Below are 72,089 nucleotides of genomic sequence, written 5' to 3' on the forward strand. Positions count from 1 at the left end.
ACCCTGGGCTGTGCTCTATATAGTCAATAAATAACCAACCCTGGGCTGTGCTCTATATAGTCAATAGATAACCAACACTGGGCTGTGCTCTATATAGTCAATAGATAACCAACACTGAACCCTGGGCTGTGCTCTATATAGTCAATAGATAACCAACACTGGGCTGTGCTCTATATAGTCAATAGATAACCAACACTGGGCTGTGCTCTATATAGTCAATAGATAACCAACACTGGGCTGTGCTCTATATAGTCAATAGATAACCAACACTGGGCTGTGCTCTATATAGTCAATAGATAACCAACCCTGGGCTGTGCTCTATATAGTCAATAGATAACCAACCCTGGGCTGTGCTCTATATAGTCAATAAATAACCAACACTGGGCTGTGCTCTATATAGTCAATAAATAACCAACACTGGGCTGTGCTCTACATAGTCAATAAATAACCAACCCTGGGCTGTGCTCTATATAGTCAATAGATAACCAACACTGGGCTGTGCTCTATATAGTCAATAGATAACCAACACTGAACTCTGGGCTGTGCTCTATAGTCAATAGATAACCAACACTGGGCTGTGCTCTATATAGTCAATAGATAACCAACACTGGGCTGTGCTCTATATAGTCAATAGATAACCAACACTGGGCTGTGCTCTATATAGTCAATAGATAACCAACCCTGGGCTGTGCTCTATATAGTCAATAGATAACCAACCCTGGGCTGTGCTCTATATAGTCAATAAATAACCAACACTGGGCTGTGCTCTATATAGTCAATAAATAACCAACACTGGGCTGTGCTCTATATAGTCAATAAATAACCAACCCTGGGCTGTGCTCTATATAGTCAATAGATAACCAACACTGAACCCTGGGCTGTGCTCTATATAGTCAATAGATAACCAACCCTGGGCTGTGCTCTATATAGTCAATAGATAACCAACACTGGGCTGTGCTCTATACAGTCAATAGATAACCAACCCTGGGCTGTGCTCTATATAGTCAATAGATAACTGACCCTGAAACCCTGGGCTGTGCTCTATATAGTCAATAGATAACTGACCCTGAACCCTGGGCTGTGCTCTATATAGTCAATAGATAACCAACACTGGGCTGTGCTCTGTATAGTCAATAGATAACCAACACTGGGCTGTGCTCTATATAGTCAATAGATAACCAACACTGAACCCCCCTGGGCTGTGCTCTATATAGTCAATAGATAACCAACACTGAACCCCCTGGGCTGTGCTCTATATAGTCAATAGATAACCAACCCTGGGCTGTGCTCTATATAGTCAATAGATAACCAACCCTGGGCTGTGCTCTATTTCGTCAATAGATAACCAACCCTGGGCTGTGCTCTATATAGTCAATATGTTACTGAAGTCTGAAGTGGTGAGACAGGGGTTACTGAAGTCTGAAGTGGTGAGACAGGGGTTACTGAAGTCTGAAGTGGTGAGACAGGGGTTACTGAAGTCTGAAGTGGTGAGACAGGGGTTACTGAAGTCTGAAGTGGTGAACCAAGGGTTACTGAAGTCTGAAGTGGTGAGACAGGGGTTACTGAAGTCTGAAGTGGTGAGACAGGGGTTACTGAAGTCCTGTTCCTCTCTGAAGTGTTTGGAGTCCTTGTTCCTCCCTCTCTCTCTCTCCTCCCTCTCTCTCTCCCCCTCTCTCTCTCGCTCTCGCTCTCTCGCTCTCATCACTATTCATTACAGACACATTCTCTCTTTCTCTTACTCTCTCTCTCTCTCTCTCTCTCTCATCACTATTCATTACAGACAGACACACTCTGTGCTCAGTCTCTCTCTCATCACTATTCATTTTTAAAGGGATGTTGATGCTTGTGTCAGCGAGCCCCGCTTCTCAGTGTTGTCAATATACAGCAGACTGAGATGTGTGGTGTTTGAACTCCCACTGTGTTTGTGTTGCAGGAGTGTTGAAGAGACTGGAGGAGGAAGACTTGGACGACAGCGTGAAGAAGAGATTAAAGGATTCCAGCGAGACGCCTGGAGCCTTGTGGCACATCTACATTAGCAAAGATGTGGAGAAAATTAAAGACTTTCTGCACAAGGTTATTCTCACTTTAATATGTTCTCTGTCTGTCTGGCCCTCTGGCTGGCCCTCTGTCTCTCTGTCTGGCTGTCTGTCTGGCCCTCTGGCTGGCCCTCTGTCTCTCTGTCTGGCTGTCTGTCTGGCCCTCTGGCTGGCTCTCTGTCTCTCTGGCTGGCTCTCTGGCTGGCTCTCTGTCTCTCTGGCTGGCTCTCTGGCTGTCTCTCTGTCTGGCCGGCCCTCTGGCTGTCTGGCTATCTGGCTGGCTCTCTGTCTGGCTGGCTGTCTGGCTCTCTGTCTGGCTGGCTTGCCCTCTAGCGGGCTCTCTGTCTGTCACCCCTCAATGACAAAGCACATCTAACAGAAATACCCCATCGACATAACATTCAGACCCTTTGCTATGAGACTTGAAATTGAGCTCAGGTGCATCCTGTTTCCATTGATCATCCTTGAGATGTTTCTACAACTTGATTGGAGTCCACCTGTGGTAAATTCAATTGATTGGACATGATTTGAAAAGGCACACACCTGTCTATAAAAGTCCCACAATGCATGTCAGAGCAAAAACCAAGCCATGAGGTGGATGGTATTGTCCGTAGAGCTCAGAGACAGGATTGTGTCGAGGCACAGATCTGGGGAAGGGTACCAAAACATTTCTGCAACATTGAAGGTCCCAAGAACACAGTGGCCTTGGAACCACCAAGACTCTTCCTAGAGCTGGCTGCCCGGCCAAACTGAGCGGAGAAAGGCCTTGGTCAGGGAGGTGACCGAGAACCCGATGGTCCCTCTGACAGAGCTCCAGAGTTCCTCTATAGAGATGGGAGAACCTTCCAGCAGGACAACCATCTCTGCAGCACTCCACCAATCAGGCCTTTATGGTAGAGTGGCCAGACGGAAGCCACTCTTCGGGAAAAGGCACATGACAGCCCGCTTGGAGTTTGCCAAAATGCACCTGAAAATTCTCTGGTGTGAACTCTTTGGCCTGAATGACAAGCATCACGTCTCTCTCTCTCTCTGGTTCTCTCTCTTCCCCTCCTCCTCTCCCTCTCTTCCCCTCCTCCTCTCCCTCTCCTCCTCTCGAGATGCCCTGATAAAACCCATCAGTCTGACGGAGTTGTTTTACTATGGGACACAGCAGCCCAGCATCACGTCTCTCTCCTCCCCTCCCTCTCCCTTCTTCCCCTCCTCCTCTCCCTCTCTCTCCTCCCCTCCCTCTCTCTCTCCTCCCCTCCTCCTTTCCCTCTTTCTCCTCCCCTCCTCCTCTCCCTCTTTCTCCTCCCCCTCCTCCTCCCTCTTTCTCCTCCCCCTCCTCCTCCCTCTTTCTCCTCCCCCTCCTCTCCTCCCCCTCCTCCTCTCTCTCCTCTCTGGATGCCCTTATAAAACCCATTAGTCAGAGGGAGTTGTTTTACTATGGGACACAGCAGCCCAGCATCACGTCTCTCTCCTCCCCTCCTCCTCTCCCTCTCTCTCCTCCCCTCCTCCTCTCTCCACTCTAGTCCTTCAGAGGGATGAGTTTTACTACGGGTCACAGCAGCCCAGCCTGACTGAGGAGACACTTTATTGCTTACTGAACTGTGTGTTGTGGTTGTACAGTTCTGTGGATGGTGGGTATCTCATCCAGCAGCCTTGTCTCTGTCTGGTTTACTGAGGAATGTCACTGATGTCCTGAATCTGACCTGGTGCTGTCCTGAATCTGACCTGGTGCTGTCCTGAATCTGACCTGGTCCCGTCCTGAATCTGACCTGGTGCTGTCCTGAATCTGACCTGGTGCTGTCCTGAATCTGACCTGGTGCTGTCCTGAATCTGACCTGGTGCTGTCCTGAATCTGACCTGGTGCTGTCCTGAATCTGACCTGGTCCCGTCCTGGTCCTGTCCTGAATCTGACCTGGTCCTGTCCTGGATCTGACCTGGTCCCGTCCTGAATCTGACCTGGTCCCGTCCTGGTCCTGTCCTGAATCTGACCTGGTCCTGTCCTGGATCTGACCTGGTCCCGTCCTGAATCTGACCTGGTCCCGTCCTGAATCTGACCTGGTCCCCGTCCTGGTCCTGTCCTGAATCTGACCTGGTCCTGTCCTGGATCTGACCTGGTCCTATCCTGAATCTGACCTGGTCCCGTCCTGAATCTGACCTGGTCCCGTCCTGAATCTGACCTGGTCCCGTCCTGGTCCTGTCCTGAATCTGACCTGGTCCCGTCCTGAATCTGACCTGGTCCCGTCCTGAATCTGACCTGGTCCCGTCCTGAATCTGACCTGGTCCCGTCCTGAATCTGACCTGGTCCCGTCCTGAATCTGACCTGGTCCCGTCCTGAATCTGACCTGGTCCCGTCCTGAATCTGACCTGGTGCTGTCCTGAATCTGACCTGGTCCCGTCCTGAATCTGACCTGGTCCCGTCCTGAATCTGACCTGGTCCCGTGCTGAATCTGACCTGGTCCCGTGCTGAATCTGACCTGGTCCCGTACTGAATCTGACCTGGTCCCGTCCTGTCTCTGACCTGGTCCCTTCCTGGTTCTGACCTGGTCCTGTCCTGAATCTGACCTGGTCCTGATCTGACCTGGTCCTGTCCTGGACCTGTCCTGGTCCAGATTCTGACCTGGTCCTGTCCTGGTTCTGACCTGGTCCTGTCCTGATTCTGACCTGGTCCTGTCCTGGTCCAGAATCTGACCTGGTCCTGTCCTCAATCTGATCTGGTCCTCTCCTAAATCTGAGCTGGTCCTGTCCTGAATCTGACCTTGTCCTGAATCTGACCTGGTCCTGTCCTGAATCTGACCTGCCCTGATTCTGACCTGGTCCTGTCCTGAATCTGACCTGGTCCTGTCCTAATCTGACCTGGTGCTGTCCTGAATCTGACCTGGTCCTGTCCTGGTCATATCCTGAATCTGACATGGTCCTGAATCTGACCTTTTCCTGTCCTGCATCTGACCTGGTCCTGAATCTGACCTGGTCCTCTCCTGAATCTGACCTTGTCCTGAATCTGACCTGGTCCTGTCCTGAATCTAACCTGATCCTGTCCTGAATCTGACTTTGTCCTGTCCCGATTCTGACCTGGTGCTGTCCTGAATCTGACCTGGTCCTGTCCTGAATCTGACCTGGTCCTCTCCTGAATCTAACCTGATCCTGTCCTGAATCTGACCTTGTCCTGTCCCGATTCTGACCTGGTGCTGTCCTGAATCTGACCTGGTGCTGTCCTGAATCTGACCTGGTGCTGTCCTGAATCTGACCTGGTGCTGTCCTGAATCTGACCTGGTGCTGTCTTGATTCTGACCTGGTCCTGTCCTGAATCTGACCTGGTCTTGTCCTGAATCTGACCTGGTCTTGTCCTGAATCTGACCTGGTCCTGTCCTGAATCTGACCTGGTCCTGTCCTGAATCTGACCTGTTCCTGTCCTGAATCTGACCTGGTCCTGTCCCAATTCTGACCTGGTGCTGTCTTGATTCTGACCTGGTGCTGTCTTGATTCTGACCTGGTCCTGTCCTGAATCTGACCTGGTCCTGTCCTGAATCTGACCTGCTGCTGTCCTGAATCTGACCTGGTCCCGTGCTGAATCTGACCTGGTCCCGTGCTGAATCTGACCTGGTCCCGTACTGAATCTGACCTGGTCCCGTCCTGTCTCTGACCTGGTCCCTTCCTGGTTCTGACCTGGTCCTGTCCTGAATCTGACCTGGTCCTGATCTGACCTGGTCCTGTCCTGGACCTGTCCTGGTCCAGATTCTGACCTGGTCCTGTCCTGGTTCTGACCTGGTCCTGTCCTGATTCTGACCTGGTCCTGTCCTGGTCCAGAATCTGACCTGGTCCTGTCCTCAATCTGATCTGGTCCTCTCCTAAATCTGAGCTGGTCCTGTCCTGAATCTGACCTTGTCCTGAATCTGACCTGGTCCTGTCCTGAATCTGACCTGCCCTGATTCTGACCTGGTCCTGTCCTGAATCTGACCTGGTCCTGTCCTAATCTGACCTGGTGCTGTCCTGAATCTGACCTGGTCCTGTCCTGGTCATATCCTGAATCTGACATGGTCCTGAATCTGACCTTTTCCTGTCCTGCATCTGACCTGGTCCTGAATCTGACCTGGTCCTCTCCTGAATCTGACCTTGTCCTGAATCTGACCTGGTCCTGTCCTGAATCTAACCTGATCCTGTCCTGAATCTGACTTTGTCCTGTCCCGATTCTGACCTGGTGCTGTCCTGAATCTGACCTGGTCCTGTCCTGAATCTGACCTGGTCCTCTCCTGAATCTAACCTGATCCTGTCCTGAATCTGACCTTGTCCTGTCCCGATTCTGACCTGGTGCTGTCCTGAATCTGACCTGGTGCTGTCCTGAATCTGACCTGGCGCTGTCCTGAATCTGACCTGGTGCTGTCCTGAATCTGACCTGGTGCTGTCTTGATTCTGACCTGGTCCTGTCCTGAATCTGACCTGGTCTTGTCCTGAATCTGACCTGGTCTTGTCCTGAATCTGACCTGGTCCTGTCCTGAATCTGACCTGGTCCTGTCCTGAATCTGACCTGTTCCTGTCCTGAATCTGACCTGGTCCTGTCCCAATTCTGACCTGGTGCTGTCTTGATTCTGACCTGGTGCTGTCTTGATTCTGACCTGGTCCTGTCCTGAATCTGACCTGGTCCTGTCCTGAATCTGACCTGCTGCTGTCCTGAATCTAACATGATCCTGTCCTGAATCTGACCTGGTGCTGTCCTGAATCTGACCTGGTGCTGTCCTGAATCTGACCTGGTCCTCTCCTGAATCTGACCTGGTCCTGTCCTGAATCTGACCTGGTCCCGTCCTGAATCTGACCTGGTCCCGTCCTGAATCTGACCTGGTCCCGTCCTGAATCTGACCTGGTGCTGTCTTGATTCTGACCTGGTCCTGTCCTGAATCTGACCTGGTCCTGTCCTGAATCTGACCTGGTGCTGTCCTGAATCTAACATGATCCTGTCCTGAATCTGACCTTTTCCTGTCTGTATCTGACCTGGTCCTGAATCTGACCTGGTCCTATCCTGAATCTGACCTGGTCCCGATTCTGACCTGGTGCTGTCCCGAATCTGACCTGGTGCTGTCCCGAATCTGACCTGGTGCTGTCCCGATTCTGACCTGGTGCTGTCTTGATTCTGACCTGGTCCTGTCTTGATTCTGACCTGGTCCTGTCCTGAATCTGACCTGGTCCTGAATCTGACCTGGTCCCTATCCTGAATCTGACCTGGTTCTGAATCTGACCTTTTCCTGTCCTGAATCTGACCTGGTCCTGCCCTGAATCTGACCTGGTCCTGTCCTGAATCTGACCTGGTCCTGTCCTGAATCTGACCTGGTCCTGTCCTGAATCTGACCTGGTCTTGTCCTGAATCTGACCTGGTCTTGTCCTGAATCTGACCTGGTCCTGTCCTGAATCTGACCTGTTCCTGTCCTGAATCTGACCTGGTCCTGAATCTGACCCGGTCCTGTCCCAATTCTGACCTGGTGCTGTCCCGAATCTGACCTGGTGCTGTCTTTCTGACCTGGTGCTGTCTTGATTCTGACCTGGTCCTGTCCTGAATCTGACCTGGTCCTGTCCTGAATCTGACCTGGTGCTGTCCTGAATATAACATGATCCTATCCTGAATCTGACCTTTTCCTGTCTGTATCTGACCTGGTCCTGAATCTGACATGGTCCTGAATCTGACCTGGTCCTGTCCCGAATCTGACCGGGTCCCGTCCCGAATCTGACCTGGTCCCGTCCTGAATCTGACCTGGTCCCGTCCTGAATCTGACCTGGTCCCGTCCTGAATCTGACCTGGTCCCGTCCTGAATCTGACCTGGTCCCGTCCTGAATCTGACCTGGTCCCGTCCTGAATCTGACCTGGTCCCGTCCTGAATCTGACCTGGTCCCGTCCTGAATCTGACCTGGTCCCGTCCTGAATCTGACCCTGTCCCGTCCTGAATCTGACCCGGTCCCGTCCTGAATCTGACCTGGTCCCGTCCTGAATCTGACCTGGTCCCGTCCTGAATCTGACCTGGTCCCGTACTGAATCTGACCTGGTCCCGTACTGAATCTGACCTGGTCCCGTACTGAATCTGACCTGGTCCCGTCCTGTCTCTGACCTGGTCCCGTCCTGGTTCTGACCTGAATCTGACCTGGTCCTGATCTGACCTGGCCCTATCCTGAATCTGACCTGGTCCTGAATCTGACCTTTTCCTGTCCTGAATCTGACCTGGTCCTGCTCTGAATCTGACCTGGTCCTGTCCTGAATCTGACCTGGTCCTGTCCTGAATCTGACCTGGTCCTGTCCTGAATCTGACCTGGTTCTGTCCTGAATCTGACCTGGTTCTGTCCTGAATCTGACCTGGTCCTGTCCTGAATCTGACCTGGTCCTGTCCTGATCTGACCTGGTCCTGTCCTGAATCTGACCTGGTGCTGTCCTGAATCTAACATGATCCTGTCCTGAATCTGACCTGGTTCTGTCTGAATCTGACCTGGTCCTGAATCTGACCTGGTCCTATCCTGAATCTGACCTGGTTCTGAATCTGACCTTTTCCTGTCCTGAATCTGACCTGGTCCTGCCCTGAATCTGACCTGGTCTTGTCCTGAATCTGACCTGGTCTTGTCCTGAATCTGACCTGGTCTTGTCCTGAATCTGACCTGGTCTTGTCCTGAATCTGACCTGGTCCTGTCCTGAATCTGACCTGGTCCTGTCCTGAATCTGACCTGTTCCTGTCCTGAATCTGACCTGGTCCTGTCCCAATTCTGACCTGGTGCTGTCTTGATTCTGACCTGGTGCTGTCTTGATTCTGACCTGGTCCTGTCCTGAATCTGACCTGGTCCTGTCCTGAATCTGACCTGCTGCTGTCCTGAATCTGACCTGGTCCCGTGCTGAATCTGACCTGGTCCCGTGCTGAATCTGACCTGGTCCCGTACTGAATCTGACCTGGTCCCGTCCTGTCTCTGACCTGGTCCTTCCTGGTTCTGACCTGGTCCTGTCCTGAATCTGACCTGGTCCTGATCTGACCTGGTCCTGTCCTGGACCTGTCCTGGTCCAGATTCTGACCTGGTCCTGTCCTGGTTCTGACCTGGTCCTGTCCTGATTCTGACCTGGTCCTGTCCTGGTCCAGAATCTGACCTGGTCCTGTCCTCAATCTGATCTGGTCCTCTCCTAAATCTGAGCTGGTCCTGTCCTGAATCTGACCTTGTCCTGATTCTGACCTGGTCCTGTCCTGAATCTGACCTGGTCCTGTCCTAATCTGACCTGGTGCTGTCCTGAATCTGACCTGGTCCTGTCCTGGTCATATCCTGAATCTGACATGGTCCTGAATCTGACCTTTTCCTGTCCTGCATCTGACCTGGTCCTGAATCTGACCTGGTCCTCTCCTGAATCTGACCTTGTCCTGAATCTGACCTGGTCCTGTCCTGAATCTAACCTGATCCTGTCCTGAATCTGACTTTGTCCTGTCCCGATTCTGACCTGGTGCTGTCCTGAATCTGACCTGGTCCTGTCCTGAATCTGACCTGGTCCTCTCCTGAATCTAACCTGATCCTGTCCTGAATCTGACCTTGTCCTGTCCCGATTCTGACCTGGTGCTGTCCTGAATCTGACCTGGTGCTGTCCTGAATCTGACCTGGTGCTGTCCTGAATCTGACCTGGTGCTGTCCTGAATCTGACCTGGTGCTGTCTTGATTCTGACCTGGTCCTGTCCTGAATCTGACCTGGTCTTGTCCTGAATCTGACCTGGTCTTGTCCTGAATCTGACCTGGTCTTGTCCTGAATCTGACCTGGTCCTGTCCTGAATCTGACCTGGTCCTGTCCTGAATCTGACCTGGTCCTGTCCTGAATCTGACCTGGTCCTGTCCCAATTCTGACCTGGTGCTGTCTTGATTCTGACCTGGTGCTGTCTTGATTCTGACCTGGTCCTGTCCTGAATCTGACCTGGTCCTGTCCTGAATCTGACCTGCTGCTGTCCTGAATCTAACATGATCCTGTCCTGAATCTGACCTGGTGCTGTCCTGAATCTGACCTGGTGCTGTCCTGAATCTGACCTGGTCCTCTCCTGAATCTGACCTGGTCCTGTCCTGAATCTGACCTGGTCCCGTCCTGAATCTGACCTGGTCCCGTCCTGAATCTGACCTGGTCCTGTCCTGAATCTGACCTGGTCCCGTCCTGAATCTGACCTGGTCCCGTCCTGAATCTGACCTGGTGCTGTCTTGATTCTGACCTGGTCCTGTCCTGAATCTGACCTGGTCCTGTCCTGAATCTGACCTGGTGCTGTCCTGAATCTAACATGATCCTGTCCTGAATCTGACCTTTTCCTGTCTGTATCTGACCTGGTCCTGAATCTGACCTGGTCCTATCCTGAATCTGACCTGGTCCCGATTCTGACCTGGTGCTGTCCCGAATCTGACCTGGTGCTGTCCCGATTCTGACCTGGTGCTGTCTTGATTCTGACCTGGTCCTGTCTTGATTCTGACCTGGTCCTGTCCTGAATCTGACCTGGTCCTGAATCTGACCTGGTCCTATCCTGAATCTGACCTGGTTCTGAATCTGACCTTTTCCTGTCCTGAATCTGACCTGGTCCTGCCCTGAATCTGACCTGGTCCTGTCCTGAATCTGACCTGGTCCTGTCCTGAATCTGACCTGGTCCTGTCCTGAATCTGACCTGGTCTTGTCCTGAATCTGACCTGGTCTTGTCCTGAATCTGACCTGGTCCTGTCCTGAATCTGACCTGTTCCTGTCCTGAATCTGACCTGGTCCTGAATCTGACCCGGTCCTGTCCCAATTCTGACCTGGTGCTGTCCCGAATCTGACCTGGTGCTGTCTTTCTGACCTGGTGCTGTCTTGATTCTGACCTGGTCCTGTCCTGAATCTGACCTGGTCCTGTCCTGAATCTGACCTGGTCCTGTCCTGAATCTGACCTGGTGCTGTCCTGAATATAACATGATCCTATCCTGAATCTGACCTTTTCCTGTCTGTATCTGACCTGGTCCTGAATCTGACATGGTCCTGAATCTGACCTGGTCCTGTCCCGAATCTGACCGGGTCCCGTCCCGAATCTGACCTGGTCCCGTCCTGAATCTGACCTGGTCCCGTCCTGAATCTGACCTGGTCCCGTCCTGAATCTGACCTGGTCCCGTCCTGAATCTGACCTGGTCCCGTCCTGAATCTGACCTGGTCCCGTCCTGAATCTGACCTGGTCCCGTCCTGAATCTGACCTGGTCCCGTCCTGAATCTGACCCTGTCCCGTCCTGAATCTGACCCGGTCCCGTCCTGAATCTGACCCGGTCCCGTCCTGAATCTGACCCGGTCCCGTCCTGAATCTGACCTGGTCCCGTACTGAATCTGACCTGGTCCCGTACTGAATCTGACCTGGTCCCGTACTGAATCTGACCTGGTCCCGTCCTGTCTCTGACCTGGTCCCGTCCTGGTTCTGACCTGAATCTGACCTGGTCCTGATCTGACCTGGCCCTATCCTGAATCTGACCTGGTCCTGAATCTGACCTTTTCCTGTCCTGAATCTGACCTGGTCCTGCTCTGAATCTGACCTGGTCCTGTCCTGAATCTGACCTGGTCCTGTCCTGAATCTGACCTGGTCCTGTCCTGAATCTGACCTGGTCCTGTCCTGAATCTGACCTGGTTCTGTCCTGAATCTGACCTGGTCCTGTCCTGAATCTGACCTGGTCCTGTCCTGATCTGACCTGGTCCTGTCCTGAATCTGACCTGGTGCTGTCCTGAATCTAACATGATCCTGTCCTGAATCTGACCTGGTTCTGTCTGAATCTGACCTGGTCCTGAATCTGACCTGGTCCTATCCTGATTCTGACCTGGTTCTGAATCTGACCTTTTCCTGTCCTGAATCTGACCTGGTCCTGCCCTGAATCTGACCTGGTCTTGTCCTGAATCTGACCTGGTCTTGTCCTGAATCTGACCTGGTCCTGTCCTGAATCTGACCTGGTCCTGTCCTGAATCTGACCTGGTCTTGTCTGAATCTGACCTGGTCCTGAATCTGACCTGGTGCTGTCCCGATTCTGACCTGGTGCTGTCCCGATTCTGACCTGGTGCTGTCCCGAATCTGACCTGGTGATGTCTTGATTCTGACCTGGTCCTGTCCTGAATCTGACCTGGTGCTGTCCTGAATCTAACATGATCCTGTCCTGCATTTGACCTGGTCCTGTCTGATTCTGACCTGGTCCTGAATCTGACCTGGCCCTATCCTGAATCTGACCTGGTCCTGAATCTGACCTTTTCCTGTCCTGAATCTGACCTGGTCCTGCCCTGAATCTGACCTGGTCCTGTCCTGAATCTGACCTGGTCCTGTCCTGAATCTGACCTGGTCCTGTCCTGAATCTGACCAGGTCCTGTCCTGAATCTGACCAGGTCCTGTCCTGAATCTGACCTGCCCTGAATCGGACCTGGTCCTGAATCTGACTTGGTGCTGTCCGGAATCTGACTTGGTGCTGTCCTGAATTTGAACTGGTCCTGTCCTGTCCTGAATCTGACCTGGTCCTGTCCTGAATCTGACCTGGTGCTGTCCTGAATCTGAACTGGTGCTGTCCTGAATCTGACCTTGTCCTGAATCTGACGTGGTGCTGTCCTGATTCTGACTTGGTGCTGTCCTGAATCTGACCTGGTCCCGTCCTGAATCTGACCTGGTCCCGTCCTGAATCTGACCTGGTCCCGTCCTGAATCTGACCTGGTCCCGTCCTGAATCTGACCCTGTCCCGTCCTGAATCTGACCTGGTCCCGTCCTGAATCTGACCTGGTCCCGTCCTGAATCTGACCTGGTCCCGTCCTGAATCTGACCTGGTCCCGTCCTGAATCTGACCTGGTCCCGTCCTGAATCTGACCTGGTCCCGTCCTGAATCTGACCTGGTCCCGTCCTGAATCTGACCTGGTCCCGTCCCGAATCTGACCTGGTCCCGTCCCGATTCTGACCTGGTGCTGTCCCGATTCTGACCTGGTGCTGTCTTGATTCTGACCTGGTCCTGTCTTGATTCTGACCTGGTCCTGTCCTGATTCTGACCTGGTCCTGAATCTGACCTGGTCCTATCCTGAATCTGACCTGGTTCTGAATCTGACCTTTTCCTGTCCTGAATCTGACCTGGTGCTGTCTTGATTCTGACCTGGTGCTGTCTTGATTCTGACCTGGTCCTGTCCTGAATCTGACCTGGTCCTGTCCTGAATCTGACCTGGTCTTGTCCTGAATCTGACCTGTTCCTGTCCTGAATCTGACCTGGTCCTGAATCTGACCCGGTCCTGTCCCAATTCTGACCTGGTGCTGTCCCGAATCTGACCTGGTGCTGTCTTTCTGACCTGGTGCTGTCTTGATTCTGACCTGGTCCTGTCCTGAATCTGACCTGGTCCTGTCCTGAATCTGACCTGGTCCTGTCCTGAATCTGACCTGGTGCTGTCCTGAATATAACATGATCCTATCCTGAATCTGACCTTTTCCTGTCTGTATCTGACCTGGTCCTGAATCTGACCTGGTCCTGAATCTGACCTGGTCCTGTCGAATCTGACCGGGTCCCGTCCCGAATCTGACCTGGTCCGTCCTGAATCTGACCTGGTCCGTCCTGAATCTGACCTGGTCCCGTCCTGAATCTGACCTGGTCCCGTCCTGAATCTGACCTGGTCCCGTCCTGAATCTGACCTGGTCCCGTCCTGAATCTGACCTGGTCCCGTCCTGAATCTGACCCGGTCCGTCCTGAATCTGACCCTGTCCCGTCCTGAATCTGACCCGGTCCCGTCCTGAATCTGACCCGGTCCCGTCCTGAATCTGACCTGGTCCCGTACTGAATCTGACCTGGTCCCGTACTGAATCTGACCTGGTCCCGTCCTGTCTCTGACCTGGTCCCGTCCTGGTTCTGACCTGAATCTGACCTGGTCCTGAATCTGACCTGGTCCTATCCTGAATCTGACCTGGTCCTGAATCTGACCTTTTCCTGTCCTGAATCTGACCTGGTCCTGCCCTGAATCTGACCTGGTCCTGTCCTGAATCTGACCTGGTCCTGTCCTGATTCTGACCTGGTCCTGTCCTGAATCTGACCTGGTTCTGTCCTGAATCTGACCTGGTCCCGTACTGAATCTGACCTGGTCCCGTCCTGTCTCTGACCTGGTCCCGTCCTGGTTCTGACCTGAATCTGACCTGGTCCTGAATCTGACCTGGTCCTATCCTGAATCTGACCTGGTCCTGAATCTGACCTTTTCCTGTCCTGAATCTGACCTGGTCCTGCCCTGAATCTGACCTGGTCCTGAATCTGACCTGGTCCTGTCCTGATTCTGACCTGGTCCTGTCCTGAATCTGACCTGGTTCTGTCCTGAATCTGACCTGGTCCTGTCCTGAATCTGACCTGGTGCTGTCCTGAATCTAACATGATCCTGTCCTGAATCTGACCTGGTCCTGTCTGAATCTGACCTGGTCCTGAATCTGACCTGGTCCTATCCTGAATCTGACCTGGTTCTGAATCTGACCTTTTCCTGTCCTGAATCTGACCTGGTCTTGTCCTGAATCTGACCTGGTCTTGTCCTGAATCTGACCTGGTCCTGTCCTGAATCTGACCTGGTCTTGTCTGAATCTGACCTGGTCCTGAATCTGACCTGGTGCTGTCCCAATTCTGACCTGGTGCTGTCCCGAATCTGACCTGGTGATGTCTTGATTCTGACCTGGTCCTGTCCTGAATCTGACCTGGTGCTGTCCTGAATCTAACATGATCCTGTCCTGCATTTGACCTGGTCCTGTCTGATTCTGACCTGGTCCTGAATCTGACCTGGCCCTATCCTGAATCTGACCTGGTCCTGAATCTGACCTGGTCCTGTCCTGAATCTGACCAGGTCCTGTCCTGAATCTGACCAGGTCCTGTCCTGAATCTGACCTGGTCCTGTCCTGAATCTGACCAGGTCCTGTCCTGAATCTGACCAGGTCCTGTCCTGAATCTGACCTGGTCCTGTCCTGAATCTGACCAGGTCCTGTCCTGAATCTGACCAGGTCCTGTCCTGAATCTGACCTGCCCTGAATCGGACCTGGTCCTGAATCTGACTTGGTGCTGTCCTGAATCTGACTTGGTGCTGTCCTGAATTTGAACTGGTGCTGTCCTGTCCTGAATCTGACCTGGTCCTGTCCTGAATCTGACCTGGTGCTGTCCTGAATCTGAACTGGTGCTGTCCTGAATCTGACCTTGTCCTGAATCTGACCTGGTGCTGTCCTGATTCTGACCTGGTGCTGTCCTGAATCTAACCTGGTCTTGTCTGAATCTGACCTGGTCTTGTCTGAATCTGACCTGGTCTTGTCTGAATCTGACCTGGTCTTGTCTGAATCTGACCTGGTCTTGTCTGAATCTGACCTGGTCCTGTCCTGAATCTGACCTGGTCTTGTCTGAATCTGACCTGGTCCTGTCCTGAATCTGACCTAGTCTTGTCTGAATCTGACCTGGTCCTGTCCTGAATCTGACCTGGTCTTGTCTGAATCTGACTTTGTCCTGTCCCGAATCTGACTTGGTCCTCTCCCGAATCTGACCTGGTCCTCTCCCGAATCTGACCTGGTCCTGTCCCGAATCGGACCTGGTCCTGTCCTGGATCTGACCTGGTCCCGTCCTGGATCTGACCTGGTCCTGTCCTGAATCTGACCTTGTCCGTAATTTGACCTGGTCCTGAATCTGACCTTGTTCTGTCCTGAATCTGACCGGGTCCTGTCCTGAATCTGACCTGGTCTTGTCTGAATCTGACTTTGTCCTGTCCCGAATCTGACTTGGTCCTCTCCCGAATCTGACCTGGTCCTCTCCCGAATCTGACCTGGTCCTGTCCCGAATCAGACCTGGTCCTGTCCTGGATCTGACCTGGTCCCGTCCTGGATCTGACCTGGTCCTGTCCTGAATCTGACCTGGTCCTGAATCTGACCTTGTTCTGTCCTGAATCTGACCGGGTCCTGTCCTGAATCTGACCTGGTGCTGTCCTGAATCTGACCTGGTGCTGTCCTGAATCTGACCTGGTGCTGACCTGGTGCTGTCCTGAATCTGACCTGGTGATGTCCTGAATCTGACCTGGTGCTATCCTGAATCTGACCTGGTCCTGTCGTGAATCTGACCTGTCCTGAATCTGACTTGGTCCTGTCCTGAATCTGACCTTGTGCTTTCCTGAATCTGACCTGGTCCTGTCCTGAATCTGACCTTGTGCTATCCTGAATCTGACCTGGTCCTGTCTGATTCTGACCTGGTCCTGAATCTGACCTGGCCCTATCCTGAATCTGACCTGGTCCTGAATCTGACCTGGTCCTGTCCTGAATCTGACCAGGTCCTGTCCTGAATCTGACCAGGTCCTGTCCTGAATCTGACCTGGTCCTGTCCTGAATCTGACCAGGTCCTGTCCTGAATCTGACCAGGTCCTGTCCTGAATCTGACCTGGTCCTGTCCTGAATCTGACCAGGTCCTGTCCTGAATCTGACCAGGTCCTGTCCTGAATCTGACCTGCCCTGAATCGGACCTGGTCCTGAATCTGACTTGGTGCTGTCCTGAATCTGACTTGGTGCTGTCCTGAATTTGAACTGGTGCTGTCCTGTCCTGAATCTGACCTGGTCCTGTCCTGAATCTGACCTGGTGCTGTCCTGAATCTGAACTGGTGCTGTCCTGAATCTGACCTTGTCCTGAATCTGACCTGGTGCTGTCCTGATTCTGACCTGGTGCTGTCCTGAATCTAACCTGGTCTTGTCTGAATCTGACCTGGTCTTGTCTGAATCTGACCTGGTCTTGTCTGAATCTGACCTGGTCTTGTCTGAATCTGACCTGGTCTTGTCTGAATCTGACCTGGTCCTGTCCTGAATCTGACCTGGTCTTGTCTGAATCTGACCTGGTCCTGTCCTGAATCTGACCTAGTCTTGTCTGAATCTGACCTGGTCCTGTCCTGAATCTGACCTGGTCTTGTCTGAATCTGACTTTGTCCTGTCCCGAATCTGACTTGGTCCTCTCCCGAATCTGACCTGGTCCTCTCCCGAATCTGACCTGGTCCTGTCCTGGATCTGACCTGGTCCCGTCCTGGATCTGACCTGGTCCTGTCCTGAATCTGACCTTGTCCGTAATTTGACCTGGTCCTGAATCTGACCTTGTTCTGTCCTGAATCTGACCGGGTCCTGTCCTGAATCTGACCTGGTCTTGTCTGAATCTGACTTTGTCCTGTCCCGAATCTGACTTGGTCCTCTCCCGAATCTGACCTGGTCCTCTCCCGAATCTGACCTGGTCCTGTCCCGAATCAGACCTGGTCCTGTCCTGGATCTGACCTGGTCCCGTCCTGGATCTGACCTGGTCCTGTCCTGAATCTGACCTGGTCCTGAATCTGACCTTGTTCTGTCCTGAATCTGACCGGGTCCTGTCCTGAATCTGACCTGGTGCTGTCCTGAATCTGACCTGGTGCTGTCCTGAATCTGACCTGGTGCTGACCTGGTGCTGTCCTGAATCTGACCTGGTGATGTCCTGAATCTGACCTGGTGCTATCCTGAATCTGACCTGGTCCTGTCGTGAATCTGACCTGTCCTGAATCTGACTTGGTCCTGTCCTGAATCTGACCTTGTGCTTTCCTGAATCTGACCTGGTCCTGTCCTGAATCTGACCTTGTGCTATCCTGAATCTGACCTGGTCCTGTCTGATTCTGACCTGGTCCTGAATCTGACCTGGCCCTATCCTGAATCTGACCTGGTCCTGAATCTGACCTTTCCTGTCCTGAATCTGACCTGGTCCTGTCCTGAATCTGACCTGGTCCTGTCCTGAATCTGACCTGGTCCTGTCCTGAATCTGACCAGGTCCTGTCCTGAATCTGACCAGGTCCTGTCCTGAATCTGACCTGCCCTGAATCGGACCTGGTCCTGAATCTGACTTGGTGCTGTCCTGAATCTGACTTGGTGCTGTCCTGAATTTGAACTGGTCCTGTCCTGTCCTGAATCTGACCTGGTCCTGTCCTGAATCTGACCTGGTGCTGTCCTGAATCTGAACTGGTGCTGTCCTGAATCTGACCTTGTCCTGAATCTGACCTGGTGCTGTCCTGATTCTGACTTGGTGCTGTCCTGAATCTAACCTGGTCTTGTCTGAATCTGACCTGGTCTTGTCTGAATCTGACCTGGTCTTGTCTGAATCTGACCTGGTCCTGTCCTGAATCTGACCTGGTCTTGTCTGAATCTGACCTGGTCCTGTCCTGAATCTGACCTGGTCCTGTCCTGAATCTGACCTGGTCTTGTCTGAATCTGACCTGGTCCTGTCCTGAATCTGACCTGGTCTTGTCTGAATCTGACCTGGTCCTGTCCTGAATCTGACCTGGTCTTGTCTGAATCTGACTTTGTCCTGTCCCGAATCTGACTTGGTCCTCTACCGAATCTGACCTGGTCCTCTACCGAATCTGACCTGGTCCTGTCCCGAATCGGACCTGGTCCTGTCCCGGATCTGACCTGGATCTGACCTGGTCCCGTCCTGAATCTGACCTTGTCCGTAATCTGACCTGGTCCTGAATCTGACCTTGTTCTGTCCTGAATCTGACCTTGTTCTGTCCTGAATCTGACCGGGTCCTGTCCTGAATCTGACCTGGTGCTGTCCTGAATTTGACCTGGTGCTGTCCTGAATCTGACCTGGTGCTGTCCTGAATCTGACCTTGTTCTGTCCTGAATCTGACCGGGTCCTGTCCTGAATCTGACCTGGTCCCGTCCTGAATCTGACCTTGTGCTTTCCTGAATCTGACCTGGTCCTGTCCTGAATCTGACCTGGTCCCGTCCTGAATCTGACCTTGTGCTTTCCTGAATCTGACCTGGTCCTGTCCTGAATCTGACCTGGTCCTGAATCTGACCTGGTCCCGTCCTGAATCTGACCTGGTCCTGAATCTGACCTGGTCCCGTCCTGAATCTGACCTGGTCCCGTCCTGAATCTGACCTGGTCCCGTCCTGAATCTGACCTGGTCCCGTGCTGAATCTGACCTGGTGCCGTCCTGAATCTGACCTTGTTCTGTCCTGAATCTGACCTGGTCCTGTCCTGAATCTGACCTGGTCCTGAATCTGACCTGGTCCTGTCCTGAATCTGACCTGGTCCTGTCCTGAATCTGACCTGGTCCTGAATCTGACCTGGTTCTGTCCTGAATCTGACCTGGTCCTGTCCTGAATCTGACCTTGTGCTATCCTGAATCTGACCTGGTGCTGTCCTGAGTCAATAACCTTAATACAGAGAAGCAGCATCATTTTATAGGGCATCTCTTTAGTTAACATCTATTACCTGTGGTGTTTACTGTCTGTTCTACTGATGTCCTCCTCCATCAGGTTTCATGACGGAGCACCCAGGGTTGAATATAGATTAGCTGTGGTGTTTACTGTCTGTTCTACTGATGTCCTCCTCCATCAGGTTTCATGACGGAGCACCCAGGGTTGAATATAGATTACCTGTGGTGTTTACTGTCTGTTCTACCGATGTCCTCCTCCAGGGTTGAATATAGATTCATCTAATATTTAATCTAATGCAGGTTTCACCTGAATAGTATCTGCTGCTCTCTGTCTGTGGTCTGTCCGTCTGAATTAGCCCATCAGTCTAACCTCTCCTGTGTAGTTTCTGTGTGTAATCTCAGCTGTGTGTTCTTCATGTGTTGTCAGCAGGTTGCTAAGGAGCAGGGGCGGAGATTTCAGCAGAGCACGACCCAATCAGAGAGCCGGGCCGGTACCTGAGCAGGAAGTTGCGTCAGCGTCTGTGGGAGGAGCATGATGTGCAGGGCTTGACCGTGGTTCAGTTCCTGGGGGACTCGGTCCTCATCCCGGGCCGGGGCGCTGCACCAGGTACCTCTGGTAGATTTAGTTTGAACCTTTTATTAAACACTTATTTAAGAACGACGAGAGACACAACACTACATAAAGACCTAAGACAACAACATGGCAACAACACAACATGGCAACAACATGGCAACAACACAACATGGCAACAACACAACATGGCAACAACACAACATAAAGACCTAAGACAACAACATGGCAACAACACAACATGGCAACAACACAACATGGCAACAACACAACATGGCAACAACACAACATAAAGACCTAAGACAACAACATGGCAACAACACAACATGGCAACAACACATGGCAACAACACAATATGGCAACAACACAACATGGCAACAACACAACATGGCAACAACACAACATGGCAACAACACAACATGGCAACAACACAACATGGCAACAACACTACATAAAGATCTAAGACAACAACATGGCAACAACACAACAACAACACAACATGGCAACAACACACTACATAAAGACCTAAGACAACAACATGGCAACAACACAACAACAACACAACATGGCAACAACACTACATAAAGACCTAAGACGACAACATGGCAACAACACAACACAACATGACAACAACACAACATGACAACAACACAACATTGCAACAACACTACATAAAGACCTAAGACAACAACATGGCAACAACACAACATGGCAACAACACAACATGGCAACAACACAACATGGCAACAACACTACATAAAGATCTAAGACAACAACATGGCAACAACACAACATGGCAACAACACTACATAAAGACCTAAGACAACAACATGGCAACATCACAACATGGCAACAACACAACATGGCAACAACACAACATGGCAACAACACAACATGGCAACAACACATGACAACAACACATGGCAACAACACAACATGGCAACAACATGGCAACAACACAACATGGCAACAACATGGAAACAACACAACATGACAACACAACATGGCAACAACACTACATAAAGACCTAAGACAACAACATGGCAACAACACAACATGACAACAACATGGCAACAACACAACATGACAACACACATGGCAACAACATGGTAGCAACACAACATGGCATCAACACAACATGACAACAACATGGCAACAACACAACATGACGACAACAACATGACAATAACATGGCAACAACATGGTAGCAACACAACATGACAACAACATAGCAACAACACAAAATGGCAATAACACAACATGACAACAACACAACATGACAACAACATGGTAGCAACACATGGCAATAACACAACATGACAACAACATGGCAACAACACAACATGGCAACAACATGGTAGCAACACAACATGACAACAACACATGACAACATGGTCACAACATATGGCAACAACACAACATGACGACAACAACACAACATGACAACACAGCATGGCCAAAACACAACATGGCAACAACACAACATGACAACACATGGCAACACATGACAACACATGGCAACAACACAACACAACATGACAATGACAACACATGACAACACATGACAACAACATGGTAGCAACACAGCATGGCAACAACACAACATGACAACAACATGGTTGACTCTGCTGTCTCTGTCCCCTTGGGTTCCCCAGGACTGACAACCACTGATACAGTAGACATGACTCTGCTGTCTCTGTCCCAGATTGCCTTGTCGGTGTTATATTGAACTAGTCAGATAAGAGGAGAGCCTACTGCCACTCTGCTCTGTTCTGTTGGAACTCACTGCCTTCTAGTGATACATGTTCTCAATCCAACTCTCCCCTTCTCTCTCTCCCCTTCACTCTCTCCCCTCCCTCTCTCCCCTTCTCTCTCTCCCCCTCCCTCTCCCCCTTCTCTCTCTCCCCCTCCCTCTCTCCCCCTTCTCTCTCCCCCTCCCTCTCAACCCCTTCTCTCTCCCCCTCCCTCTCTCCACTTCTTTCTCTCCCCCCTTTCTCTCCCCCCTCTCCCCTCCCTTTCTCTCTCTTCTCTCCCCTTCTCTCTCTCTTCTCTCTCTCCCTCTCCCCTCCCCTTCTCTCTCCCCCTTCTCTCTTCTCTCCCCCTCCCCTTCTCTCCCCTCCCCTTCTCTCTCTCCCCCTTCTCTCTCCTCTCCCATGGCTCTCTCTCTCTCCCCTTTCTCATCTCTCTCTCTCCCCCTTCTCTCTCCCCTCCCCTTCAACTCACTCTCCCCCCTTCTCTCTCCCCTCCCCCCCTTCTCTCTCTCTCCCCCTTCTCTCTCCTCTCCCCCTCCCCTTCTCTCTCTCCCCCTTCTCTCTCCTCTCCCCTTCTCTCTCTCTCCCCCTTCTCTCAACCCCTCCCCTTCTCTCTCTCTCCCCCTTCTCTCTCCTCTCCCCCTCCCCTTCTCTCTCTCCCCCTTCTCTCTCCTCTCCCCCTTCTCTCTCTCTCCCCCTTCTCTCTCCCCCTCCCCTTCTCTCTCTCCCCCTTCTCTCTCCCTCTCCCCCTTCTCTCTCCTCTCCCCCTCTCTCCCTCTCCCCCTTCTCTCTCCTCTCCCCCTCCCCCTCTCTCTCTCTCCCCCTCTCTCTCTCCTCTCCCCCTCCCCTTCTCTCTCCCCCTTCTCTCTCCCTCTCCCCTCCCCCTCCCCCTCTGACAGGTGCAGAACCTTCACAGTTGTGTCCAGGTGATAAATGACTTTGTGTCTCCAGAGCATGTATTCCACTCCTTCCACCTGACACAGGAACTGAGGTCCTCCAGAGAAGAGCCCAACTACGAAGATAAACTACAGGTGGGTTGGCTGTGACAAACCCTGTCCTCTCCTGTTCTCATCTCAATGCGTTTCCCTTTAAAGTCACATTGGTACATCCATATTAGGACTTAAAATGAACTACTTTTTGTTTGAATCACAGCATGCCCTTTTAATGTTCTCTACATACAGGACCTTCAGAAATGGTTCACACCCCTTGACGTTTCCACATTTTGTTGTGTTACAGCCTGAATTTAACATTGATTCAATTGAGATTTTGTGTCAAAATACTCCATAATACTTCATAATTTTAAACACAGATTCAACCACAAAGACCATGGAGGTTTTCCATTGCCTCAGGAAGAAGGGCACCTATTGGTAGATGGAAAAGACATTGTATATCATGGAGCATGGTGAAATGATTTGGGTGGTGTATCAATATACCCAGTCACTACCAAGATACAGGCGTCCTACTAACTCAGTTGCTGGAGAAGGAAACCGCTCAGGGATTTTACCATGAGGCTAATGGTGACTTTAAAACAGTTACAGAGTTTAATGGCTGTGATTGGAGAGAACTGAGGATGGATCAACAACATTGTAGTTACTCCACAATACAAAGAGTGAAAAGAAGGAAGCCTGTACAGAATACAAATATTCCAAAACATGCACCCTGTTTGCAACAAGCCAATAAAGAAATACTGCGAAGAAATGAACTTTATGTCCTGAATACAACGTGTTACGTTTGGGGCAAATCCAACACATCACTAACACTCTTCATATTTCCGTGCATTGTGGTGGCTGCGTCATGTTAGGGGTATGCTTGTCATCGGGAAGGACTAGGGAGTTTTTCAGGATAAAAAATAAATGAAATTGAGCTAAGCACAGGCGAAAACCTGGTTGTCTGCTTTCCACCAGACACTGGGAGATGAATCCACCTTTCAGCAGGACAATAATCTAAAACACAAGGCCAAATCTACACTGGAGTTGTTTACCAAGACAACATTGAATATTCCTGACTTGCCTACTTAGAGTTTTGACTTAAATCTACGGCAAGACCTGAAAATGGATGTCTGACAATGATCAACAACTCATTTGACAGAGCTTGAAGAATTTTGAAAAGAATAATGGTCAAATGTTACATAAATCAGGTTTGGAAAGCTCTCAGAGAATAACCCAGAAAGACTCTCTGCTCTAATCACTGCCAAAGGTGATTCTACTTCTAGTATTGACTCAGGGGTGTGGATACTTATGTAAATGAGATTTCGGTATTTCATTTTTAATACATTTGCAGAAATTCCGAAAAACATATTTTCACTGTAACATGATGGGGTATTGTGTGTAGATGGGTGAGAATCCATTTTGAATTCAGGCCTGTAACACAACAAAATGTGGATAAGTCGAGGGGTTTGAATATTTTCTGAAGGTGGTGGACATAGTATCACCACGGTACAAAAAACAGAGACAAGTACAACGGATGAGCTCTCTTCTGGGAGCGAAGGAGAAACGGGCTTTGTGTCTGTAATAAAACTCAATACAGAGACCAGTACAACGGATGAGCTCTCTTCTGGGAGCGAAGGAGAAACGGGCTTTGTGTCTGTAATAAAACTCAATACAGAGACAAGTACAACGGATGAGCTCTCTTCTGGGAGCGAAGGAGAAACGGGCTTTGTGTCTGTAATAAAACTCAATACAGAGACAAGGTTCTCTCTGGTTAAGCTCAACTTCTCATCCACCCAAACTCACAGACATCTGTACGTTTTGCCCTGCTCTATACAATGTCCTTCCATGGTACTAATGACATGGTTTTCAGAGTGTTTATACCTAGGATAGGATAAGTAATCCTTCACCCCCCCCCCTTAATGATTTAGATGCACTATTGTAAAGTGGCTGTTCCACTGGATGTCAGAAGGTGAATTCACCAATTTGTAAGTCGCTCTGGATAAGAGCGTCTGCTAAATGACTTAAATGTAAATGTAAAATGTAAATGTTTAGTATTGGGTAAATACCAGGCATTTAGTACTAATGACATGGTTTTCAGAGTGTTTAGTATTGGTAAATACCAGGCATTTAGTACTAATGACATGGTTTTCAGAGTGTTTAGTATTGGTAAATACCAGGCATTCAGTACTATTGACATGGTTTTCAGAGTGTTGGTAAATACCAGGCATTTAGTACTATTGACATGGTTTTCAGAGTGTTGGTAAATACCAGGCATTTAGTACTATTGACATGGTTTTCAGAGTGTTTAGTATTGGTAAATACCAGGCATTTAGTACTATTGACATGGTTTTCAGAGTGTTTAGTATTGGGTAAATACCAGGCATTTAGTACTAATGGCATGGTTTTCAGAGTGTTTAGTATTGGTAAATACCAGGCATTTAGTACTATTGACATGGTTTTCAGAGTGTTTAGTATTGGTAAATACCAGGCATTTAGTACTATTGACATGGTTTTCAGAATATTGGTAAATACCAGGCATTTAGTACTAATGGCATGGTTTTCAGAGTGTTTAGTATTGGGTAAATACCAGGCATTTAGTACTAATGACATGGTTTTCAGAGTGTTTAGTATTGGTAAATACCAGGCATTCAGTACTATTGACATGGTTTTCAGAGTGTTGGTAAATACCAGGCATTTAGTACTATTGACATGGTTTTCAGAGTGTTTAGTATTGGTAAATACCAGGCATTTAGTACTATTGACATGGTTTTCAGAGTGTTTAGTATTGGGTAAATACCAGGCATTTAGTACTATTGACATGGTTTTCAGAATATTGGTAAATACCAGGCATTTAGTACTATTGACATGGTTTTCAGAGTGTTTAGTATTGGGTAAATACCAGGCATTTAGTACTAATGGCATGGTTTTCAGAGTGTTTAGTATTGGTAAATACCAGGCATTTAGTACTATTGACATGGTTTTCAGAGTGTTTAGTATTGGTAAATACCATGCATTTAGTACTATTGACATGGTTTTCAGAGTGTTTATTATTGGGTAAATACCAGGCATTTAATACTATTGACATGGTTTTCAGAGTGTTGGTAAATACCAGGCATTTAGTACTATTGACATGGTTTTCAGAGTGTTTAGTATTGGGTAAATACCAGGCATTTAGTACTATTGACATGGTTTTCAGAATATTGGTAAATACCAGGCATTTAGTACTAATGGCATGGTTTTCAGAGTGTTTAGTATTGGGTAAATACCAGGCATTTAGTACTATTGACATGGTTTTCAGAATATTGGTAAATACCATGCATTTAGTACTATTGACATGGTTTTCAGAGTGTTTAGTATTGGGTAAATACCAGGCATTTAGTACTATTGACATGGTTTTCAGAATATTGGTAAATACCAGGCATTTAGTACTAATGGCATGGTTTTCAGAGTGTTTAGTATTGGGTAAATACCAGGCATTTAGTACTATTGACATGGTTTTCAGAGTGTTGGTAAATACCAGGCATTTAGTACTATTGACATGGTTTTCAGAGTGTTTAGTATTGGGTAAATACCAGGCATTCAGTACTATTGACATGGTTTTCAGAGTGTTTAGTATTGGTAAATACCAGGCATTTAGTACTATTGACATGGTTTTCAGAGTGTTTAGTATTGGGTAAATACCAGGCATTTAGTACTAATGGCATGGTTTTCAGAGTGTTTAGTATTGGTAAATACCAGGCATTTAGTACTATTGACATGGTTTTCAGAGTGTTTAGTATTGGTAAATACCAGGCATTTAGTACTATTGACATGGTTTTCAGAGTGTTTAGTATTGGTAAATACCAGGCATTTAGTACTATTGACATGGTTTTCAGAGTGTTTAGTATTGGTAAATACCAGGCATTTAGTACTATTGACATGGTTTTCAGAGTGTTGGTAAATACCAGGCATTTAGTACTATTGACATGGTTTTCAGAGTGTTTAGTATTGGGTAAATACCAGGCATTCAGTACTATTGACATGGTTTTCAGAGTGTTTAGTATTGGTAAATACCAGGCATTTAGTACTATTGACATGGTTTTCAGAGTGTTTAGTATTGGGTAAATACCAGGCATTTAGTACTAATGGCATGGTTTTCAGAGTGTTTAGTATTGGTAAATACCAGGCATTTAGTACTATTGACATGGTTTTCAGAGTGTTTAGTATTGGTAAATACCAGGCATTTAGTACTATTGACATGGTTTTCAGAGTGTTTAGTATTGGTAAATACCAGGCATTTAGTACTATTGACATGGTTTTCAGAGTGTTTAGTATTGGTAAATACCAGGCATTTAGTACTATTGACATGGTTTTCAGAGTGTTTAGTATTGGTAAATACCAGGCATTTAGTACTATTGACATGGTTTTCAGAGTGTTTAGTATTGGGTAAATACCAGGCATTTAGTACTATTGACATGGTTTTCAGAGTGTTGGTAAATACCAGGCATTTAGTACTATTGACATGGTTTTCAGAGTGTTTAGTATTGGTAAATACCAGGCATTTAGTACTATTGACATGGTTTTCAGAGTGTTTAGTATTGGGTAAATACCAGGCATTTAGTACTAATGGCATGGTTTTCAGAGTGTTTAGTATTGGTAAATACCAGGCATTTAGTACTATTGACATGGTTTTCAGAGTGTTTAGTATTGGTAAATACCAGGCATTTAGTACTATTGACATGGTTTTCAGAATATTGGTAAATACCAGGCATTTAGTACTAATGGCATGGTTTTCAGAGTGTTTAGTATTGGGTAAATACCAGGCATTTAGTACTAATGACATGGTTTTCAGAGTGTTTAGTATTGGTAAATACCAGGCATTCAGTACTATTGACATGGTTTTCAGAGTGTTGGTAAATACCAGGCATTTAGTACTATTGACATGGTTTTCAGAGTGTTTAGTATTGGTAAATACCAGGCATTTAGTACTATTGACATGGTTTTCAGAGTGTTTAGTATTGGGTAAATACCAGGCATTTAGTACTATTGACATGGTTTTCAGAATATTGGTAAATACCAGGCATTTAGTACTATTGACATGGTTTTCAGAGTGTTTAGTATTGGGTAAATACCAGGCATTTAGTACTAATGGCATGGTTTTCAGAGTGTTTAGTATTGGTAAATACCAGGCATTTAGTACTATTGACATGGTTTTCAGAGTGTTTAGTATTGGTAAATACCATGCATTTAGTACTATTGACATGGTTTTCAGAGTGTTTATTATTGGTAAATACCAGGCATTTAATACTATTGACATGGTTTTCAGAGTGTTGGTAAATACCAGGCATTTAGTACTATTGACATGGTTTTCAGAGTGTTTAGTATTGGGTAAATACCAGGCATTTAGTACTATTGACATGGTTTTCAGAATATTGGTAAATACCAGGCATTTAGTACTAATGGCATGGTTTTCAGAGTGTTTAGTATTGGGTAAATACCAGGCATTTAGTACTATTGACATGGTTTTCAGAATATTGGTAAATACCATGCATTTAGTACTATTGACATGGTTTTCAGAGTGTTTAGTATTGGGTAAATACCAGGCATTTAGTACTATTGACATGGTTTTCAGAATATTGGTAAATACCAGGCATTTAGTACTAATGGCATGGTTTTCAGAGTGTTTAGTATTGGGTAAATACCAGGCATTTAGTACTATTGACATGGTTTTCAGAGTGTTGGTAAATACCAGGCATTTAGTACTATTGACATGGTTTTCAGAGTGTTTAGTATTGGGTAAATACCAGGCATTCAGTACTATTGACATGGTTTTCAGAGTGTTTAGTATTGGGTAAATACCAGGCATTTAGTACTATTGACATGGTTTTCAGAGTGTTTAGTATTGGTAAATACCAGGCATTTAGTACTATTGACATGGTTTTCAGAGTGTTTAGTATTGGGTAAATACCAGGCATTTAGTACTATTGACATGGTTTTCAGAGTGTTGGTAAATACCAGGCATTTAGTACTATTGACATGGTTTTCAGAGTGTTTAGTATTGGGTAAATACCAGGCATTTAGTACTAATGGCATGGTTTTCAGAGTGTTTAGTATTGGTAAATACCAGGCATTTAGTACTATTGACATGGTTTTCAGAGTGTTTAGTATTGGTAAATACCAGGCATTTAGTACTATTGACATGGTTTTCAGAATATTGGTAAATACCAGGCATTTAGTACTAATGGCATGGTTTTCAGAGTGTTTAGTATTGGGTAAATACCAGGCATTTAGTACTATTGACATGGTTTTCAGTGTTTAGTATTGGGTAAATACCAGGCATTTAGTACTATTGGTTTTCAGAGGGTTTAGTATTGGGTAAATACCAGGCATTTAGTACTATTGACATGGTTTTTCAGAGGGTTTAGTATTGGTAAATACCAGGCATTCAGAACGTAAAAGCTTCAGATTCTGTTGGTGGATGGTAAAAGCTGTTTGAGCTTTTTCAAAAACCAAAGTCAAACTGCTGTCACCTGACTGGAGAACAGTCTGCTGTCACCTGACTGGAGAACAGTCTGCTGTCACCTGACTGGAGAACAGTCTGCTGTCACCTGACTGGAGAACAGTCTGCTGTCACCTGACTGGAGAACAGTCTGCTGTCACCTGACTGGAGAACAGTCTGCTGTCACCTGACTGGAGAACAGTCTGCTGTCACCTGACTGGAGAACAGTCTGCTGTCACCTGACTGGAGAACAGTCTGCTGTCACCTGACTGGAGAACAGTCTGCTGTCACCTGACTGGAGAACAGTGTCATCCACATAAAAATGAACAGCTGTCTCAATATGGCTCACAGTGTTGTTGATACAGATAATTAACAGGGGACCTAAAATGGATCCTTGAGGCACACAGAGCACAACTCAACGGTGTCCGAACCATGTGCCTTAACACACTGGGTTCTATTTGACAAGTTGTTCACAAACCACTCCAGAGCATGACCAGTAATCCCAAATAGAGTCAATCTCTAAACCAAGACGGTATGGTCCCCAGTGTCAAACACCAAGACGGTATGGTCCACAGTGTCAAACACCAAGACGGTATGGTCCCCAGTGTCAAACACCAAGACGGTCCGGTCCCCAGTGTCAAACACCAAGACGGTCCGGTCCCCAGTGTCAAAACACCAAGACGGTCCGGTCCCCAGTGTCAAACACCAAGACGGTCCGGTCCCCAGTGTCAAACACCAAGACGGTCCGGTCCCCAGTGTCAAACACCAAGACGGTCCGGTCCCCAGTGTCAAACACCAAGACGGTCCGGTCCCCAGTGTCAAACACCAAGACGGTCCGGTCCCCAGTGTCAAACACCAAGACGGTCCGGTCCCCAGTGTCAAACACCAAGACGGTCCGGTCCCAGTGTCAAACACCAAGACGGTCCGGTCCCCAGTGTCAAACACCAAGACGGTCCGGTCCGGTCCCCAGTGTCAAACACCAAGACGGTCCGGTCCCCAGTGTCAAACACCAAGACGGTCCGGTCCCCAGTGTCAAACACCAAGACGGTCCGGTCCCCAGTGTCAAACACCAAGACGCTGATTTCAGGTCATAGTCACACCCTGATTCAGAAGGCGGTGTTCTGATTTCAGGTCATAGTCACACCCTGATTCAGAAGGCGGTGTTCTGATTTCAGGTCATAGTCACACCCTGATTCAGAAGGCGGTGTTCTGATTTCCAGGTCATAGTCACACCCTGATTCAGAAGGCGGTGTTCTGATTTCAGGTCATAGTCACACCCTGATTCAGAAGGCGGTGTTGAAAAGCCATCCGATCATCAGCTGAATTAGACCAGGACAGGGGTACAGGGGACCAGGACAGGGGTACAGGGGACCAGGACAGGGGTACAGGGGACCAGGACAGGGTACAGGGGACCAGGACAGGGGTACAGGGGACCAGGACAGGGGACCAGGACAGGGGTACAGGGGACCAGGACAGGGGTACAGGGGACCAGGACAGGGGTACAGGGGACCAGGACAGGGGTACAGGGGACCAGGACAGGGGTACAGGGGACCAGGACAGGGGTACAGGGGACCAGGACAGGGGTACAGGACAGGGGACCAGGACAGGGGTACAGGGGACCAGGACAGGGGTACAGGGGACCAGGACAGGGGTACAGGGGACCAGGACAGGGGTACAGGGGACCAGGACAGGGGTACAGGGAACCAGGACAGGGGTACATATATATGATATATAACAGTTTATGACGCTGGGTGTCAAGTAAAGTGGTAACCAATATTCTTGGTTCTGGAAAATATATTTCACAGCGGTTTTGAGAATTGTACCATCTCATTTTGTCACAAACTGAAATTAGACAAACTTAGTTTTAGCAACCAGAAATGGAGGAGCAATTTCTGCAAAGTGCAACTTTATTTATTTAACTATTGGGCCAATAAAGGTGTACATATATTTTTTAAAGTATCTCTCTCTCCTCTCTGTCCTCACCCTCTCTCCATCTCTCTCTGTCTCTCCCTCCTGTTTAACCTCTCCTCTCTATCTCTCCCTCCTGTTTAACCTCTCCTCTCTATCTCTCCCTCCTGTTTGACCTCTCCTTTCTATCTCTCCCTCCTGTTTGACCTCTCCTCTCTATCTCTCCCTCCTGTTTGACCTCTCCTCTCTGTCTCTCCCTCCTGTTTGACCTCTCCTCTCTGTCTCTCCCTCCTGTTTGACCTCTCCTCTCTATCTCTCCCTCCTGTTTGACCTCTCCTCTCTGTCTCTCCCTCCTGTTTGACCTCTCCTTTCTATCTCTCCCTCCTGTTTGACCTCTCCTCTCTGTCTCTCCCTCCTGTTTGACCTCTCCTCTCTGTCCTCTCCCTCCTGTTTGACCTCTCCTCTCTGTCCTCTCCCTCCTGTTTGACCTCTCCTTTCTATCTCTCCCTCCTGTTTGGCCTCTCCTCTCTGTCTCTCCCTCCTGTTTGACCTCTCCTCTCTGTCTCTCCCTCCTGTTTGACCTCTCCTCTCTGTCCTCTCCCCAGGTAAAGAACATCTTGTTCCACTCTGTGAAGGATGCATTGACGTCGCTGAGGAGGTACAGCCAGGAGGAGGAAGAGAACTCCTGACCCGTAGTCCCCCTGGCTCCTCCCTCTCTGGCGCCTCCCTCCCTGGCGCCTCCCTCCCTGGCGCCTCCCTCCCTGGCGCCTCCCTCCCTGGCGCCTCCCTCTCTGGCGCCTCCCTCTCTGAGACATCTTCCTTCAGCCTGGAACAGATATATACACACTGACACTAACCACAACAGCAGAACACACTACAACACACTAAAACTACATGTTACTGACCAGCATCACTACACAGCATCAAGATACTGACCATAGCAGCATCACCACCCAGCATCAGGATACTGACCATAGCAGCATCAGGATACTGACCATAGCAGCATCACCACCCAGCATCAGGATACTGACCATAGCAGCATCACCACCCAGCATCATGATACTGACCATAGCAGCATCAGGATACTGACCATAGCAGCATCACCACCCAGCATCAAGATACTGACCATAGCAGCATCAGGATACTGACCATAGCAGCATCACCACCCAGCATCAAGATACTGACCATAGCAGCATCACCACCCAGCATCAAGATACTGACCATAGCAGCATCAGGATACTGACCATAGCAGCATCACCACCCAGCATCAAGATACTGACCATAGCAGCATCACCACCCAGCATCAAGATACTGACCATAGCAGCATCAGGATACTGACCATAGCAGCATCACCACCCAGCATCAGGATACTGACCATAGCAGCATCACCACCCAGCATCAGGATACTGACCATAGCAGCATCAGGATACTGACCATAGCAGCATCAGGATACTGACCATAGCAGCATCAGGATACTGACCATAGCAGCATCACCACCCAGCATCAGGATACTGACCATAGCAGCATCAGGATACTGACCATAGCAGCATCACCACCCAACATCAGGATACTGACCATAGCAGCATCAGGATACTGACCATAGCAGCATCACCACCCAGCATCAAGATACTGACCATAGCAGCATCAGGATACTGACCATAGCAGCATCACCACCCAGCATCAGGATACTGACCATAGCAGCATCACCACCCAGCATCAAGATACTGACCATAGCAGCATCAGGATACTGACCATAGCAGCATCACCACCCAGCATCAAGATACTGACCATAGCAGCATCACCACCCAGCATCAGGATACTGACCATAGCAGCATCAGGATACTGACCATAGCAGCATCAGGATACTGACCATAGCAGCATCAGGATACTGACCATAGCAGCATCACCACCCAGCATCAGGATACTGACCATAGCAGCATCACCACCCAGCATCAGGATACTGACCATAGCAGCATCAGGATACTGACCATAGCAGCATCACCACCCAGCATCAGGATACTGACCATAGCAGCATCACCACCCAGCATCAGGATACTGACCATAGCAGCATCACCACCCAGCATCAGGATACTGACCATAGCAGCATCAGGATACTGACCATAGCAGCATCAGGATACTGACCATAGCAGCATCACCACCAGCATCAGGATACTGACCATAGCAGCATCAGGATACTGACCATCAGCATCACTGACCATAGCAGCATCAGGATACTGACCATAGCAGCATCACCACCCAGCATCAGGATACTGACCATAGCAGCATCACCACCCAGCATCAGGATACTGACCATAGCAGCATCAGGATACTGACCATAGCAGCATCACCACCACAGCATCAGGATACTGACCATAGCAGCATCACCACCCAGCATCAGGATACTGACCATAGCAGCATCACCACCCAGCATCAGGATACTGACCATAGCAGCATCACCACCACAGCATCAGGATACTGACCATAGCAGCATCACCACCCAGCATCAGGATACTGACCATAGCAGCATCACCACCCAACATCAGGATACTGACCATAGCAGCATCAGGATACTGACCATAGCAGCATCACCACCCAGCATCAGGATACTGACCATAGCAGCATCAGGATACTGACCATAGCAGCATCACCACCCAGCATCAGGATACTGACCATAGCAGCATCACCACCCAGCATCAGGATACTGACCATAGCAGCATCACCACCCAGCATCAGGATACTGACCATAGCAGCATCACCACCCAGCATCAAGATACTGACCATAGCAGCATCACCACCCAGCATCAGGATACTGACCATAGCAGCATCACCACCCAGCATCAGGATACTGACCATAGCAGCATCACCACCCAGCATCAGGATACTGACCATAGCAGCATCAGGATACTGACGCTGGAAGCAGAACAAAGCAGCATCAGGATACTGACCATAGCAGCATCACCACCCAGCATCAGGATACTGACCATAGCAGCATCACCACCCAGCATCAGGATACTGACCATAGCAGCATCAGGATACTGACCATAGCAGCATCACCACCCAGCATCAGGATACTGACCATAGCAGCATCACCACCCAGCATCAGGATACTGACCATAGCAGCATCAGGATACTGACCATAGCAGCATCACCACCCAGCATCAAGGATACTGACCATAGCAGCATCACCACCCAGCATCAGGATACTGACCATAGCAGCATCAAGATACTGACCATAGCAGCATCACCACCCAGCATCAGGGTACTGACCATAGCAGCATCAGGATACTGACCATAGCAGCATCACCACCACAGCATCAGGATACTGACCATAGCAGCATCACCACCCAGCATCAGGATACTGACCATAGCAGCATCACCACCCAGCATCAGGATACTGACCATAGCAGCATCAGGATACTGACCATAGCAGCATCACCACCCAGCATCAGGATACTGACCATAGCAGCATCACCACCCAGCATCAGGATACTGACCATAGCAGCATCAGGATACTGACCATAGCAGCATCACCACCCAGCATCAGGATACTGACCATAGCAGCATCACCACCCAGCATCAGGATACTGACCATAGCAGCATCAGGATACTGACCATAGCAGCATCACCACCCAGCATCAGGATACTGACCATAGCAGCATCACCACCCAGCATCAGGATACTGACCATAGCAGCATCAGGATACTGACCATAGCAGCATCACCACCCAGCATCAGGATACTGACCATAGCAGCATCAGGATACTGACCATAGCAGCATCACCACCCAGCATCAGGATACTGACCATAGCAGCATCACCACCCAGCATCAGGATACTGACCATAGCAGCAGCATCAGGATACTGACCATAGCAGCATCAGGATACTGACCATAGCAGCATCAGGATACTGACCATAGCAGCATCACCACCCAGCATCAGGATACTGACCATAGCAGCATCAGGATACTGACCACAGCAGCATCACCACCCAGCATCAGGATACTGACCATAGCAGCATCAGGATACTGACCATAGCAGCATCAGGATACTGACCACAGCAGCATCACCACCCAGCATCAGGATACTGACCATAGCAGCATCACCACCCAGCATCAGGATACTGACCACAGCAGCATCACCACCCAGCATCAGGATACTGACCATAGCAGCATCAGGATACTGACCATAGCAGCATCAGGATACTGACCATAGCAGCATCACCACCCAGCATCAGGATACTGACCATAGCACATCACCAGCAGCATCAGGATACTGACCATAGCAGCATCACCACCCAGCATCAGGATACTGACCATAGCAGCATCAGGATACTGACCACAGCAGCATCAGGATACTGACCATAGCAGCATCAGGATACTGACCACAGCAGCATCAGGATACTGAGCAGCATCACCACCCAGCATCAGGATACTGACCATAGCAGCATCACCACCCAGCATCAGGATACTGACCATAGCAGCATCACCACCCAGCATCAGGATACTGACCATCACCACCCAGCATCAGGATACTGACCAGCAGCATCAGGATACTGACCACAGCAGCATCTCCACCCAGCATCAGGATACTGACCATAGCAGCATCACCACCCAGCATCAAGATACTGACCATAGCAGCATCACCACCCAGCATCAGGATACTGACCATAGCAGCATCACCACCCAGCATCAGGATACTGACCACAGCAGCATCACCACCCAGCATCAGGATACTGACCATAGCAGCATCACCACCCAGCATCAGGATACTGACCATAGCAGCATCAGGATACTGACCATAGCAGCATCACCACCCAGCATCAGGATACTGACCATAGCATCACCACCCAGCATCAGGATACTGACCATAGCAGCATCACCACCCAGCATCAGGATACTGACCATAGCAGCATCACCACCCAGCATCAGGATACTGACCATAGCAGCATCACCACCCAGCATCAGGATACTGACCATAGCAGCATCAGGATACTGACCATAGCAGCATCACCACCCAGCATCAGGATACTGACCATAGCAGCATCACCACCCAGCATCAGGATACTGACCATAGCAGCATCACCACCCAGCATCAGGATACTGACCATAGCAGCATCAGGATACTGACCATAGCAGCATCACCACCCAGCATCAGGATACTGACCACAGCAGCATCAGGATACTGACCATAGCAGCATCACCACCCAGCATCAGGATACTGACCATAGCAGCATCACCACCCCAGCATCAGGATACTGACCATAGCAGCATCACCACCCAGCATCAGGATACTGACCATAGCAGCATCACCACCCAGCATCAGGAGAACTGAGTTCAGTAGAATCTGGTCTCACAGCGCTGACTGCTGTTCTGGAACCTTCTGTTCTCTGTTTGTTCCTGTTTTCCTTTTGTTTGTTTAGTTCATTTTTTTCTTTCAAACTGTTGTATATTGTTTCTGTGAAAATGATGTATTTATTTTATAGGAGCTGTAAATGCGATGATGTTCCAGATCAAATGTAAATGTGACTTGTACAGTTTGCTAAATGATGAGTTGTGAGACGGATGCCGTTTCCTACATTGAGACAGTTACTGTGAGAGGAAACCGACTTCAGCTGTCGCCGAGAACTCTGGGAGTCGCTGCTGAATTCGTCCTCATGCCATATCTTTTAAAAACAAACTGCCAAACTATTCTATTGTATGAAAGCGTGTACAGTTGTATTATGTAAAAGACTCAATGGATGATACACTTCAGCATTTTATTAAGAAGTATTCACTGTAAAATGGAGACATTTACACACAAAATAATTTATTCACATTTTGAAGTTTAAACGATAACAATTGTGTAAATATATACATATATACATTCACTGATGTATTTTTTAAAACATGGCTTGCTTCAATTTGTAATTTTAAAAGTGCAAGTGTTATATGCTTTGTACATTGAAGTTCAAAGGGGTTTTACATTTTCCATTAAAATGGATTCATCAAAGTATGTCTGTGCTGTGTCTTATTGCAGGTATTCCCAAACTGGGGTGTGTCTTATTGTAGGTATTCCCAAACTGGGGTGTGTCTTATTGCAGGTATTCCCAAACTGGGGTGTGTCTTATTGCAGGTATTCCCAAACTGGGGTGTGTCTTATTGCAGGTATTCCCAAACTGGGGTGTGTCTTATTGCAGGTATTCCCAAACTGGGGTGTGTCTTATTGCAGGTATTCCCAAACTGGGGCGTGTCTTATTGTAGGTATTCCCAAACTGGGGTATGTCTTATTGTAGGTATTCCCAAACTGGGGTATGTCTTATTGCAGGTATTCCCAAACTGGGGTATGTCTTATTGCAGGTATTCCCAAACTGGGGTATGTCTTATTGCAGGTATTCCCAAACTGGGGTATGTCTTATTGCAGGTATTCCCAAACTGGGGTATGTCTTATTGCAGGTATTCCCAAACTGGGGTATGTCTTATTGCAGGTATTCCCAAACTGGGGTGTGTCTTATTGCAGGTATTCCCAAACTGGGGTGTGTCTTATTGCAGGTATTCCCAAACTGGGGTGTGTCAAATGAAAATGTGATTTACATTTATTAACAGTTGAAGTCTGACGTTTACATACACTGGGACGGCAGGGTAGCCTAGTGGTTAGAGCGTTGGACTAGTAACCAAAAGGTTGCAAGTTTGAATCCCCGAGCTGACAAAATACATTTGAACTCAGTTTTTCACAATTCCTGACATTTAATCCTAGTAAAAATTCCCTGTCTTAGGTCTGTTAGGATCACCACTTAATTTTAAAAATGTGAAATGGCAGAATAATAGCAGAGGGATTTATTTATTTCATCATGTTCCCAGTGGGTCAGAAGTTTACATACACTCAATTAGGATTTGGTAGCATTGCCTTTAAATTGTTTAACTTGGGTCAAACGTTTCATTAGCCTTCCACAAGCTTCCCACAATAAGTTGGGAGAATTTTGGCCCATTCCTTCTGGCAGAGCTGGTGTAACTGAGTCAGGTTTGTAGGCCTCCTTGCTGCAGAGCTGGGAAATGGGGTAGGCTTGGGCCAGTTGCTGTGGGGAGTGCAGAGCTGTTGGTAGGGGTAGGCTTGGGCCAGTTGCTGTGGGGGGGTGCAGAGCTGTTGGCCGAGGTAGGGGTAGGCTTGGGCCAGTTGCTGTGGGGGTGCAGAGCTGTTGGCCGAGGTAGGGGTAGGCTTGGGCCAGTTGCTGTGGGGGGGTGCAGAGCTGTTGGCCGGGGTAGGGGTAGGCTTGGGCCAGTTGCTGTGGGGGGTGCAGAGCTGTTGGCCGAGGTAGGGTAGGCTTGGGCCAGTTGCTGTTGGGGGGTGCAGAGCTGTTGGCCGAGGTAGGGGTAGGCTTGGGCCAGTTGCTGTTGGGGGGTGCAGAGCTGTTGGCCGAGGTAGGGGTAGGCTTGGGCCAGTTGCTGTGGGGGTGCAGAGCTGTTGGCCGGGGTAGCCAAGGTGGAAAGCAAGGCCAGTCGTAGAAAACTGCTTATTAAATTATCGGTGGTGACAGTGTTTCCTATCCTCAGTGCAGTGGGCAGCTGGGAGGAGGTGCTCTTATTCTCTATGGACTTTACAGTGTCCCAGAACTGTTTGGAATTAGCTACAGGATGCAAATATCTGTTTGAAAAAGCGAGCCTGAGCATATTGGTTCCTGACTTCCCTGAAAGGTTGCATATCGCGGGGGCTGTTCGATGCGAATGCAGAACACCACAGGATGTTTCTGAGCTGGTCAAGGGCAGACAAGTCTGGGTAATACTCAAGATGCAGTCGCACCCCTAAGAACAAAAAACATTTGTCACAGGAAACTAGCTCCCTGGTATACAGGTTTAGATATTATGTTGGTAAGATATCAGTTCGTCTCTGGATGGTTTGTCCTCTGACAAATCAATTGTACGTTTCGGTGTTCCTCTAGGTTTTAGGACCACTATTGTTTTCATTATATATTCTACCTCTTGTGTTTCCGAATGACATCACCAATGTCAACGTTCACTGCTATGCGGACGGACACACAGCTGTACATTCAGATGAAACAGGGTGAAGCCTCCATTTCCTACCCTGGAAGCCTGTGTTTCAGACATAAGGCAGTGGATGGTGGCAAATGTTCTACTTTTAAACTCAGACAAAACAGAGATGCTTGTTCTAGGTCCCAAGAAACAAAGAGATCTTCTGTTGAATCTGACAATTAATCTTGATGGTTGTACAGTCGTCTCAAATAAAACTGTGAAGGACCTCGGCGTTACTCTGGACCCTGATCTCTCTTTTGACGAACGTATCGAGACTGTTTCAAGGACAGCTTTTTTCCATCTACGTAACATTGCAAAAATCTGAAACTTTTGGTCAAAAGATGAAAAGCTAATCCATGCTTTTGTCACTTCTAGGTTAGACTACTGCAATGCTCTACTTTCCGGCAACCCAGATAAATCACTAAATAAACTTCAGTTGGTGCTAAATATGGCTGCTAGAATCCTGACTAGAACCAACAAATTTGATCATATTACTCCAGTGCTAGCCTCCCTACACTGGCTTCCTGTCAAAGCAAGGGCTGATTTCAAGGTTTTACTGCTAACCTACAAAGCATTACATGGGCTTGCTCCTACCTACCTCTCTGATTTGGTCCTGCCGTACATACCTACACGTACGCTACGGTCACAAGACGCAGGCCTCCTAATTGTCCCTAGAATTTCTAAGCAAACAGTTGGAGGCAGGGCTTTCTCCTATAGAGCTCCATTTTTATGGAATGGTTTGCCTACCCATGTGAGAGACGCAGACTCGGTCTCAACCTTTGTCTTTACTGAAGACTCATCTCTTCAGTAGGCCCCAGGGGTGCGAAGGTGAACGGCAAGGAACTGGTGCGACGAACCCCCCATGTCGTCTCTGCCTGGCCGGCTCCCCTCTCTTCACTGGGATCCTCTGACCCTACTACGGGGACTGAGTCACTGGCTTACTGGTGCTCTTCCGTGCCGTCCCTAGGAGGGGGTTGAGTCACTGACGTGATCTTCACGTCAGATTTTGCGCCCCCTTGCAGGAAAAGGCTGTTTCAGGTGTTTGAAAAATGCTTAATTCTTCAAGTTCCGGACAGGGAAAGCAGTCCAGAGGGGTAGTTATTGGTGAGAGTTCAGAGGCCTTCGTCTCTCATATCTATGAATCTCCTCGTCCAGCAAAGTGTGCCACATTCATGATTCATTTCCAGCGAAGCCCATCTATCTATCTAGATGTATTTCAATAACAACATTGAATGGGAGTTATTTGACATGTATTCTTCTACTCAATACTGGAGGGAACCTCCCCCTTCAAGTTGTAATATCCTTTTTATACCACTAGATGTCACTATTAGACAGCTTTACTAAAATAAAATTACTGAAACTAGTCCGTTGTACACCATTTAACATTTACATTTAAGTCATTTAGCAGACGCTCTTATCCAGAGCGACTTACAAATTGGTGAATTCACCTTCTGACATCATACACCGAGACAGACAGATATCGGTGAGTCCTCTCTATTGGAAGATCTCAACATTTCCTCCCCTTTGACCTTCTCGTCCAATGTGGTTTGAAAAGGAGGCAATGAAATGCAATTAAGATTCTCCTATGGAGCCTGGATCTTGTTTTCTTGGTACACTATAGATACAAAAGCTGTTTCAGCCACTACCGTTGCTGACAGGTGTATAAAATAAAGCACACCGCAATGCAATCTCCATAGACAAATATTGGCGAATGTCACCTGCCCAGATGCATAGTGCCAACAGTCAAACTTGTTGGAGGAGGTGGGGCTAGGCCCATTTTAGTTCCAGTGAAGGGAAATCTTAATGCTACAGCATACAATGACATTCTACATGATTCTGTGCTTCCAACTTTGTGTCAAAAGTTTGGGGAAGGCCATTTCCTGTTTCAGCATGACAATGCCTCGTGCACAAAGCGAGGTCCATACAGAAATGGTTTGTGGAGATCGGTGTGGAAGAACTTGACTGGCCTGCACAGAGCCCTGACCTCAACCCCATCGGGCCTAATTGCCCAACCTCACTAATGCTCTTGTGGCTGACTGGAAGAAAGTGGAAAGCCCCGCTGTTATGCAATGTTCCAACATCTAGTGGAAAGCCTTCCCCCAGAAGTTCAACATCTAGTGGAGGCCTTCCCAGAAGAGTGTTATAGCAGCAATGTTCCAACATCTAGTGGAAAGCCTTCCCAGAAGAGTGGAGGCTGTTATAGCAGCAATGTTCCAACATCTAGTGGAAAGCCTTCCCAGAAGAGTGGAGGCTGTTATGCAGCAGCAATGTTCCAACATCTAGTGGAAAGCCTTCCCAGAAGAGTGGAGGCTGTTATAGTTCCAACATCTAGTGGAAAGCAATGTTCCAACATCTAGTGGAAAGCCTTCCCAGAAGAGTGGAGGCTGTTATAGCAGCAATGTTCCAACATTAGTGGAAAGCCTTCCCAGAAGAGTGGAGGCTGTTATAGCAGCATACTAATACCCATGATTTTGGAATGAGCAGGTGTCCACATACTTTTGATCAGGGAGTGTATATCAGTCTCACCGCATGAAAAAAATCCACACATCTGTCATTTTTAATATCTTAACAATCATATACATACAGCTCGTACCATCATCCATGCATCACCGAAACAAAGTGAACATGTTCATCATCATGAGATTGGATAGCACTGATGGAGATTTACATCACAAATACAAAATCAGATCCTTCTGATGCACCCTGATTTCTGTTGTAAACCGATATAATCACATGAAGAAAACACGGTGGATTTGGTTCCCTCTGAATAACACCGTATCAAAGCTGTCGTTATATATAGTCGTACATAATGATATCAGTCAGGCGCGTCTGGCACTAGTAGATTACTTCTGGTTAGTGTGTTAGGAGATAAATGTCCGTTCAGGAAGTATTCAGACTCTTATTCTAAAATGGATTCAATTCATTTCATCAATACCCCATCATCACAAAGTGAAAACAGGTTTAGACATTTTTGCAAATGTATTAAAAAAATAAATACCTTATTTACTTAAGTATTCAGACCGTTTGCTATGAAACTCTAAGTTCAGGTGCATCTTGTTTCCATTGATCGTCCTCGAGATGTTTCTACAACTTGACTGGAGTCCACCTGTGGTAAGTTCAATTGATTGGACATGATTTGAAAAGGCACACACTTGTCTGTATAAGGTCCCACAGTTAACAGTGCGTGTCAGAGCAAAAACCAAGCCATGAGGTGGATGGTATTGTCCATAGAGCTCCGAGACAGGATTGTGTCGCGGCACAGATCTGGGAAGGGTACCAAAAAATGTCTGCAGCATTGAAGGTCCCCAAGAACACAGTGGCCTCCATCATTCTTAAATGGAAGAAGTTTGGAACCACCAAGACTCTTCCTAGAGCTTGCCACCCGGCCAAACTGAGCAATTGGGAGAGAAGCGCCTTGGCCAGGGAAGTGACCAAGAACCCAGTGGTCACTCTGACAGAGCTCCAGAGTTCATCTGTGGAGATGGGAGAACCTTCCAGAAGGACAACCATCTCTGCAGCACTCCACCAATCAGGCCTTTATGGTAGAGTGGCCAGATGGAAGCCACTCTTCAGGAAAAGGCACATGACAGCCTGCTTGGAGTTTGCCAAAAGGCACCTAAAGGACTCTGACCATGAGAAACAAGATTCTCTGTCCTGAATGCCAAGCGTCACGTCTGGAGGTAACCTGGCACCATCCCTACGGTGAAGCATGGTGGCAGCATCATGCTGTGGGGATGTTTTTCAGCAGGGACTGGGAGACTAGTCAGGATTGAGGGAAAGATGAAAGGAGCAGACTGAGGCGAAGGTTCACCTTCCAGCAGGACAACGACCCTAAGCACACAGCCAAGACAACACAGGAGTGGCTTCGGGTCAAGTCTCTGAATGTCCTTGAGTGGCCCAGCCAGAGCCAGGCCTTGAACCCGATCAAACATCTCTGGAGAAACCTGAAAATAGCTGTGCAGCGACGCTCCCCATCCAACCTGACAGAGCTTGAGAGGATCTGCAGAGAAGAATGGGAGAAGCTCCCCAAATACAGGTTTGCCAAACGTGTAGCGTCACACCCAAGAAGACTCCAACTGTGGGCTTCAACAGAGTACTGAGTAAAGGGTCTGAATAAAACATTTACTTTGTCATAATGGAGAGTTGTCTGTAGATTGAGGGGAAAAAAAGATTGAATCCATTTTAGAATAAGGCTGTAACGTAACAAAACGTTGAAAAAGTCAAGGGGTCTGAATACTTTCTGAAGGCCCTGTATTACACACCCGGATTCACACTGCTACAATGAATCCACATCCATTCTGCATATTACAGAATCAAGCAAAAGAACAAAGGTACCTGAAAATGTCATTTGTGTGGTTTGTTCCACAAATCAACAACTTGGTGAGTACAGTACAAATTAAACTAGAGATGTATCTAGTGTAAGTCCACGTGGTACCGAACCTCTGACACTGGAGAGACCAAGGCCCTCTGGGTCCTGGTGTAAAGTAGTGCTCAACATGGGGAATAGAGGATGAGTCCAGTCCTCTCCCAGAGCACCTTGTCCTGAACTGGAGACACTACGAAGAGAAACAGTTCACACCGCTGAGGGACTTTCATACTGAGACAGAGGACAATGGAGCCTGATCTGTTTGTGTCATCATGTGAACTCCTTGTCTTGCCAAACACATCTGGGACCAAGCTAAGGAGTGTTGTCTGCATAGCCAGAGTCCAGTGAAGCAGGGAATGCAGACTGTTTTTATTGCTGAGTTTGGTATCTCTATTATCCAAACCGATACACCTCCACCCGGATCTCTAGACCAATGACGTATACAAACACCTGTCTATGATCTCGACTAGTACAGAAATGTTAAAAACTGACCCCCAAGCAGTTGTCCTTCTCCGTAAGGCAAATTAAAAGTGACGAGGCTCTACGCTTGTTTTCATTTATTAAGAAACATTTAAATGCCAAAGAAACAAACGTTGCATTGAAGGGCTGAAGGACAAACACCATTCAGCTTTAACATCCAAACTTCAGCTCCTTCACAGGTTGTTGGTAAAAAAATGATGAGGATGAAGAGGGGATGAAGGAAAGGTGAGAGGATTTAAACTGCAGGTTCACTCAGTGATACTCTTCTCTACTAGGGCTGCAGAACTCAGGGAACCTTCAATAAATTACCTAGTTTTACAGAAATCCTGGTTTGGAAGTTTCCCAGGAATAAGCAGAGAATCCGGAAGCATCCAACCAGGTTTTAGGAAAACCAGGAATTAATTTAAAGTTCCTGGTATTCTGCAACCTGACTCTCCCCACCAGACATCTGGCTGGTGGGTACCAGGGACAACCTGACTCTCCCCACCAGACATCTGGCTGGTGGGTACCAGGACAACCTGGACAGATATCCTGACTCTCCCCACCAGACATCTGGCTGGTGGGTACCAGGGACAACCTGACTCTCCCCACCAGACATCTGGCTGGTGGGTACCAGGGACAACCTGACTCTCCCCACCAGACATCTGGCTGGTGGGTACCAGGACAACCTGACTCTCCCCACCAGACATCTGGCTGGTGGGTACCAGGACAACCTGACTCTCCCCAACCAGACATCTGGCTGGTGGGTACCAGGGACAACCTGACTCTCCCCACCAGACATCTGGCTGGTGGGTACCAGGGACAACCTGACTCTCCCCACCAGACATCTGGCTGGTGGGTACCAGGGACAACCTGACTCTCCCCACCAGACATCTGGCTGGTGGGTACCAGGGACAACCTGACTCTCCCCACCAGACATCTGGCTGGTGGGTACCAGGGACAACCTGACTCTCCCCACCAGACATCTGGCTGGTGGGTACCAGGGACAACCTGACTCTCCCCACCAGACATCTGGCTGGTGGGTACCAGGGACAGACCTGACTCTCCCCACCAGACATCTGGCTGGTGGGTACCAGGGACAACCTGACTCTCCCCACCAGACATCTGGCTGGTGGGTACCAGGGACAACCTGACTCTCCCCACCAGACATCTGGCTGGTGGGTACCAGGGACAACCTGACTCTCCCCACCAGACATCTGGCTGGTGGGTACCAGGGACAACCTGACTCTCCCCACCAGACATCTGGCTGACAGCTGGTGGGGCTCAACACAACAACACACTATGGATGTAGATCAGGCTCCAAAGAGGCTCCGCTGCAGCGGCTGTCATCATGTCGTCCCTGGTGGGTGTCAGAGGGTCAGTAGGTCGTCCCTGGTGGGTATAGGTCGTCCCTGGTGGGTCAGTGTCAGAGGGTCAGTAGGTCGTCCCTGGTGGGTATCAGAGGGTCAGTAGGTCGTCCCTGGTGGGTATCAGAGGGTCAGTATCCCTGGGGGTCCCTGGTGGGTATCAGAGGGTCAGTAGGTCGTCCCTGGTGGGTATCAGAGGGTCAGTAGGTCATCCCTGGTGGGTATCAGAGGGTCAGTAGGTGTAGGTCCCTGGTGGGTGTCAGAGGGTCAGTAGGTCGTCCCTGGTGGGTATCAGAGGGTCAGTAGGTCGTCCCTGGTGGGTCAGAGGGTAGGTCGTCCCTGGTGGGGTAGGTCCCTGGTGGGTATCAGAGGGTCAGTAGGTGGGTCAGTAGGTCATCCCTGGTGGGTCAGTAGGTCATCCCTGGTGGGTATCAGAGGGTCAGTAGGTCGTCCATGGTGGGTCAGTAGGTCGTCCCTGGTGGGGTCAGTAGGGTCAGTAGGTCCCTGGTGGGTATCAGAGGGTCAGTAGGTCATCCTGGTGGGTGTCAGAGGGTCAGTAGGTCGTCCCTGGTGGGTATCAGAGGGTCAGTAGGTCGTCCCTGGTGGGTATCAGAGGGTCTGGTGGGTATCAGAGGTCAGTAGGTCGTCCCTGGTGGGTGGGTGGGTCAGTAGGTCAGGGTCAGTAGGTCCCTGGTGGGTGTCAGAGGGTCAGTAGGTCTGGTCCCTGGTGGGTATCAGAGGGTCAGTAGTAGGTCGTCCTGGTCAGTAGGTCCCTGGGGTCAGAGGGTCAGTAGGTCATCCCTGGTGGGTCAGAGGGTCAGTAGGTCATCCCTGGTGGGTATCAGAGGGTCAGTAGGTCGTCCCTGGTGGGTATCAGAGGGTCAGTAGGTCGTCCCTGGTGGGTATCAGAGGGTCAGTAGGTCGTCCCTGGTGGGTATCAGAGGGGTATCAGTAGGTCGTCCTGGTGGGTATCAGAGGGTCATCCCTGGTGGGTATCAGAGGGTCAGTAGGTCGTCCCTGGTGGGTATCAGAGGGTCAGTAGGTCATCCCTGGTGGGTGTCAGAGGGTCGTCACTGGTGGGTATCAGAGGGTCAGTAGGTCGTCCCTGGTGGGTGTCAGAGGGTCAGTAGGTCGTCACTGGTGGGTATCAGAGGGTTAGCAGGTCGTCCCAGTCAACCAATCAGGGCCTCCAGATATAGAGGCCTGTTATCAAAGCAGGGAGATCACTGATGATGGTCACCTCCCTCTTGACTTCATTTTCAAAGGCACAATTTCTGCAAAGAGTTTGTGTGTGTGTGTGTGTGTGTGTGTGTGTGTGTGTGTGTGTGTGAGAACGAGATGTAGTACCCACTAGTAGAGACACTGAGGAGACAGACAGAACTAGGAGAAATGACCTACCAACTTGTCACGGTGACCATTTGTGGTTGCTATCTAGTGCCTGAGTCCACCGACCAATCAAACACTTTTATTGAGATTTGCCAGATTTCTTCCAGTCCAGTCTGGACAGTCTCTCTGTAGAGAGGCTTCCTTAAGTTAGTTCGTACTGGGCTGTCCGTCCGCCTGTCCCATCACAGCTTGTCGTCTCTGTCCAGCAGCGCCTGCAGTTCGTGCTGGATGTCCTCGGGGAGCTCCAGGGCAGGCAGGTCGTCCAGAGAGATGTCCTGGGTGGGCATCTCCAGAGGGGGCAGGTTAGGTATGGAGATGTCCTTGTTCCTCCTCTCCTCTGACTGGGGAAGAACCCACAGCTCTGATTTCTCCAGTAAGTCTGTGTCCACTGCATCCCTCTTCAGTCGGATGTTCTCCCCTCGCAGGCGCTTGTTGTCCTGGGTCAGTTTCTCGTTCTCTCCCAGCAGAATGTCTATGTGGCGCCGCAGGCTGGCGATGGTGGTCTGCTGCTCCTCCAGACGGGTCTTATCATCCTTGTGGGCCTTGCTGCCGGGGCAGGGTGTGGGGGGGGGGGGGAGCCCTTGTTCTTCAGGAGGTACAGCCAGGTGTCGTACTCCCTCTCTGGGTGGCGGGGGGGCTCGTTGGTCACGAGGCTGGGGGCTGGTCGGTAGAGGGGTGGCTCAGGAGGACCATGGGATTGCCCTCCTGTCTGGTCCTCTTCCACTTCTCCTCAATAAGCCGCTGCTGCTTCACGTGGCTGTCCTCTGGAGGGCCATGGACAAACCAGCCTGGAGGAGACAGACAGGCCTCAGATACGACTTGACACCTCACACGACACCTCACTACGACTCGACACCTCACTACGACACCTCACTACGAAACGACTCGACACCTCACTACGACTCGACACCTCACTACGACTCGACACCTCACTACGAACGACTCGACACCTCACTACGGCACGACTCGACACCTCACTACGACTCGACACCTCACTACGGACGACACCTCACTACGACTCGACACCTCACTACGACACCTCGACACCTCACACGGTCACTACGACTCGACACCTCACTACGGCACGACTCGACACCTCACTACGGCACGACTCGACACCTCACTACGGCACGACTCGACACCTCACTACGGCACGACTCGACACCTCACTACGACACCTCACACTACGACTCGACACCTCACTACGGCACGGCTCGACACCTCACTACTGGCACGGCTCGACACCTCACTACGACGGCTCGACACCTCACTACGGCACGGCTCGACACCTCACTACGGCACGGCTCGACACCTCACTACAAATGGCTCGACACCTCACTACCAAATGGCTCGACACCTCACTACGACTCGACACCTCACTACGAAATGGCTCGACACCTCACTACAAATGGCTCGACACCTCACACGAAATGACTCGACACCTCACTACGAAATGGCTCGACACCTCACTATGGCTCACACCTCACTACAACACCTCACGAAATGGCTCGACACCTCACTACGAAACGGCTCGACACCTCACTACGAAACGGCTCGACACCTCACTACGAAACGGCTCGACACCTCACTACGAAACGGCTCGACACCTCCTCGAAACGGCTCGACACCTCACTCACTATGGCTCGACACCTCACTACGAAATGGCTCGACATTTAAGAAATCATTTCGACACCTCACTACGAAATGGCTCGACACCTCACTACGAAATGGCTGACACCTCACTACATCAGGGACACCTCCACTTTCAACCTCACTAGTGCATCCTCACTACGAAATGACTCGACCACCTCCTAGGTATGACTCGACCACCTCACTACGAAATGACTGCCACCTCACTACGACTGTAACATGGCATGCTTTATTCAAATAACCAAAGACAGAACTAAACATTGACCAATATTTTTTTTGGTCAATATTGACCAACATTTAACCAGGAGCACATGACTGAGGTCCAAGAACTGACATTCCCTCCATTTCGATACATGACAACACCCTACTGAACAGACTCACCTGTTCACACTCTGTTAACTTCATGGCTTCCCTCAGCAGATCTGCACACACACACACATTACATACTAGGCTGATATTAAAAATCTGTATCTTGAGCATAATATAGTATGACTGCATTCTAACAGCACACAGTCTTTCTGTGCAGAATGACATTCAGATAGCTAGTCCACTGTCAGCTCCACTGTCAGCTTCCACTGTCAGCTTCCACTGTCAGCTTCCACTGTCAGCTTCTTTATTTGTGTTGCAAACAGAGCAGACAACACTAATCATAATGTTCTCACTATCTCTATGTAGTCTTTAGTCTGTCAGACGCAGGGCCCCGCACATAGTCTGTCAGACGCAGGGTCCACATAGTCTGTCAGGAAGGGTCTGACATAGTCTGTCAGACGCAGGCCCCCGTACATAGTCTGTCAGACGCAGGGCCCCTACATAGTCTGTCAGACGCAGGCCCCCGTACATAGTCTGTCAGACGCACCTGTTACATAGTCTGTCAGACGCTTAATAGTCTGTCAGACGAGGGCCCCGTACATAGTCTGTCAACGCAGGCCCCCACATAGTCTGTCACAGGGCCCATTACATAGTCGGTCAGACGCAGGGCCCTACATAGTCTGTCAGAAGGGCCCTGCACATAGTCTGTCAGACGCGGCCCCCGTACATAGTCTGTCAGACGCAGGGCCCCGCATAGTCTGTCAGACGCAGGGCCCCGCTTAGTCTGTCAGACGCAGGGCCATTACATAGTCTGTCAGACGCAGGGCCCCGTCATGATAGTCTGTCAGACGCAGGGCCCTGTCAGCTGTCAGACGCAGGGCCAGCATAGTCTGTCAGACTCAGGGCCTCCTACATAGTCTGTCAGACGCAGGGGCCCTACATAGTCTGTCAGACGCAGGGCCCCGTACATAGTCTGTCAGAGGGCCCCGCTAGTCTGTCAGACGCAGGGCCCTTACTTTAGTCTGTCAGTTGCAAACAGAGCAGACAGTCTGTCAGGACTAATCACATATCTGTCAGAAGGGGCCCTCACATAGTCTGTCAGACGCAGGGCCCCGTACATAGTCTGTCAGACGCAGGGCCCCGTACATAGTCTGTCAGACGCAGGGCCCCGTACATAGTCTGTCAGACGCAGGGCCCCGTACATAGTCTGTCAGACGCAGGGCCCCGTACATAGTCTGTCAGACGCAGGGCCCCGTACAGTCTGTCAGACGCAGGGCCCCGTACACAGTCTGTCAGACGCAGGGCCCCGTACATAGTCTGTCAGACGCAGGGCCCCGTACATAGTCTGTCAGATACAGTCTGTCTGACGCAGGGCCCCGTACAGTCTGTCAGACGCAGGGCCCCGTACATAGTCTGTCAGACGCAGGGCCCGTACATAGTCTGTCAGACGCAGGGCCCCGACACATAGTCTGTCAGACGCAGGGCCCCGTACATAGTCTGTCAGACGCAGGGCCCGACAGTCTGTCAGACGCAGGGCCCCGTACACAGTCTGTCAGACGCAGGGCCCCGTACACAGTCTGTCAGACGCAGGGCCCCGACACAGTCTGTCAGACGCAGGGCCCCGACACAGTCTGTCAGACGCAGGGCCCCGCACATAGTCTGTCAGACGCAGGGCCCCGCACATAGTCTGTCAGACGCAGGGCCCCGACTAACATAGTCTGTCAGACGCAGGCCCCCGTACAGTCTGTCAGACGCAGGGCCCGTACATAGTCTGTCAGACGCAGGCCCCCGTACATAGTCTGTCAGGACGCAGGGCCCGTACAGTCTGTCAGACGCAGGGCCCCGTACATAGTCTGTCAGACGCAGGCCCCGTACACAGTCTGTCAGACGCAGGGCCCCGTACACAGTCTGTCAGACGCAGGCCCCCGACACAGTCTGTCAGACGCAGGACCCCGTACATAGTCTGTCAGACGCAGGGCCCCGTACATAGTCTGTCAGACGCAGGCCCCCGCCAGTCTGTCAGACGCAGGCCCCCTGGCATAGTCTGTCAGACGCAGGGCCCCTTTACATAGTCTGTCAGGACGCAGGGCCCGACATAGTCTGTCAGAAAGGGCCCCGTACATAGTCTGTCAGACGCAGGGCCCCTCACATAGTCTGTCAGACGCAGGGCCCCGTACATAGTCTGTCAGACGCAGGGCCCCGTACATAGTCTGTCAGACCATAGTCTGTCAGACGCAGGGCCCCGTACATAGTCTGTCAGACGCAGGGCCCCCGTACATAGTCTGTCAGACGCAGGGCCCTGACAGTCTGTCAGACGCAGGGCCCCTCACATAGTCTGTCAGACGCAGGGCCCCGATACTAGTCTGTCAACGTATCAGGGCCCCGTACATAGTCTGTCAGACGCAGGGCCCCACATAGTCTGTCAGACACCCCTGCATAGTCTGTCAGACTCCATAGTCTGTCAGACGCAGGGCCCCTACAGTCTGTCAGAGCGGGCCCCCACTAATCATAGTCTGTCAGACGCGGGCCCCCGTACATAGTCTGTCAGACGCGGGCCCCCGTACATAGTCTGTCAGACGCAGGGCCCCGTACACATAGTCTGTCAGACGCAGGGCCCCGTACATAGTCTGTCAGACGCAGGCCCCGTACATAGTCTGTCAGACGCAGGCCCTGTATAGTCTGTCAGACGCAGGCCCCGACATGGGGTTGTCAGCAGGCTTTTGTATCACAGTCTGTCAAGGGCATGTTTATCCTGATGTCCCTGGAGACTGAACTGGCACACATAGAGAGGACACTCAACCCTCCACAACTCTCCTAAACCCTCCACTAAACACTCCTGAACGCGACTCCACAGAGCCGCAGAAGGCTACAGTACACAGAGCAGGAAATAGTTATTATTCTCCTGGTGACGACTGAGCAAATGGGTTTAATCCCAGATCACAATCTGTTAAAGGTCTGACATCTGTAAGGGAAGTTGAGGAAGTGGGTTGTGTGCCAGTTGTTTCAGTCTGACATCTATAAGGGAAGTTGAGGAAGTGGGTTGTGTGCCAGTTGTTTCAGTCTGACATCTATAAGGGAAGTTGAGGAAGTGGGTTGTGTGCCAGTTGTTTCAGTCTGACATCTATAAGGGAAGTTGAGGAAGTGGGTTGTGTGCCAGTTGTTTCAGTCTGACAGTAATTAATAGTCAATCTCTAAAATGTATCATTATTCACAGAATGGTGAAAGAAAACAAGTTCAGTAGACTGATGACACACCTGCAGCTTTCCCATGGCAGGAAATAGCTTCTTCATATTTACCAGCTGCCAACAAGCGGTCTGCCTTCCTGGACTGCTGATGGGCCTGAGAGGAGATGTGGAGGGAGATTAAGGATTTATGCTTTTGAGAGAGATCTCATATTAGCCTTATCATCTTACCTACAAATGCACAAATCCTACCCTGCCAGATAAGACGGTGAAGTACTTCTACACCACAGAAGTGCTGGCGAGAGAGGCTATCAGAAGGGTCTATCTGAGAAGTCCCATCAGTCCTAATTTCATGTCTGCACAAACAGGTGCACAGAACATGTTTACTTCATGTCAGAACGAAACAAAATAGCGTTAACTTGATGTCGGTAAAATGCTGTCATTTAAATGATTGATTATTATATTCTTAGCTATGAGTCTAACTAGCTAATAAAACGTTAAAGCAGGGATAAAGGATCTTTGGCTTTTCTCGTCTGGTTCCTCTTTCACAATATGTTTACTTCTTTAGTTAGCTAGTTGCCTACTGCTTGTCACACATATATATATATAAAGTTAGCTAGCTCGCTACATGAGTTGACCTACTCCAGAATAAAGCTTTAGCTAGGTGAGCTATCATGTATGGAGGAAGCTTATTTAGCTAGCTACCGTTCCCTAACTAGTTGACTTGCTACAATCTTAGCTAGCTAAATTGGACTATTGTTAGCCAGTTAGCTAAGTTAATATACAGCCAAAATCACAACATATCTGGCAAGCTAACAAACCTTGGCACTTTGCATGGGACATGAGAACAATCTAGGAGGCTACAGAGTAGTGTTATAAACACCGAGGTCAATCAGCCCCTGGCTTTGTTTCCAGGATCACAACAAGGGGCTAACGTTGGCTAGGGATGTAGTTAGCTAGCTAGCCTGTTAGCCTACTAGATATTACAACATCAACAGAAACTTACGAGGTTAAGAGGACTGTCCACTACCTCCATATTCTTCAAGAGTAAAAACTACATGAAACGTCTTGAAGTCCCTCGCAGTCGGTCATCGGTGCTACTGTTTTATTCCCGAGACCAAATATTCGGGTTAATAAACCGGGCTGCTAAAATTAGAAAACGTTTAAAAATACAGGACAAATAGCTAGATAGCCAGCTAAACAAGGTCATGCCAAGATGGGATATAGCTTTTGTCAAATTGTCGATAACAGTATATTATTGACATTTTTTGAATATCAGCTAAACCTACCTATTTTCCTAGCCTTAACCTAATAATCCTAATCTGATGCGTTAATTATCCTAAACTGCGTAATAAATTATTCTAAATCTGCTACAAAAAGTACATGTTGACAATAGCTGTACCCATTCTAGACTCAACCGCTAAACAAGGACAAATAACGTGATGACGTTTCAATATTCTTGACGTAATTTCCTAATTTCCGTTTCTGACGGCGACAACACAATGAGACAGATATTTCACCGGATGTATAAATATGAAGAATCCGGTTGGATTTTCCACCCACTACCAAATATGGTGATTATAGGAAGCCTCGTGGCCGGCAGTGCGAGAATATGTAGTGAGATGGATTTTGGCCGAAATTCTGAAAATGTTCTCATCAATCAAATCAAATTAATTTATAAAGCCCTTCTTACATCAGCTGATGTCACAAAGTGCTGTACAGAAACCCAGCCTAAAACCCCAAACAGCAAGCAATGCAGGTGTAGGAGCACGGTGGCTAGGAAAATGCCCTAGTAAGGCCAAAACCTAGGAAGAAACCTAGAGAGGAACCAAGCTATGTGGGGTGGCCAGTCCTCTTCTGGCTGTGCCTGGTGGAGATTATAACAGAACATGGCCAAGATGTTCAAATGTTCATAGATGACCAGCAGGGTCAAATAATAATAACCACAGTAGTTGTCGAGGGTGCAACAAGTCAGCACCTCAGGAGTAAATGTCAGTTGGCTTTTCATAGCCGATCATTCAGAGTATCTGTACCACTCCTGCTGTCTCTAGAGAGTTGAAAACAGCAGGTCTATTAAACGTCTCCATACAGTGTTCATTTTTTCCAAAAGTATAAATCTGTAACAAACCGAGTGGACTGCGTTTTGTAGACTTCACCCAAAGTTTCAAAAAAGATGGGTTATTTAGGAGTGGAAAGGTGAATTGAGTTACTGCAGACGGCACTTCATAGAATAGGCGTTCCCTCACACAAATATGCAAATAAATGGCAGAACGCGCCAACAGGATCTCACTAGCTCGTGCTTGGCTCTGCCCACCTTGTTTGTTTCGCCCACTATGATTCATTTAGCTCCCATTGGAAACTAAAGTCTCTGGTCTATCTTGGGTTAGTTCTAAAAAATCTTTGCCTACTTTCCAACATCTCACCACTAGAGGGAAACTGCGATTTATCAACATGTTGCCTGGTGTACTAAAGCAAAGATTGTCTATTATATTGACAAGATATTTGAGTGACCGCTCTAACAATGGAAATCAATGTCCTCAAAGATGGAAGGCAGGCGGTAGGAGGCGAGATCAAGTGGGACCATTCTAGCCAATAAGAGGGCAGATATACGTGTGAACAACAGGCCATAGACATATATGGAGGGCTCATCTTTGTATCTGTGCCATTATTGAGTACCCCATTATGAGTCATAATACCCCAACAAACATATTGGTAACCCCGAAATGGGTTCCATCGTTTTTCCACCCTTCATTTTTGCATGGGGGATTTTGGTAAGGTGTTTGGTGTCGGCTCACCCGTTTTGATAATGGGTTCCGTTTTGATAAGGTCTGCGTTTTTCGGCTCACCCTTCATTTTTGCATCGGGGGGATTTTGCTATGACGTTTTGATAACTTCTATGACGTTTTGATAAGGTCTGCGTTTGGTGTCGGCTCACCCCGCTATGACGTTTTGATAAGGTCTGCGTTTGGTGTCGGCTCACCCCGCTATGACGTTTTGATAAGGTCTGCGTTTGGTGTCGGCTCGTTTTGATAAGGTCTGCGTTTGGTGTCGGCTCACCCCGCTATGACGTTTTGATAAGGTCTGCGTTTGGTGTCGGCTCACCCCGCTATGACGTTTTGATAAGGTCTGCGTTTGGTGTCGGCTCACCCCGCTATGACGTTTTGATAAGGTCTGCGTTTGGTGTCGGCTCACCCCGCTATGACGTTTTGATAAGGTCTGCGTTTGGTGTCGGTTCACCCCGCTATGACGTTTTGATAAGGTCTGCGTTTGGTGTCGGTATCGTTTTGATAACCCTGCTATGACGTTTGATAAGGTCTGCGTTTGGTGTCGGTTCACCCTGCTATGATGTTTTAATAATCAAATCTCTCTCAGACAAGGAAACTTAATAAAATATATTTGCTTGTAATCCCCCCCCCGCCCCCAAAAAATAAATGCTAATTAGTTACGAATGTGGAGAATACAGAACTACCCGTGGTGGAAAAAGAACCAAATGTCATACTGTAGTAGAAGTAAAGATACTTTACTAGAAAATGGCTCAAGTAAAAGTGGAAGTCACCCAGTGAAATACTACTTGAGTAAAAGTATTTGTTTTTTGAATACACTTAAGTATCAAAAGTAAATGTAATTGCTAAAATATACTTAAGCATCAACAGTAGAAGTAAAATATAAATCATTTCAAATTCCTTATATTAAGTAAAGCAGACGGCACTATTTTCTTGTTTTAAAAATGTACGGATAGCCAGGGGCACACTCCAACACTCACACATTATTTACAAAAGATGCATTTGTGCTTAGAGAGTCCTCCAGATCAGAGGCAGTAGGGATGACCACGTGTTCTCTGTTTAGAGAGTCCTCCAGATCAGAGGCAGTAGGGATGACCACGTGTTCTCTGTTTAGAGAGTCCTCCAGATCAGAGGCAGTAGGGATGACCACGTGTTCTCTGTTTAGAGAGTCCTCCAGATCAGAGGCAGTAGGGATGACCACGTGTTCTCTGTTTAGAGAGTCCTCCAGATCAGAGGCAGTAGAGATGACCACGTTTTCTCTGTTTAGATAGTCCTCCAAATCAGAGGCAGTAGAGATGACCACGTGTTCTCTGTTTAGAGAGTCCTCCAGATCAGAGGCAGTAGAGATGACCACATGTTCTCTGTTTAGAGAGTCCTCCAGATCAGAGGCAGTAGAGATGACCACATGTTCTCTGTTTAGAGAGTCCTCCAGATCAGAGGCAGTAGGGATGACCACGTGTTCTCTTGATAAGTGCACAAATTTCACAATTGTCCTGTCCTGCTAAGCATTCAAAATGTAACGAGTACTTTGGGTTGTCAGGAAAATGTAAGGAGTAAAAAGTACAATATTTTATTTAGGAATGTAGTGAAGTAAAAGTAAAAGTTATCAAAAATATAAATAGTAAAGTACAGATACCCCAAAACGATCTAAATAGTACTTTAAAGTATTTTTACTTCAGTACTTTACACCACTGGGGCTTGTGAAAACGAGCTGGAAAACCACTGACTGGAGGTACGTGCCCAACACACATGATCTTCCTTACAGGTAAAAGGAAAAGCAGCATAGGCTCACACGATGACTGTTGTGACCTTTTCATTGATGTCTTTAGGAAGCTAGTCAGCTACTTTTTTTACGAGGTGATATGCTAGTTACCGTTAGCCCACCAGGGAAGGGATATTTCGCTAGCTAGTAAACGTTAACTCATGGCAAGGTTAATTGGTTAGCTAGCGTGTCAGAAAAGTCTAACTACACGAAAGGTTAACTAATGTTATCTAGCTAGCTAAATATTGCCTGGTGGGCTAGCTAGTTAGGCACCTCGGTTGGCTACTTAGCTACATTAGCTAAAGTTGGCATGCTAGCTCACAAAGAACTTGCGGGCTCAATGTTTTCCCTATACAAAACACAGAAATGGTTTTGTTCCACGAGTGCATCTGTTGAACACGACTAATCAAATGACCTGTGAAGTCTGAAATGTCAGCAGGGATGTAATTCATATAGCCTGAGGCTAGTATGAGCAAACTAGCCTGAGGCTAGTAGACAAGTGAGCCAAACTAGCCTGAGGCTAGTAGACAATGAGCCAAACTAGCCTGAGGCTAGTAGACAATGAGCCAAACTAGCCTGAGGCTAGTAGTAGCCAAACTAGCCTGAGGCTAGTAGACAATGAGCCAAACTAGCCTGAGGCTAGTAGACAATGAGCCAAACTAGCCTGAGGCTAGTAGACAATGAGCCAAACTAGCCTGAGGCTAGTAGACAATGAGCCAAACTAGCCTGAGGCTAGTAGACACGATGAGCCAAACTAGCCTGAGGCTAGTAGACAATGAGCCAAACTAGCCTGAGGCTAGTAGACAATGAGCCAAACTAGCCTGAGGCTAGTAGACAATGAGCCAAACTAGCCTGAGGCTAGTAGACAATGAGCCAAACTAGCCTGAGGCACTAGCCTGAGGCTAGTAGACAATGAGCCAAACTAGGACAGTGAAATTTTGCCTTTCAACATCGCATGCCACAGATTTAGGACTTGAATATAGAAATCGTTGTTCTGTTGGCCCGTGCCCAAAGTCCTTGTTACATCCTTATGTTGCATCCCTGCATGTCAGTCCCTCATCACTGTTGGTTCTCCTCAGTGACCTCACAGCTGAGGGTTTTAACTTTCCTCTTGAAAATTAGAAGTACAATCGTATAGCTCATCGCAATACTTCAGCTCTTCAGCAACCTTTCAGTTACAGGCCCAATGCTCTAACCACTAGACTACCTGCAGCCCCTGCGCTCTAACCACTAGACTACCTGCCGCCCCTATGCTCGAACCACTAGGCTACCTGCTCTAACCACTAGGCTGCCTGCCGTCCCCACACTCAAACCACTAGGCTACCTGCCGCCCCTACACTCTAACCACTAGGCTACCTGCCGCCCCTACACTCTAACCACTAGGCTACCTGCCGCCCCTACACTCTAACCACTAGGCTACCTGCCTCCCCTACACTCTAACCACTAGGCTACCTGCCGCCCCTACACTCTAACCACTAGGCTACCTGCTCTAACCACTAGGCTGCCTGCCGTCCCCATACTCAAACCACTAGGCTACCTGCTCTAACCACTAGGCTACCTGCCGCCCCTCCACTCTAACCACTAGGCTACCTGCTCTAACCACTAGGCTACCTGCCGCCCCTACACTCTAACCACTAGGCTACCTGCCGCCCCTACACTCTAACCACTAGGCTACCTGCCGCCCCTCCGCTCTAACCACTAGGCTACCTGCCGCCCCTACACTCTAACCACTAGACTACCTGCCGCCCCTACACTCTAACCACTAGGCTAAATGTACTCCCTCACTCTGGGGGTAAAGACATCATTTAAACAGCACAGATATAACTTCCCACTGTGATATAATACAATGTGAATTGTGTTGTACTACTGAATGAAACTGGGGAGATGTCCCAGACACTAAAGTCAATGGTGGAAAAACTAACCATAACCGGGTTTTATGGTTATTATGACTCGTTCACTGTGCCAAACTATAGCCGTCTGTGACATCATGGGCAGCGCCACTGAGGCTTTCTCCATTTTAAAGTAGATGTGCTGATAAACCCAATGTTTTCTCATTGCTCCCAACTCACTCAGACTTCTGTAAAAGGATGGAAGTCTTCAATGTCTGTCCATGTTAAAACGGACTCCATGATGAGTCCTCTATAGATTTCTATGGCAACAGGCACAACTCGATAGTGTTTTTTTCAACGTTTGGCGAAATGCCACGTGCATTCACTTATATCAGTGCATTCTTCAACAACCTAACCATTACAAAACGTATATTCCATCAAATGAGCTTCAGATTGCAAATTTGCAATTTCATTATTTGTTGACCGGTACTCTCTCATTGACTTCCGTACAAAAATTCCTCACTTTGTTGATTTCTTTTCGTGGACAGATTTTTGGGTGGAGTAGAACCTCTTGCTTGGCGTGTTTCCCTCTCTGACTAAAGCAACAGTAGCCTGTTAATGAATGTAGATCTACAGTGAAGGGGATATATGCTCTTCTTATTGATGGATAGGCTTTTGTTGTTGAAAATGTTGTTAGCCCAAAACACACTCTTCACGCATTGAGAAACAATATTCACAGCAGGGTTTATTTAATTAAAGAACCTTCAATTGAAACAATAACAAAGCCCCCTCACCCCACCTCTGTTTTGGGAAGAAAGCTGAGGGATGGGAGAAATGTAACCACTCTCAAATTCATAGACAGAGCTATCGATGCAAGGACTCACCATCCAGGATATTGAAATGATAGTTTGACCCATGTTATGAGGCTATACAGGACTGACCATCCAGGATATTGAAATGATGGTTTGACCCATGTTATGAGGCTATACAGGACTGACCAACCAGGATATTGAAATGATGGTCTGAACCATGTTATGAGGCTATACAGGACTGACCATCCAGGATATTGAAATGATAGTTTGACCCATGTTATGAGGCTATACAGGACTGACCAACCAGGATATTGAAATGATGGTCTGAACCATGTTATGAGGCTATACAGGACTGACCATCCAGGATATTGAAATGATAGTTTGACCCATGTTATGAGGCTATACAGGACTGACCAACCAGGATATTGAAATGATGGTCTGAACCATGTTATGAGGCTATACAGGATTGACATCCAGGTTTGAAATGATGGTTTGACCCATTTATGAGGCTATACAGGACTGACCATCCAGGTTATTGAAATGATGATTTGAACCATGTTATGAGGCTATACAGGACTGACCATCCAGGAATTGAAATGATGGTTTGAATGTTATGAGGCTATACAGGACTGACCAACCAGGATATTGAAATGATGGTCTGACCCATGTTATGAGGCTATACAGCGTGTGTTTACATTCACTTTGTTTACAAACATTGGAGTCAAACCAGCTTCTATTTTGGGTTCTGATGGGGTATGACAGTTGAACGAAGCTCATTATACATTTACCAGTCATACGGGTAAATATCATCAAGTCCAAAAATGCATGTAGCAACTAAGGATCCTAACTTTAATGTCTACACACAAAAATGATGAAACATTTTGAATGGATGAATCTTAACTGTTAACTGCTTACCCTTTCGTTAAACAATGGGTCAAACTAAATAGCCTGACCTATGACCTATGACCTACGCTGTCTATCAGCAGGATACATCCCCATCTTCAGAGCATCATTAAACCATTCTGAGGTGACAGGTAGCCTAGTGGTTAAGAACGTGGGACCAACTAAAAGGTTGCGGGTTTGAATCCCCGAACAGACTTAAATCTAGCAAGGCACTTAACCATAATTACTCATGTAAGTTACTCTGTATAAGTTACTGTTCTCTGGGTCCTAGTTAACCTGCTGTTCTCTGGGTCCTAGTTAACCTGCTGTTCTCTGGGTCCTAGTTAACCTGCTGTTCTCTCGGTCCTAGTTAACCTGCTGTTCTCTGGGTCCTAGTTACCCTGCTGTTCTCTGGGTCCTAGTTAACCTGCTGTTCTCTGGGTCCTAGTTAACCTGCTGTTCTCTGGGTCCTAGTTAACCTGCTGTTCTCTGGGTCCTAGTTAACCTGCTGTTCTCTGGGTCCTAGTTAACCTGCTGTTCTCTGGGTCCTAGTTAACCTGCTGTTCTCTGGGTCCTAGTTAACCTGCTGTTCTCTGGGTCCTAGTTAACCTGCTGTTCTCTGGGTCCTAGTTAACCTGCTGTTCTCTGGGTCCTAGTTAACCTGCTGTTCTCTGGGTCCTAGTTAACCTGCTGTTCTCTGGGTCCTAGTTAACCTGCTGTTCTCTGGGTCCTAGTTAATCTGCTGTTCTCTGGGTCCTAGTTGACCTGCTGTTCTCTGGGTCCTAGTTAACCTGCTGTTCTCTGGGTCCTAGTTAACCTGCTGTTCTCTGGGTCCTAGTTAATCTGCTGTTCTCTGGTTCCGAGTTAACCTGCTGTTCTCTGGTTCAGAGTTAACCTGCTGTTCTCTGGTTCAGAGTTAACCTGCTGTTCTCTGGGTCCTAGTTAACCTGCTGTTCAGTTACTGTTCTCTGGGTCCTAGTTAACCTGCTGTTCTCTGGGTCCTAGTTAACCTGCGTTCTCTGGGTCCTAGTTAACCTCTGTTCTCTGGGTCCTAGTTACTGCTGTTCTCTGGGTCCTAGTTAACCTGCTGTTCTCTGGGTCCTAGTTAACCTGCTGTTCTCTGGGTCCTAGTTAACCTGCTGTTCTCTGGGTCCTAGTTAACCTGCTGTTCTCTGGGTCCTAGTTAACCTGTTCAGTTACTGTTCTCTGGGTCCTAGTTAACCTGCTGTTCTCTGGGTCCTAGTTAACCTGCTGTTCTCTGGGTCCTAGTTAATCTGCTGTTCTCTGGTTCCGAGTTAACCTGCTGTTCTCTGGTTCAGAGTTAACCTGCTGTTCTCTGGGTCCTAGTTAACCTGCTGTTCTCTGGGTCCTAGTTAACCTGCTGTTCTGCTGTTCTCTGGGTCCTAGTTAACCTGCTGTTCTCTGGGTCCTAGTTAACCTGCTGTTCTCTGGGTCCTAGTTAAACTGCTGTTCTCTGGGTCCTAGTTACCTGCTGTTCTCTGGGTCCTAGTTAACCTGCTGTTCTCTGGTTCCGAGTTAACCTGCTGTTCTCTGGGTCCTAGTTAACCTGCTGTTCTCTGGGTCCTAGTTAACCTGCTGTTCAGTTACTGTTCTCTGGGTCCTAGTTAACCTGCTGTTCTCTGGGTCCTAGTTAACCTGCTGTTCTCTGGGTCCTAGTTAATCTGCTGTTCTCTGGGTCCTAGTTAATCTGCTGTTCTCTGGGTCCTAATTAACCTGCTGTTCAGTTACTGTTCTCTGGGTCCTAATTACCCAGTCAATGAAGTCTGTCTGAAGAGGACTGTTATATACATACAGTCTATGAAGTCTGTCTCGTTAAAGTCTGTCTGAAGAGGACTGTTGAAGTCTGTCTGAAGAGGACTGTTAAACTGTTAAAGTCTGTCTGAAGAGGACTGTTAAAGTCTGTCTGAGAGGACTGTTAAAGTCTATCTGAAGACAAAGTCTGTCTGAAGAGGACTGTTATATTCATACAGTCTATGAAGTCTGTCTGAGAGGACCGTTAAAGTCTGTCTGAGAGGACCGTTACATTCATACAGTCTGTAATATCTCTGCTGACTGTGAGGCCTGCCTTGTCCTTCAGAGAGATGAATATTCCAGACCTGAGTGTTCTACAAGGGCCTCCCTGTTCCAACACAATGGAGTGGAGAGAGAGGAGCGGTCCTAGTGGAACTCAGTGGGTGTCCTGCCCCCCACGCTCCCTTACAACACATGGGGATTGAGACAGAACTCATTGAAAAAGAAAGATGCAGTCAGCCCGTTCATGATGTACAGGGAGGCTTGGCGGCAGTGCTGTCATTGTTCTCTGTCTGTCCAGAGGTGCTGTAACTGGGCTGTATCTGGGCCGTATCTGGGCCCTAACTGGGCCGTAACTGGGCCCTAACTGGGCTGTAACTGGGCCCTAACTGGGCTGTATCTGGGCCCTAACTGGGCCGTATCTGGGCCTTAACTGGGCTGTATCTGGGCCCTAACTGGGCTGTATCTGGGCCCTAACTGGGCTGCAACTGGGCCCTAACTGGGCCGTATCTGGGCCTTAACTGGGCTGTATCTGGGCCCTAACTGTGCTGTAACTGGGCCCTAACTGGGCCGTATCTGGGCCCTAACTGGGCTGTATCTGGGCCCTAACTGGGCTGCAACTGGGCCCTAACTGGGCTGCAACTGGGCCCTAACTGGGCCGCAACTGGCCCTTCCAGACCAAACACTTCTCTTTCCTCTCTCCTCATAATGGACATCAAACTTGGCCAGCTGCGAAGTCCGAATTGGCTATATTGTTGATATTAGGGAAAACAAAATGTAAGGTTAGGCATTAAGGTTAGAAAGTGTGGAAAGGGTTAACATCTGATGGTATGACTTTGTGGCTGTGCCAGCGAGTGACCGCTCTGCAGAGCTGCCTCCAGAACAACATTCATGACGAAAACCTCTAACCTGCATCAAACTCTCTGAGGTCTCCGCTGGTTGGCATTAAAACAGCTGTGAAGAAACTGTTAGAGGGCCATGAAAGGGACTACTGACACACGCCAAATGGCACCCAGTTCCCTTCATAGTGCACTTCTTTAGACCAGGGCTCTGTGCAAAATCTAGGGAATAGGGTTCCATTAGGTACACACACCACATCACCTGATTCCTCTGATGTGACTACAGTCTGTTCCTGATGTGACTACAGTCTGTTCCTGATGTGACTACAGTCTGTTCCTGATTCCTCTGATGTGACTACAGTCTGTTCCTGATTCCTCTGATGTGACTACAGTCTGTTCCTGATTCCTCTGATGTGACTACAGTCTGTTCCTGATGTGACTACAGTCTGTTCCTTGTTCTTCTGATGTGACTACAGTCTGTTCCTGATTCCTCTGATGTGACTACAGTCTGTTCCTGATTCCTCTGATGTGACAGTCTGTTCCTGATGTGACTACAGTCTGTTCCTGATCCTCTGATGTGACTACAGTCTGTTCCTGATGTGACTACAGTCTGTTCCTGATGTGACTACAGTCTGTTCCTGATGTGACTACAGTCTGTTCCTGATGTGACTACAGTCTGTTCCTGATGTGACTACAGTCTGTTCCTGATGTGACTACAGTCTGTTCCTGATTCCTCTGATGTGACTACAGTCTGTTCCTGATTCCTCTGATGTGACTACAGTCTGTTCCTGATTCCTCTGATGTGACTACAGTCTGTTCCTGATGTGACTACAGTCTGTTCCTGATCCCTCTGATGTGACTACAGTCTGTTCCTGATGTGACTACAGTCTGTTCCTGATTCCTCTGATGTGACTACAGTCTGTTCCTGATTCCTCTGATGTGACTACAGTCTGTTCCTGATTCCTCTGATGTGACTACAGTCTGTTCCTGATTCCTCTGATGTGACTACAGTCTGTTCCTGATTCCTCTGATGTGACTACAGTCTGTTCCTGATTCCTCTGATGTGACTACAGTCTGTTCCTGATGTGACTACAGTCTGTTCCTGATCCCTCTGATGTGACTACAGTCTGATTCCTCTGATGTGACTACAGTCTGTTCCTGATTCCTCTGATGTGACTACAGTCTGTTCCTGATTCCTCTGATGTGACTACAGTCTGTTCCTGATTCCTCTGATGTGACTACAGTCTGTTCCTGATTCCTCTGATGTGACTACAGTCTGTTCCTGATTCCTCTGATGTGACTACAGTCTGTTCCTGATTCCTCTGATGTGACTACAGTCTGTTCCTGATCCCTCTGATGTGACTACAGTCTGTTCCTGATTCCTCTGATGTGACTACAGTCTGTTCCTGATCCCTCTGATGTGACTACAGTCTGTTCCTGATGTGACTACAGTCTGTTCCTGATTCCTCTGATGTGACTACAGTCTGTTCCTGATGTGACTACAGTCTGTTCCTGATTCCTCTGATGTGACTACAGTCTGTTCCTGATCCTCTGATGTGACTACAGTCTGTTCCTGATTCCTCTGATGTGACTACAGTCTGTTCCTGATGTGACTACAGTCTGTTCCTGATTCCTCTGATGTGACTACAGTCTGTTCCTGATTCCTCTGATGTGACTACAGTCTGTTCCTTGTTCCTCTGATGTGACTACAGTCTGTTCCTGATGTGACTACAGTCTGTTCCTGATTCCTCTGATGTGACTACAGTCTGTTCCTGATTCCTCTGATGTGACTACAGTCTGTTCCTGATTGACTACAGTCTGTTCCTGATGTGACTACAGTCTGTTCCTGATTCCTCTGATGTGACTACAGTCTGTTCCTGATTCCTCTGATGTGACTACAGTCTGTTCCTGATTCCTCTGATGTGACTACAGTCTGTTCTGTTCTGTTCTGATGTGACTACAGTCTGTTCCTGATTCCTCTGATGTGACTACAGTCTGTTCCTGATGTGACTACAGTCTGTTCCTGATTCCTCTGATGTGACTACAGTCTGTTCTGATTCCTCTGATGTGACTACAGTCTGTTCCTGATGTGACTTCTGATTCCTGATGTGACTACAGTCTGTTCCTGATCCCTCTGATGTGACTACAGTCTGTTCCTGATGTGACTACAGTCTGTTCCTGATTCCTCTGATGTGACTACAGTCTGTTCCTGATGTGACTACAGTCTGTTCCTGATGTGACTACAGTCTGTTCCTGATTCCTCTGATGTGACTACAGTCTGTTCCTGATGTGACTACAGTCTGTTCCTGATGTGACTACAGTCTGTTCCTGATCCCTCTGATGTGACTACAGTCTGTTCCTGATGTGACTACAGTCTGTTCAGTCTGATGTGACTACAGTCTGTTCCTGATGTGACTACAGTCTGTTCCTGATCCCTCTGATGTGACTACAGTCTGTTCCTGATGTGACTACAGTCTGTTCCTGATGTGACTACAGTCTGTTCCTGATTCCTCTGATGTGACTACAGTCTGTTCCTGATTCCTCTGATGTGACTACAGTCTGTTCCTGATGTGACTACAGTCTGTTCCTGATGTGACTACAGTCTGTTCCTGATCCCTCTGATGTGACTACAGTCTGTTCCTGATGTGACTACAGTCTGTTCCTGATGTGACTACAGTCTGTTCCTGATGTGACTACAGTCTGTTCCTGATCCCTCTGATGTGACTACAGTCTGTTCCTGATGTGACTACAGTCTGTTCCTGATGTGACTACAGTCTGTTCCTGATTCCTCTGATGTGACTACAGTCTGTTCCTGATTCCTCTGATGTGACTACAGTCTGTTCCTGATGTGACTACAGTCTGTTCCTGATGTGACTACAGTCTGTTCCTGATCCTCTGATGTGACTACAGTCTGTTCCTGATGTGACTACAGTCTGTTCCTGATGTGACTACAGTCTGTTCCTGATGTGACTACAGTCTGTTCCTGATTCCTCTGATGTGACTACAGTCTGTTCCTGATGTGACTACAGTCTGTTCCTGATGTGACTGACTACAGTCTGTTCCTGATGTGACTACAGTCTGTTCCTGATGTGACTACAGTCTGTTCCTGATTCCTCTGATGTGACTACAGTCTGTTCCTGATTCCTCTGATGTGACTACAGTCTGTTCCTGATTCCTCTGATGTGACTACAGTCTGTTCCTGATGTGAGTCTGTTCCTGATTCCTCTGATGTGACTACAGTCTGTTCCTGATTCCTCTGATGTGACTACAGTCTGTTCCTGATTCCTCTGATGTGACTACAGTCTGTTCCTGATTCCTCTGATGTGACTACAGTCTGTTCCTGATTCCTCTGATGTGACTACAGTCTGTTCCTGATCCCTCTGATGTGACTACAGTCTGTTCCTGATCCCTCTGATGTGACTACAGTCTGTTCCTGATTCCTCTGATGTGACTACAGTCTGTTCCTGATGTTGTTCCTCTGATGTGACTACAGTCTGTTCCTGATCCCTCTGATGTGACTACAGTCTGTTCCTTGTTCCTCTGATGTGACTACAGTCTGTTCCTGATTCCTCTGATGTGACTACAGTCTGTTCCTTGATTCCTCTGATGTGACTACAGTCTGTTCCTGATGTGACTACAGTCTGTTCCTTGTTCCTCTGATGTGAGTACAGTCTGTTCCTGATCCCTCTGATGTGACTACAGTCTGTTCCTGATGTGACTACAGTCTGTTCCTGATTCCTGATGTGACTACAGTCTGTTCCTGATCCCTCTGATGTGACTACAGTCTGTTCCTGATTCCTCTGATGTGACTACAGTCTGTTCCTGATGTGACTACAGTCTGTTCCTGATTCCTCTGATGTGACTACAGTCTGTTCCTGATGTGACTACAGTCTGTTCCTGATTCCTCTGATGTGACTACAGTCTGTTCCTGATTCCTCTGATGTGACTACAGTCTGTTCCTGATCCCTCTGATGTGACTACAGTCTGTTCCTGATTCCTCTGATGTGACTACAGTCTGTTCCTGATTCCTCTGATGTGACTACAGTCTGTTCTGTTCCTGATGTGACTACAGTCTGTTCCTGATCCCTGATGTGACTACAGTCTGTTCCTGATTCCTCTGATGTGACTACAGTCTGTTCCTGATGTGACTACAGTCTGTTCCTGATTCCTCTGATGTGACTACAGTCTGTTCCTGATCCCTCTGATGTGACTACAGTCTGTTCCTGATCCCTCTGATGTGACTACAGTCTGTTCCTGATGTGACTACAGTCTGTTCCTGATTCCTATGATGTGACTACAGTCTGTTCCTGATTCCTCTGATGTGACTACAGTCTGTTCCTGATGTGACTACAGTCTGTTCCTGATTCCTCTGATGTGACTACAGTCTGTTCCTGATTCCTCTGATGTGACTACAGTCTGTTCCTGATCCCTCTGATGTGACTACAGTCTGTTCCTGATTCCTCTGATGTGACTACAGTCTGTTCCTGATTCCTCTGATGTGACTACAGTCTGTTCCTGATTCCTCTGATGTGACTACAGTCTGTTCCTGATCCCTCTGATGTGACTACAGTCTGTTCCTGATGTGACTAGTCTGTTCCTGATTCCTCTGATGTGACTACAGTCTGTTCCTGATTCCTCTGATGTGACTACAGTCTGTTCCTGATTCCTCTGATGTGACTACAGTCTGTTCCTGATCCCTCTGATGTGACTACAGTCTGTTCCTGATGTGACTACAGTCTGTTCCTGATCCCTCTGATGTGACTACAGTCTGTTCCTGATTCCTCTGATGTGACTACAGTCTGTTCCTGATTCCTCTGATGTGACTACAGTCTGTTCCTGATGTGACTACAGTCTGTTACTGATTCCTCTGATGTGACTACATTCTGTTCCTGATGTGACTACAGTCTGTTCCTGATCCCTCTGATGTGACTACAGTCTGTTCCTGATCCCTCTGATGTGACTACAGTCTGTTCCTGATTCCTCTGATGTGACTACAGTCTGTTCCTGATCCCTCTGATGTGACTACAGTCTGTTCCTGATCCCTCTGATGTGACTACAGTCTGTTCCTGATGTGACTACAGTCTGTTCCTGATGTGACTTTAGTCTGTTCCTGATGTGACTACAGTCTGTTTTATTTGTCAGCCAGTCAGGAAGTGAACATCTCTGTTTAGGTGTTGGTTGTCTCCTGTTGTGTTTGATATCATGGTGGATGAACACCCACTCAGGCAATCGGTGTGTAGCTGTGCTTCTATCCCAAGCTGTCAGGTCTTCCTCTTCGTCCTCCTCACACCTCCAGAATGTCAGTGCTCCTTTATCCCGGCTGTCTGTCTGTCAGGAAGTGTCAGGAAGTCTGTCCCCAGCTGTCAGAACTGTGAGGATGGTGGAATACTGTGGAATGTGAGTGTAGGAGGAAGGCCTGTGTCTTTTACCTGCATGAAGGCTAAAAGGCTGAAAGGTTGTGATGAGCCAGCTTCTCTCCCAGGATCTGTCCCTCTAGGAGGCCGTCAGGACAGGGATCTACTGCCCACACACCTCCAGGCCCTCTTCAACCCAACTCATTGTTCCCTCTCTTCTTCTCCATTCTGCAGGCTGCAGCATTTTCCGTCCGAGCAGAGCAGGTTCCTGTGTGTGTGTGTGTGTGTGTGTGTGTGTGTGTGTGTGTGTGTGTGTGTAGGGAAGTCCACATCCCCACACAGCCCCCCCCCCACACAGCCCCCCCCCCACACAGGTGTCCCATCCAGCCCCCCACACAGCCAGCCCTCTAAAGGCAGAAAGAGACTGGTGGGAGCTCAGGGCATCCCTGGGGGACTAATGTCTTTCTTATAACTACACATGTTAAGCCATCAGACGGCTCCTTCCATCCAGTGCTGTCCAGTGTCCCATCCACTCAGTTTACACAGCTTCCCCCTGGTGTCCCATCCACTCACAGTTTACACAGCTTCCCCCTGGTGTCTCATCCACTCACAGTTCACACAGCTTCCCCCTGGTGTCCCATCCACTCACAGTTTACACAGCTTCCCCCTGGTGTCCCATCCACTCACAGTTCACACAGCTTCCCCCTGGTGTCCCATCCACTCACAGTTTACACAGCTTCCCCCTGGTGTCCCATCCACTCACAGTTCACACAGCTTCCCCCCGGTGTCCCATCCACTCAGTTTACACAGCTTCCCCCTGGTGTCCCATCCACTCAGTTTACACAGCTTCCCCCTGGTGTCCCATCCACTCACAGTTTACACAGCTTCCCCCTGGTGTCCCATCCACTCACAGTTTACACAGCTTCCCCCTGGTGTCCCATCCACTCACAGTTTACACAGCTTCCCCCTGGTGTCCCATCCACTCACAGTTTACACAGCTTCCCCCGGTGTCCCATCCGCTCACAGTTTACACAGCTTCCCCCTGGTGTCCCATCCGCTCACAGTTTACACAGCTTCCCCCTGGTGTCCCATCCACTCACAGTTTACACAGCTTCCCCCTGGTGTCCCATCCACTCAGTTTACACAGCTTCCCCTGGTGTCCCATCCACTCACAGTTTACACAGCTTCCCCTGGTGTCCCATCCACTCAGTTTACACAGCTTCCCCCTGTTGTCCCATCCACTCACAGTTTACACAGCTTCCCCCTGGTGTCCCATCCACTCAGTTTACACAGCTTCCCCCTGGTGTCCCATCCACTCACAGTTTACACAGCTTCCCCCTGGTGTCCCATCCACTCAGTTTACACAGCTTCCCCCTGGTGTCCCATCCACTCACAGTTTACACAGCTTCCCCCTGGTGTCCCATCCACTCACAGTTTACACAGCTTCCCCTGGTGTCCCATCCACTCACAGTTCACACAGCTTCCCCTGGTGTCCCATCCACTCAGTTTACACAGCTTCCCCCTGGTGTCCCATCCACTCAGTTTACACAGCTTCCCCCTGGTGTCCCATCCACTCACAGTTTACACAGCTTCCCCTGGTGTCCCATCCACTCACAGTTTACACAGCTTCCCCCTGGTGTCCCATCCACTCACAGTTTACACAGCTTCCCCCTGGTGTCCCATCCACTCACAGTTTACACAGCTTCCCCCGGTGTCCCATCCACTCACAGTTCACACAGCTTCCCCCTGGTGTCCCATCCACTCACAGTTTACACAGCTTCCCCTGGTGTCCCATCCACTCACAGTTTACACAGCTTCCCCCTGGTGTCCCATCCACTCAGTTTACACAGCTTCCCCCTGGTGTCCCATCCACTCACAGTTTACACAGCTTCCCCTGGTGTCCCATCCACTCAGTTTACACAGCTTCCCCCTGGTGTCCCATCCACTCACAGTTTACACAGCTTCCCCCTGGTGTCCCATCCACTCAGTTTACACAGCTTCCCCCTGGTGTCCCATCCACTCACAGTTTACACAGCTTCCCCCTGGTGTCCCATCCACTCAGTTTACACAGCTTCCCCCGGTGTCCCATCCACTCACAGTTCACACAGCTTCCCCCGGTGTCCCATCCACTCACAGTTTACACAGCTTCCCCCCGGTGTCCCATCCACTCACAGTTTACACAGCTTCCCCCTGGTGTCCCATCCACTCACAGCTTCCCCCTGGTGTCCCATCCACTCACAGTTTACACAGCTTCCCCCTGGTGTCCCATCCACTCACAGTTTACACAGCTTCCCCTGGTGTCCCATCCACTCAGTTTACAAAGCTTCCCCTGGTGTCCCATCCACTCAGTTCACACAGCTTCCCCTGGTGTCCCATCCACTCAGTTTACACAGCTTCCCCCTGGTGTCCCATCCACTCACAGTTCACACAGCTTCCCCTGGTGTCCCATCCACTCACAGTTTACACAGCTTCCCCTGGTGTCCCATCCACTCACAGTTCACACACAGCTTCCCCTGGTGTCCCATCCACTCAGTTTACACAGCTTCCCCCTGGTGTCCCATCCACTCAGTTTACACAGCTTCCCCCTGGTGTCCCATCCACTCACAGTTTACACAGCTTCCCCCTGGTGTCCCATCCACTCACAGTTTACACAGCTTCCCCTGGTGTCCCATCCACTCACAGTTTACACAGCTTCCCCCTGGTGTCCCATCCACTCACAGTTTACACAGCTTCCCCCGGTGTCCCATCCACTCACAGTTCACACAGCTTCCCCTGGTGTCCCATCCGCTCACAGTTTACACAGCTTCCCCCTGGTGTCCCATCCACTCACAGTTTACACAGCTTCCCCCTGGTGTCCCATCCACTCAGTTTACACAGCTTCCCCCTGGTGTCCCATCCACTCACAGTTTACACAGCTTCCCCTGGTGTCCCATCCACTCAGTTTACACAGCTTCCCCCTGGTGTCCCATCCACTCACAGTTTACACAGCTTCCCCTGGTGTCCCATCCACTCAGTTTACACAGCTTCCCCCTGGTGTCCCATCCACTCACAGTTTACACAGCTTCCCCCTGGTGTCCCATCCACTCAGTTTACACAGCTTCCCCCGGTGTCCCATCCACTCACAGTTCACACAGCTTCCCCCTGGTGTCCCATCCGCTCACAGTTTACACAGCTTCCCCTGGTGTCCCATCCACTCACAGTTTACACAGCTTCCCCCTGGTGTCCCATCCACTCAGTTTACACAGCTTCCCCCTGGTGTCCCATCCACTCACAGTTTACACAGCTTCCCCCTGGTGTCCCATCCACTCACAGTTTACACAGCTTCCCCCTGGTGTCCCATCCACTCAGTTTACAAAGCTTCCCCTGGTGTCCCATCCACTCAGTTTACACAGCTTCCCCCGGTGTCCCATCCACTCACAGTTTACACAGCTTCCCCCTGGTGTCCCATCCACTCACAGTTCACACAGCTTCCCCCTGGTGTCCCATCCACTCACAGTTTACACAGCTTCCCCTGGTGTCCCATCCACTCACAGTTTACACAGCTTCCCCCTGGTGTCCCATCCACTCAGTTTACACAGCTTCCCCCTGGTGTCCCATCCACTCAGTTTACACAGCTTCCCCCGGTGTCCCATCCGCTCACAGTTTACACAGCTTCCCCCGGTGTCCCATCCGCTCACAGTTTACACAGCTTCCCCCGGTGTCCCATCCGCTCACAGTTTACACAGCTTCCCCCGGTGTCCCATCCGCTCACAGTTTACACAGCTTCCCCCGGTGTCCCATCCACTCACAGTTACACAGCTTCCCCTGGTGTCCCATCCACTCAGTTTACACAGCTTCCCCTGGTGTCCCATCCACTCACAGTTCACACAGCTTCCCCTGGTGTCCCATCCACTCACAGTTTACACAGCTTCCCCTGGTGTCCCATCCACTCACAGTTTACACAGCTTCCCCCTGGTGTCCCATCCACTCACAGTTTACACAGCTTCCCCCTGGTGTCCCATCCACTCACAGTTTACACAGCTTCCCCTGGTGTCCCATCCACTCACAGTTTACACAGCTTCCCCCTGGTGTCCCATCCACTCACAGTTTACACAGCTTCCCCTGGTGTCCCATCCACTCACAGTTTACACAGCTTCCCCTGGTGTCCCATCCACTCACAGTTTACACAGCTTCCCCCTGGTGTCCCATCCACTCACAGTTTACACAGCTTCCCCTGGTGTCCCATCCACTCACAGTTTACACAGCTTCCCCCTGGTGTCCCATC

The 72,089-nt window shown here is 48.9% G+C and overlaps 1 long non-coding RNA gene and 1 pseudogene across 1 annotated transcript; one reads left to right on the top strand and one right to left on the bottom strand.

The window, feature by feature from the left end:
• Window positions 1-19,764: 19,764 nt before the first annotated feature.
• Window positions 19,765-32,971, top strand: LOC135529406 (uncharacterized). Its single transcript, XR_010453695.1, has 3 exons — window positions 19,765-19,783; window positions 22,398-22,529; window positions 31,419-32,971. It is a non-coding gene; the product is annotated as an uncharacterized LOC135529406 (long non-coding RNA).
• Window positions 32,972-45,992: 13,021 nt separating this feature from the next.
• Window positions 45,993-52,593, bottom strand: LOC135529408 (nuclear receptor-binding factor 2-like; annotated as a pseudogene).
• Between the last annotated feature and the right edge of the window lie 19,496 nt (window positions 52,594-72,089).

This window comes from Oncorhynchus masou, unplaced genomic scaffold (assembly GCF_036934945.1).
Source record: "Oncorhynchus masou masou isolate Uvic2021 unplaced genomic scaffold, UVic_Omas_1.1 unplaced_scaffold_1161, whole genome shotgun sequence".
NCBI lineage: Eukaryota > Metazoa > Chordata > Actinopteri > Salmoniformes > Salmonidae > Oncorhynchus > Oncorhynchus masou.